This window comes from Camellia sinensis, chromosome 13 (genome assembly GCF_055761805.1).
Source record: "Camellia sinensis isolate YWXY chromosome 13, ASM5576180v1, whole genome shotgun sequence".
Classification (NCBI taxonomy): Eukaryota; Viridiplantae; Streptophyta; class Magnoliopsida; order Ericales; family Theaceae; genus Camellia; species Camellia sinensis.
This window is the reverse complement of record NC_138973.1, coordinates 65,152,922-65,210,581: the sequence shown is the minus strand read 5'-3', so window position 1 is coordinate 65,210,581 and position 57,660 is coordinate 65,152,922. Positions and strand designations below refer to the sequence as shown.

Sequence of the window (57,660 nt, the reverse complement as noted above, 5' to 3'; positions counted from 1 at the left end):
ATAATGGATATGATTTTAATACAATACAAATCTACCACATATCTATCTATAGATGGGGTATTGAAAAGGAACAAGAAAATCCCTACCTCAAGATTTGAAGCAAAAGATGAAGGCCCACCTTGAAACTCCAATGAAATCACAAAACAATCGGTAAAAGTCTTGATCTATGCTTGCTCTTCAACCATCTTGAAGGATTTGGGGTGAATCTTGGGTAAATAGAAGAGAAGTCAAGAGTTTGGAAGGTTAGGTTTTCGGGTTTGGAAAATGGGAGGAGAAGAGAGGGAGAAAAATACAATTTTTGGGCCAAAAAGTCACTTCATAATGTCTGTTAGCGACCTGGTCACTCGAGCGAAGGAAGCTTGGCTCGAGCGTACAAAAGAAGCTCTCAGATTCTCTGAAAAACGCACTATTTACTCGAGCGAAGAAAATCTCGCTCGAGCGAGCATGCTTCCAGCACGAAAATTCAAAATTCAAAATTGAAACAGGTGTAACTCTCTCATTCGGACTCCGTTTTAGGTCGTTATTGTGTCCAAATTGAAGCCCCGAAAGTAAGCTTTCCAATGATTCTAGCCTCACATCAAGATTCAAAGTATGGAGAGAGAAAATGATGAAAGAGTGAAAACTACTCAATGATAATTATTCAATTTGGAGTTTCTGACTCAATCTCACCCAACCACTATGGCAACACCTTAATCAAGGCTCAGATAACAACTAAGAAGGTTCTCAATCAAGGTAATCAAAGGGTCAAATATAGTTCCATTATAATAGAAAGCACAGAGTGCTACAATATATAAAGGTCTTCTATTGTATAGGACAATTCATTCAATACAATACATATTATTTCCTCTCTCTCTCTCTCTCTCTCTCTCTCTCTCTCTCTCTCTCTCTACTATTCTAACATGGTATCAGAGCTATAGGTTAAGCTCTTGGTGTTCTTCGCCTCATCGGCGAACAACAATCTTGCCTTGGCCGCCCGCCGGATTTCAACCTATTCCGCTATCATGTTTTCCTTTCAATATCGCTTCGTGGTGATCTCTTCCTCTATTCACTGGTTTATTCCTACCCCAAACATCTCTATCACATTTTTTTTTGTTTTTTGTTTTTTACTCGCAATATATATTTTTTTCTCTACTCTGTCTTTCCCTCTGCTTCAATCTCAAACCGGTTTCTATCTTCAAACCTATTTGAGTTCGGGGGGTATTATACCTATATCATGGTGAACATGGTTATACACCATGCAAGCCACCTAAGTCGTCTCCTTTGGCGCACAACCCAAGACACCCCTCTCTGGCGGACAATCCAAGCCGCTTCCTTTGGCGCACCACCAAACTCACCCCCTGGCACACCATCCAAGCCGTCTTCTAGAGCACTCAGTCATCTGTTGTCATCATCGTTCAGCACCACGTCATAAGTTATGTGTGTGTCACGCTTGTTGATTCAACATCCAGTCTCTGCAACGGTCCGGCATGACCCCGTAAACTGTCTTGTTTTGATTTTGCAATCTATTTGTCTTTTATTTTATTTTATTTAATTTTATTTCTTGTTTTAGTTTCTCTCTCCAAACTCAATATGTTTATCCTTCTTGAGTTTGAGGGAGATGTTAATGTATATATGGTATATATTGCTACATATATTAAGTATTGATTTCCTATATATATTAGGTATTGTCATAGTTACGTCTCTTATTGGATACTATTTCTCATAGTTAGATTTTTAATATGATACTCTTTTTCAACCTATATATATAGGTCTTCTATTGTACAGGACAATTCATTCAATACAATACATATTATTTCTTCTCTCTATACTAGTCTAACACTCACACTACAAGAATTAACACTTTTGGCAACAAAAAAATTGGTCGCTAAAAGTCGATTTTTGGTCGGCAAAAGTTATCCTCGACCAATTTTTTTTGTCGCTAGTTTGGTCGCCAATTGAGGGTCGGCAAAAGTAATTCGCAATCAAAATTTTCGTTGGTCGGGAAAAGTTAGATTTGCCGACTAAATTTTTGGTCACTAAATATATCATTACTGCGACTAATCTATTTTGTCGCAAAAACATTTTGGTCGCAAAAAGTCGCCTTTTGCTGACCAAATTTCTTAGTCGCCAATTGTCACATTCCACGACCAATAATTTTGGTCGCCAATTAGCACATTCAACGACCAAATTTTTTTGTCGCCAATTGTGACAATTGACGACAAAAAATTTTGGTCGCCAATTGTGACATTTCGCGACCAAAAATTTTGGTCGCCAATAGTCTCATTCTGCGACCAAAATTTGTTTGGTCGCCAATTGTCACATTTCGCGACCAAAAAACTTTGTCGCCAATTGTGACATTTTGCGACCAAAATTTGTTTGGTCGCCAATTGTCACATTTCGCGACTAATCACTTGGTCGCCAATTGTGACATTCTGTGACCAAAATTTGTTTGGTCGCCAATTGTGACATTTCGCGACTAATCAATTGGTCGCCAAAACTATAAAACAAAACCAAATTTTGGTCGCCAACATCCAACAAAATAAACCTGTAATTTATAATAATCCATCCAATTTATTCAATATAATCTGTAAAAAGAAGAAATCATTCAAACCAACAAATAAGTTGAATCATCAACATTCAACAAAATACATATATCAACCATTTCTGAACCTGTTTAATTAAAGTCAGCAACTATTATAAGTTTACATCCACAAATAATTCGAAACTACATATTTCATCTAGCATAAAATTTAAAACATAACAAGTACTTGTTATTATGTTTGAAATTTTTATCCATGTACATCAACCCAAAAAAATAACTACTAGTCTACCAAATATTTTCTATACACACCCATCCAAAAATATAACTAGTAGTGTATCCAAAAATATAACTACTAGTCTACCCTAATATTTTCCATATACATCTATACAAAAATATATAATCCTTCCAAAAATGCAAAAAGTGCCAATTTGCCCTGTACAATTTAGCTTTGTGCACGAGTTCATCCATCTGTACCAAAGAAAAAGATAAATAATGTCAGTTAAAATTGGACAAATAATGAAAAATGTCCATGAAAAGCAAAGGTCACATTAGCAAATTAAATGACTACCATTATCAAATTGTAAATAAAACAATAGCATTCTTATGTCTATAGAATAAATTGGATCAGCCACCATTCCAGATCCAATATAGTGCCACACAGCAAAAACCAAACACGGCAACTAAAATTGATCCATATTGTCAATAACTCCTATCTTCCTCAATGAACCTTTCATGTGAATTAAATTAAACTCCTATTTTGGCAACCTATATATCTAGATTGATAAATAATGAATGAATGGATGATGAACATGTTTCATTACATGGCAATATCGGAACTGATGCAAAGGGAGATGCCAATGCCGAAAGATCGGATAATGGGTGTGGCACTTGACTACCCAGAGGCTGTTCGATTGATTAACCAAACCAATTCACTCCTCAAAGGGGAGGTAGGCAGTCTACTTGTAAAACAGAACTTTTTATACCTGCAAAAAAGTTAAGTTTGTGACTATTGGGTAGTTTTATTTCTAATCGTTTTTATTTAGAGATAAGTATTAGAAAAAGCAAATACTAATATATTACTTTATATTTATCATGCATGTATTGATCAGTGATATAAAAAAATGTTTAAAACAAGCAAATAATAAATAACAGCTCTCTAATAAATTTGATACATCGATCATTAATACTTTGTATTGATAGTTGACTGTCACCTATAAATACAAACTATGAATTGGTGTTGATAGTCACCACCACATATAGTTGACTATTAATTGGTATTCTTTCTTCTGTAACGATGTCATTTGACATCACCACCTGAAGATCATATTCCATCAAAATAAATACAAACACTAACATTTTCATACAACAAAATGTATGGTGTTCTCAGTACTATATTATCTTGAATAAGGCCCACAATCCATGATGATGATTTGTGCACTTTTTTCTGGGAGAGTTTCTAATGTGTAGCATTTGAAATTTAGAAATTTCACAATATTTAAAAATCAAGAAGTTTCTCAATTTCTATACAGAAAGTGTGCACTTTTGCAGTTTCTTAAGCATTGTAATTTTTTTAGTTTCTCAATTTGAGAAATTGTGAAATTCGACATTTTCACTTACAAAAATTGTGAAAATTTCTAATTTCACAATATAGACCACCAGTTTACTCCAAAAACAAGCATCCAGACTGATCAGGATGACCATCCAGACAGATGAGGATGATTGACAGATGAGGAAAAAGCAAGACAGATCTGGAGCAGACCACCAGATTTGATCTGCTGCAGACCACCACAAGCATCACAGATCTGGAGCAGACCACCACAGATCTGGAGCACACCACCAGAATTGATCTGGAGCACACCACCACAAGCATCCAGACAGATCTGATGCAGACCAGCAGAATTGCCCTAGATCAGTCCACCTTCATGACTGATGCAATACTTCACCATGCAGACCACCAAAGGAAGAGAAAAGAAGGAAAAAAAAGAAATAGAGAGGAGCTAATTCAGAGCAGTTTTGGACCCCAAACGCCCCGGTTTTGCCTACTTTGTCACACTTTTATGTCCTACATAACTAATAATGCGTCCTATCGAAGCGTTGCTTGCTTTCAGAAGTTTGTTTGATCTAGGCCGAGGTGACCACTACGATCTCGGGTTGTTTCCAGGCTGTTTCCAACTATTTGCCCCAACCGGCTCATTTTTTGCCTTCTCTATCACATTTTGGTTTCCATAGAACAGTAAAAAATTCTTGTTTAACTATTCATCCTTGGATCAGTGGAACATTACAATGTTTGAAGTTTCTATACTAGTCAACATAAACTAAACTGTAAATTCCATCTTTTAAATATTGAACTAAATTAGTTTAAAGACAATCATTTCTCTATGATATTCTCATCAAACGTTTATTTTGAACATAAATATAATCAAATATGGTTTAACATACTTACCAATTACCATGGCTATCTATTGTCGAGAATTTGGTGGATTGTGATTTTCCAAAACTTGCGCCAACATGCTCTGAAGTCCAAAAAGCTGCCGCTGCATCTCCTCACGTTGTCTTGTATTCTCTGCCTCTTTCATTTGTAAAAAAGCTATAAAAAAAATTAAATTAAATTTTTTTAAAAAAAAGATACTAAATATCACTACTGAATGAATAGCAGAGAGAGAGTGGTTGAGAGATGACTATCAGTTTCACTTACTTGCCTACAAAATTAACATACTAAATATGCACTAGTTCATTTTGATGACAAGAAAAGATTATAAAAAATAAATAAATAAAAAAAAAGAAAAAGAAGAAGAAGAGGAAGAAAGAAGAAAATGCATTAGTTAAGTAGCTTTGCATACACTATGCATTTAATCATAGATGTATATATGCACATAGGTACACATAATATATGCTCGGTATATTGTTTTCTCTTGATCTGTTGTTCATGTTATAACAGGCTGGAAGACATTCTTGATCATAATTTTCTCAAACATGAATGTCTAATTTTCTTCCCTTTGGGTTTTTTTTTAAGAAACCCTAACAATCATGTCTCTTCCAAGCCACAGGATCAATACTAAAATCTAGTTTTCTTTTCACTATATATTAATCATTTACTTTTGTATTGATTTTGTATTTTTATGTTCATTGAAATGGACATGTTCATTGAAATTGACATGTTTACCTCCTATATATTAATCATTTATTTTTATGTTCATTGAAATTGACAGGTCAGCAAGCCAAATAGACTACAAGATAGTTCAAACAAGACTAACCAGCCACAGAACAGCAGATCATAATTCCTAAACACCAAAAAACTGAGAATACTTTAGAGAGCAATTTACCCAAAAAAAATGTGCCCACCTGAACATAATAACCCACTCGCGAATAGGTTAGTCAAAAAGTCAACCTGGTTTACTCCTTCCAATAGCCTCAACTCCATCTCATTATGTACAGGAAACAGAACTACTCACTTATGTCCCAAACTATCTTGGCAAAAACGTTTTAGTAACATAACTTAAAACTAAAATTAGGAGTAACAAATTGATAGGAGATTAAGGTTGATCTTGTCATAACAAAATATACTTGAGAGAATTATATTTCTCATCCGGCGCTCGAAAATCAAAATTGATTCTTGCACTTCTCATCAGAAGGCAAAGCTTGACAATTAAATGTCTCACAGGATCAAACTTGCTTGATCCCCCATGCAAAGATGTAATCTCTCTCGCTGGACGAATTTCATTTTTTTTTGAGCTGGTTTTCCCTTGACAGAGATACAAGCAACTTTCATTACCAAATGCATTATTGTCCTAGAAGCAACTCAATCAATAACTAATCCTGTGGCAAGGAAGGATTTTCAACCATACAGAACAATAGCCCACACTTATTCAGGTTTGATGCTTGAGTGACAATAATTGCCAAGCATGTTGAAGTATTTCTTCTCTATTTCTATGTTACAACCATATCAATGAACTACTGTGTTAGACTTCCTGCTTATGTAGAAACTTTGTTCTACCTTAGAATATAAATAAGAGAAAATATGAATGTCTTTACCAAACATTGCCTCAAATTATGGGACATCTTGATTCAAATCCATACCTGAAATGCATGCCAAAGTCCAAATATAAAATTGGTGGTCAACCTCAAACAACCCAGTCTGCTGCACTATTTTAGAGTATTTAATCCACATAAGCTTAGTTTGAGAGCCCAAGACGAAGTGCACGATAAGCCCTAAAGAATGAGGAGAGGGGGTATTTCTATAGAAGGTAGGTGAGTAAACACCTGTCTTGCACTCATTGCAAAACAGTTCCAAGGCCCAATGTCAAGAACACTAAATGTTTATCTTCACATGCTACTAATGATATTCCACATCAACCAAGCACATACCTTTATATCTATATAATACTTCAGCTATTGTTAAATCATCAGAAATTCAATCAATAGAGACAACATTTTCACTTAGGGAGAGCCGGTCAATTCTTGGCTTGGTTGGGGCAAGGGCTGTAGATCAAGCTTTGTTGCATGTGCAAAAATTCATATAAGCCCATTAGGAGCCCTTTTGAGCTTGATTCTTGTGTATAAATTGGTCGAACTTGATTTCAAGATTGAGTAGATAGAGCTCAACTCGTAAAAGTTGAATGCCATTTTGTTACCAGCTTAAAGGGCTGCTTCCTTAGCTTTTTAGGCTATAAAGGCCAGGTTTTGGGGTTTTTTTAGCCTAAAATACCAAAAACAAAACGTATGGCTTTTAAATAGGTGACTGCTAGGGATGAAGGAAATCCTAATTTTTTGTAATTCAAACTTGAATATTTTTACCTCACACTAGGCAACATATTTTTTTAAGCTTAAAAGTAGCATTTAAAAACACAGCTTCATAAAAGTTAAGTTTAGCTTTTCAGCCTATTTTGAAGGTGAAAAAACAAACAAGCTAAAAACCTAAAAATTTTTACTTTTACCAAACAACAATCCTTCCCAAAGTACAATAACTTAAGCATGTGAATTTTAAATTTAAAAAAAAAAAACTCAGTAATTTTTAACATATGGGACCATATCATCATCGAAGTAAGATAATAACTTGCCATGGCCAACCATTACCTTTAGCCATCATGACAATTTTGAAAGTATTGCATGAAGTATCAAGTAGGGCAAGTCTACTGAGAAGCTTGATTAGGTCATTGCAAAATTAATTCAAGCTTGAACTAATCTTATAGTAGCCATCTTCATGTGAGTTAAGTTTTAATTATTATGATCAAAATTAATTCCCACATAAAAGCATATATACATGAAGGATTTGTTATGCATTTGTAGATGAAGGATTTGTTAGATGAAATTATTTGTTATGTAATTATAGATGAAACTTTATTTTTTGATGATGCACCCAGTATGATGCCATATGCAGAAAGACAGGCCATCTATTTTATAGTCAATAAGTGGACCTCACAAGCCAGCACTTCACTACTTATACTCAAATATGCAAAAAATATAGAAAAACACAAAACAAAAACCAATGGGTGAAATTTAAAAATATCATATTGTACGTACCAGAAGTGCCTTGAAATTTAAACAAGCATGCTACCAATCTCTTTTTACACAAGTGTTTGTGCTTTATTTGCTTTCACAACCTCTTCTTTTCCTGGTGTGCCCAAATGGACCATTGAGAATAATCAACTAAAAGACCGACACTAAGGGATATGAATGCACCAAGTTTGGTTACTGTTCACATTTATGTCCATTTAAAAATTGGACGACGATGGTGACTACTGACTAAGTGACTGGACATTTTATAGGTGAGCAATAACCGATATAATCAGGTAACGGTAATTTGTGGGGGTAAATTCCAAATATGAAAGACAAAGTGACAAAAAGATACGTTGATTGGGATCATACTGTCCCTTGGGATTTGTTGCACCAAAGACAATTGTCCAAGTACTGAGAGTTGTCACAAGACCAGCCTGAAAAAAGCAAATGATATCCAGGAGTCATGTTTCCACGAGTAAAAAAAGCTCAATTCAAAAATCAAAACTTTAAAGATAACTAACAGTGTTCTAACTCCACAACTTGTCCTATAATCACATGCATATTGATGTTAGATGTGATTGAAACTTAATTCACACAATCAAGTGGATTTTCAAAACAACCAATATGGATCAACCATAAGGAAAATCCTACAAGTACATGCCACATTCCGTTCTAGTGCAATTTTGGTCAATATTGTACCCAGTGTGAATTTGAATTGGCATACACGTGAAATTTGGTATTTCCTTGGGACACTGTTCTTTAATGTGAAGGGCAATAGAAATTTTTAGCTTATATACAGAAAGAAACAAGTACTTGTGTTTAAGAGTATTTACAAATTTAATAGAATTTTTCCAATTAATTAAAATGTAATAAAATGACCTACCTTGGCAATGCTTATAGTCTGCTGCTCCATTGCTTCATGTATCGTTGCCCTGTCATGTTCCCTCATGCTGTCAAGCAAGGAGTTATTTGAGTTCAGTACTAGATAACATAACATGTCCTTTTTTTATTAATAAGGATGCCATAATAGGTATCCAATATCTGACTAATTGAATGCTTAAACAAATGAATGTTTCTTGAGACAGTTTTTGCTTAACCAAGCATGTCTGCATGTGGAAGACTACCTTTTATGTCTCATACCTTGCATTAGCATTTCTTGTTAAACAGAATGACAGATACTGCCTCATTTAGCAATTAATCTCAACTTCCCCAAGCAAAAGGTACACTACAATTTAGTTCAAAAGAAATATAAAAATCTAGGCCTGCTTTAAGCAAAAATAAAAATAAACGATGCTTTGTTGAGCCAAGGACAATTGATATTGCTGAGGTTTCTCATGAGTTAATGGTATTATTAAGTTTCCTATTTTAAATGGGAAGCATGATATAGTATCTACTTTTGTCCAACTATGTATTCAGATATGATTTTAAGCCTATGATGGGGAATTGAAATTTGGGGGCTATAACTGAACAAATCAAGTCATGAATATATTTATTCGTATTTGAAACATCACAGAATTTTCACAATGAAACCATGTTAGTTCCTCTCAAAATTATTAGATACTATGGGGTCATTAATTTATAGTACAAGTGGTCTTATCGTCTCTCAGTTTGTATAAAATAGGGATGTCAAAACATTCTTAGGTGGAGTACATCCTATCAATGGATGAAATCACAAAAAATAAGTTGGTTTTTTATTTTTGCTAGAGCACCATGAGTCCCAAAAGCTTAAGATGTCAGGAAAAGAGCCCAACAATGCATATCAAGCTTTCCAACACCAAACATCCAAACAAGTAAAAAAATATGATGCAAACGGAAAAACAAATGCAAATGGAGAGACTTGAATCCAAGACCTCTCTTAACCTAAGCTCTGTTACCATGTTATCACTAGTCCCAAAAGCCTAGGAAAGGGGGCCAACAATGCATATCAATCTTTCCAACACCTATGAATGTTGATTACAGCAAAGAAAATTTTAATGCAGCCATTCAAAGGTAGTAGTCACACCTGTCAAATTCATCTATGCAACAAAGACCACCATCTGCTAATACAAGGGCCCCAGCTTCCAACATCCATTCCCCTGAAAGTTCAATCAATGCGTTTAGTATTTTCTTTTTCTTGTTCTATAAGTAAATACATTCAGTATTTTGTTGAACTGAAGTTTCCATATATGTTATCTTTTAGTGAAAGGCAGGTCCAAGGAAAAACTTTCCAGGGATTTCAAAAAGAAAATTCTCTGCCAAATTGACTTTCTCATGTGATGCTAAAAAGATCTATAGTACAACAAGAGAATTGTAGTTTAGTGGAATATCCTATGTAGTTTGATACGGGGGAGATATGTTCTCACTTTCCAAAGTCATCCAACCACAGCAACAGGTTTCACCAAACACACACGCAGAGGAGGGAGGGAGATGGATGATAGTTATGACAATTTTACACCCCACCAGTAGTCATTCCTGGCTTATTCCCACAATAATGCAAGTTGCAAACCATTTGCCATAGCTCAGTCAAGAAAAAGAATGTATTCCAGCACCAAACAAGTGACTAAATCTTACACTGACCACTGAGAATCTTAATGAAAACTCCTTTCATGTCAAGCTCCCTTCATGGGATCAATCAAAGGGAGAAACACATTCTGAATTAGGGAAGTATAAATTTTTCAGTTGCCTCACTAAACAGCTACATAACTTCTGCTGAAATAAAACTACAAAGCACATTATCTGATGAAAGAAACAAAGAAAGCAAATAAAGAGACACCTAAAACAACAAATATGTTGCAAACTTGACCCAAGTTCAAACATAACTATTAAGCCAGAAGGTCAACAAAGGTTACCTCCATCCTTGACTGCAGTAACTGTCAATCCAGCACTAGTGCTTCCCAAACCAGTAGTAATAACTGATCTATTGCTCAATTTAGCAGCAAACTTCAAGAATTGAGACTTTCCAGTACCTGGTAGAGTTATAGAATTACAGAGAAGCTTTAATGCATCAGTTTTTGTACCATTTTAGCAGTTGAAACAAATTATGAAATAAAAATTTTAGATTGGTATTTATTCAAGACCAACACTAAAAAAACAACGCCCAATTAGTATGTTTAGGAGGGGAAAGATTGGGTACACACCTAACCTTTGGTATAGTGCACAAAGATTAGGTTACTTGTTTTCATCTAGATGTCTGTGAACAGAAAATAGCCTTTGCTCAAGTTAGTCATCCGATTTAAATATATATATACTGTAGCCCAAAAGCAGACATAATTTTACAGTACTTTGCACAAAATAACTTAGCAGTATTACTCCCTCTAGCATATTGTACTTCTAATAAGTAATCATAATACCAAAACCAGGAGGTATTAAGAAAGTATTTCAGGTTCAATGTTCTAACTACAGGAATGCATATTAAAATTACAGGCTACAATTTTCAATCTAGCTCATGAAGCAAAAATGACATATATTTGTGATATGAGACTAGTGTAAATGTATGGTAGTGTAAGATTAGTATTTAGAATCGTAACAGCATCCTCAGTGCCATGCCAGGTCTAGTCAATCATGAATGGACTAGATCAACAAAATGTCATGATTGATTATAGGGTGGAGTGAGGATTTAATTTTTTAGTCCAGTTTTAATTATAGTAACGCCAAAAGTAGAATAATTTCCAAAGGTTTAAGAGAGTTTATCAAGTGAAAACTTAATACTGAATTAAAATTTACAAAATCAAAGAAAAACTCTAGTTAGTCTAGAAGTGTAAACAAGTTTAAGGAAGCAATGACCATGGGTGGGGCAGTGTAGTTAATAATGATCGACTATATTCACGATTTCTTTGCTTTTGAATTGTTCAAATTTATGCCACAGGAAGCACGCAAGAATTTACTTATAAAATATCAAGTATATTATATATGAAAAGAAAAAGGTCACCTGGATCACCAACCAGAAGCAAATGAGACTCTCCTCGAACTTTCGTCCCAGAAGCATCAGCATGTTGCACACCTCCAATAAGTGTTAATGCAACTGGATTGATGGAAAATCATCACTAAATATAGTTATTTTTATGTCCAAAACTGAAGCACACAATGCAATGGCAACCTTAGAAGTTAAGTGAAAAGGGACAAATTAAAATGGGATGATAAAACACCTGCAAGCTTTACAGTGAAGAGTCCAAAAATCTGTGGGCATATACCTCGCAAAATGGCATTCCTCCCTGTGGTGACGTTGATGTGTTAGGCAAAACTAGAAAAGTAGAACAGCAACCTAAACAACTTGGTGCAGAAGCAAATAGAATCTAAACATAGATATATGTATGTGTATAAATATATATAACAAGAACTTCTTGAATTTTATAAGATGTTTTTACCTTTTAAAGGTGTATCTTTGAAATTCAACCAGAAGTTCTTGAATTGATTAATAACGTCATCAGGAACATCAATGTCTGTCTTCAACTCATTAATTCTCCTAAAAATGAAATAATTCATTTAAAAGAAAATATTGGGGAAAGGACAAATCACTTATTTCAAGTATTCAACCTGATTAGAATTATGAACCTATGACTGCAATTCACAAAGTAAGCTTGCGATAGGGTGAAGGCACCGAAGTACGCTTCAAGCTTTTAAAGCAAAGTATTAAGAAATAAAATGCAATCGAGTTACTTCTGGCCAGAACCAAGAACACATATCATTATGAAACATGAATAAAGGGATTAAATTATCAATAATAAAATAGCAAATATTCATCATTATCAAGATAATTGAGAGGCTCAGACTCCAGTAGTTAATTATGGGTGCCATATACCTGCCTTAGTTCTGGAATAAAAATGTAAAAGCAGGTTTAAGTTATTGCTGCCCACATAATCCTGTGCCATGCCAATGATGGTACTGGCAAGACTCTGCTCACCATGATGGTAAGCTGAATGCTCAGATACATAACCAGAGAATTGAGCAACTTTTGCTTCCTTCACAAAGTTGCGCTTGAAAGAACAGAAAAGGATCTTCCTTTGACCTGGTTTCAGGCCATCAACCATTGAAGGAATTGACCAAGAAGATAGAACACTAATTGGCAGTATGATCTCTATCAATAACATGAATGAAGTACATTAACAAACAGACAATCCATAAAATCCAAGTAAATTGCTTTCAAACCTTTATCAACAATTGTTGATCTGACAAGCAAATCACTAGTAGCAAATAAAAAAACAAGAGCTGAGCCTATAAATTCACCATGAAAATAGATATAAGCCCACAACTGAAGGTACACAACGTAATCAAAATTTACCGATCAAATTAGTTTCAAACAATTTTTAAATACAAAAATCAGAACACACAGACATCAAAGTATAAATTAAATATCTGAAATACAGATTTTTCAATTATACAAGAAAAAAGACTGAAAGATGAAACCAATATTCACAAAATATTCTGAACTTGAACTTACATTTGTAACATCCCAAAGTAATAAAAGATAAATGACAGATATTATTATTTTATTTTTTTTGGATAAGTATAAATGCCAGGCATTTTAAAAAGATTTAGCAACAAAAGTTTTAAAAAAATTACCAAAACACAAACCAGATTTTCACAACAATCACACATCACAAGATTCAGAACCAATTGTCATTATTGTCAGATCATATTCACCTATGGGCTTGTTTGATTGGGTGGATTATAACATAAGACTCTAATTATTAATCCATGGGATTCACATTCCATTGTAAGGTTGCAAATGTTATTATTCAGATTAGATTCCAATGACCTATCAAACAAAGACAAATTTTTTAATCCTACAACTAGTCACGCAAAACACACATAATTGGGATTATACATTTTCATATCTATTGCAAAACAAACATTGACGAGAAAATTATCACTAATCGCACTATATAACTAATCATACACTAATCTCATGATTGTTAATCCACTTACTATTAATCCTCTTAATCAAACAGGCCCTATATGTATTCATCAACTATCTACAACACAAACACATCAAAAAAAACATTTAAATGGCAAGAAATATCAAGAAACACAAAAGCAATAAAAACCCAAAATCCATATATACTAAATTAACAATACTAAACCTTGTTTTTAACACCAGACGACATGGCAGCTCCACCTTCGTTCATTTCAGCCTCCTGCTTGGCATCAACCTTGAGATCCACAACAATGGTCTTGCTCTCCAAATCCCAAATCTTAATGCGCCTCAGTAGCAGCACAGAGCCAGTACCTATTAGGGCTAAAACATAGAGCATTAATAATCGAGCCCGAATCGAGCGAGTAAAGCTTCTTTCCCTCAGCCAGATTCCACAACAAAATAACCCCATCTTTCCCACCACTCGCACACAGCGACCCATTGGGCGACACGGCCACCGTATTCACATACCCAGAATGCCCAGCAAGCAAAGCCCTAATCTTACAATTCTAAAAATTCCAAATCTTCACAGTCCGATCCCAAGACGAAGACACAATCGTAGGCTGAAGATTATTAGGGCTAAATCGAACACAACTGACCCAATCAGAATGAGCATCACCATCCTGAATCGTGTACTTACATTCACCCAAAGTGCTCCACAGCTTGATCGAGCAGTCTCGGGAAGCAGAGACGATTTGGCGATTATCGAAGGAGAAAGCGACGGAGAGGACATCTTTGGAGTGGCCGACGAAGTGGCGAGCAGTGATGCCAGTGGAGAGGTCCCAGAGGCGGAGAGTGGGCACCGATTGAGAGGAAGAACACAGAGAGGGAGAGGGCGGACCGAGAAACAAAGAGAGAGGGCACCGATTTGATTTGATTTATTTTTTTTTTTTCTGATTTCAATGTACAAAACGACGTAGTTTTAAAATTAGCGACCAAATTTATTTGTCGCCAAAAATTTTCAATTCCCGCCCCCACTAAAAATCAAATTTCCCTCCCAAACTTTTGGCGACCAAAAGACCATATTAGTCGCAGAAAAAGTACCTCCGCCGACAAACTTTTTTAGTCGCCAAATTTCAATCAACGGCGACTAAAATATTAGTCGTTAAAAGTACTAATTTGGCGACAAATTTTTTTTGGTTGCTGAAAATAAGTTTTTGGCGACCAAATTTTTGGTCGCCAAAAAATATGTGACCTTCCGCGACCAAATTTGTAGTTGGTCGGCAAAAGTATACCACTTTCTGCGACCAACTCATTTTTTGGTCGCCAAAATATAACCTTCTGTGACCAATAATATTTGGTCGCCAAAAATAATGATAATTCGCGACCAATTAATATTTGGTCACCAAATGTCATTTTTTAGCGACCAAAATTTTTTTGGTCGGCAAAAGTGGTCGGCAAATGTGTAAATTCTTGTAGTGGTTCAAGCCCTAATATCACTTGCAAAACCAAGCAAAAACAGTCCCAACAAGCTTCCGCCGAGACCGACACCTCTGCCACTCATCGGAAACTTTCTCAAACTAGGTGACAAGCCTCACAAGTCCTTAGCCGAGCTTGCCAAAATCTATGGTCCTATCATGACCATAAAACTAGGCCAAGTAAACACAGTTGTCATTTCTTCACCAACCATGGCTAAACAAATCCTCCAAAAGCAAGACCTCTCTTTCTCCAACCGATCTATCCCGGACAACCTCCGAGCCCAAAACCATGACCAGTTCTCCATCAGTTTGATGCCTATTTCAACTCAATGGCGAAAACTCCGCAAAATCTACAAATCCCACGTTTTCACCACTCAAAAACTCGTCGCAAACCAACACCTACGGCATCAAGTGGTGCAAGGACTGATCGCCGAGGATCGCGAAAGCTGCGACCCAGGTGTGGCAGTGGATATTTGCAAAGCAGCATTTAGAAAAACGTTTAATTTGCTGTCGAATACAATTTTTTCCATGGAATTGTTGGATGATCGGAACAAGGACATTTTAAGGGAGCTGAATGAGGCAGTGTGGAGTTCCATGGAGCACATTGGCACGCCCAACTTGTCAGATTACTTCCCTGTGTTGAAGAAGATTGATCCACAAGGTATTAGGCGCCAAACCACTTCTGACTTTGGAAGGCTTATTGTAGTCTTTGATAGTTTGATTGATCAACGATTGGAGTTGAAAAAAACACAGGGTTGTCTCTCAAGCAATGATGTGTTGGATGCTCTTCTCAATATCAGCGGAGATGATCAGAGTGACTCTATCGATCGAACTCATATCCAGCATTTGTTGCTGGTTAGTACTCTTTCCAAATGCTGTCCCTTTGGCCAGGATTTATTGGGTGAATTATAGGATTAAGGAACTCATGTAATTTTAGTATTTGGTTATAATTTTTGTTATCTCCATTAGATTTTAATGGATATTTAATCTAACAAAATTAGCAAATTTTTTAATGATACAACTAATAATACAAAATAAACATATAATTGAAATTATATATTTTTATATTTATTACAAAATAAATGTTAAAAATAGGAAATTATTTATTCCACTAATCAAGTTGGATAATCAAGGGAAATTTTTTTTAAGATCTCTGATATTAAGATTCTATAAGATAAAGAACATACAATATTTTCATGGTAATTAAGGTCTCTCAACATTTATACAGACAAAATTCGACTAAGGAAAATTTCGCCCCGACTCAGAGAAATTTCGAAATTTCACTGTAAGTCGGTATCGAAATTTCTCTAAGTTAGGTGAAATTTTTCTAAGTTAAATTTTCTTTGTAAAAATGTTGAGAGACCTTAACTAATAAAAAAAAAAAAAAAATTGGACCTCTCCCACTACATAAAATTAGAGAGGGATAATTCACTAATTTTCCCGATAATCAATTATACACTAATTACATGAATTCTTAATCTCCTCACTATTAACTTTGTTAATTAAACAAGTCATTTAACTACTGTGCTTCCCGTCCGATTTTATATTTGTTAGGTTTGGTTTTGTAATTTGTTTATATAAAATATTATGTATTTATATTTATTTTTGGTAAAAATAAAAATAAAAACATGTTCAACACACATGTTTTTAAATTTTGTTTTGAAAACGAATAAAAGACATTGGCTAGTCAAAAGAGATTGTCGACGATTAGAGATGATGACTAGAGGTGCTAATTACCATGTGGTGGGAGGTAGTTGGTTGTAGCCGAAGTTGATTGTTGATCGTGGGTGGTGGTGACTTATGGTTGGAGAGGTTGGTCGAAGGTGGTTGCAAGCACTAGAGGTGGTGATAGAAGTTGGTGGTCAAAGGTTATTTCCGACCAAAAGATGGTGGTTGGAGGTAGGTTATCGCACATGAGAGTAGATTGTTGGCAACCAAAGGTGGTTGTTAATCTTTAGAGATGGTGGTCAGTAGCCAAAAGAGATTGTTAATCGTGAGCGATGGTGGCTGAAAGAGGCCATCGGCAATATTGGCTAGAAACAGTAGTCAATAGTGTTGAAGATTGGTGGGCGGTGGGTAAAGGAGAGAACAATGAAAACTTTGTTTTTAAACAAACAAAACTAACTTTTTCATAGTTATAAGAATTTATTAAATTTTGTAAATTATTTACAAGTTTTTAAAATAAAAATAGACAGCAAAAGAGTTTTTATTTATAGATTTTAAATATTTTATAGATATAAATAGAAAAATTATATACATAATGTTTCCAAACATGCCTATTTTTTATTTTTATTTTTATTTTTATTTTCTAAAAAAACTAGAAATGAAAATTTGTCTAGTATACTATTTTTGTTTTAAAAAAAGTGAAATTAATTCAATTTTTTTGAAAACAAAAATGTTTTTACTCGTTTTCAAAAATAATTTTTCACTCTCTCCTCTCCATCTACCACCACCCATCGCCAATCATTTGCCAATCAGCCAACCAACCAACCAACTGTCAGTGAATTCTGACCAGTCATAGGCAACCATCAATGAGCTTCAATAACCAACTTAGTCACCACGCAAGCTATATGAGATTCAATTCGTTTCATTCTGTTGGAGGATTGGTTTGGTCCTATTTCAAAATTTTGGAATTGATCATGATTGGTTAATTTCTAAATTTAATGTTAATCGAAACTTTGTGTTATTTTGAATTTTGGATAAATTTTACTTAGTTTATTATTTTATTTTTATGCTCAATAAAATTTTAGGTTGTTGTATTTGTATAACATTACTCTATTAGTTTGTTTAGGACATATTTATTGCGGGGGTGGAGACAACTTCAAGCACAATGGAATGGGCAATGGCCGAGATACTACACAACCCAAAGACATTATTCGAAGCAGGAGTGGAGCTTGAGAAGACAATTGGCAAAGGCAAACAAGTCAAAGAATCAGACATCCCTCAGCTACCATATTTGCGAGCGATTGTCAAAGAAACCTTTAGGAGACACCCAATAGTTCCATTGTTACTTCCTCGCAAAGTTGAAGTAGATGCTGAAGTTTGTGGATTCACTGTTCCAAAGGGTACACAAGTGCTTGTGAATGCATGGGGTATTGGCCACGATCCAAGTACATGGGAAAGTCCAAACTTGTTTATGCCTGAGAGGTTTTTGGGTTCACAAGTTGATGTTCGGGGACAAGATTTTGAGCTCATTCCATTTGGTGCAGGAAGAAGAATATGTCCTGGATTGCCATTAGCAATGAGGATGCTTCACTTGATGTTAGGTTCTCTTATAAACTCATTTGATTGGAAGCTCGTAGATGGGATTTCTCCGGAGGACATGAACATGGAGGAGAAGTTTGGCCTTACTTTGAAAAAGGCTCAGCCTCTTTGTGTTGTCCCTATTTACTTGTAGGCTTTTAGTGAGCCTAGTTCAGGGGTAGCTCAACAATAATGCCAAGCGTCAAGAAAGAAATATCATGAAAAGCCTTCATAAAGATTCTCTATCCTTAAATTAGTTTGTAGTGTTTTATTGTACAGCAATGGTAGGTGTCATGAAAAATCTTTCATGAAAATAATCATGAAAGCTTTGTGACCCTTAGATTACACTTAGAATAAAGCACCACACACTAATCAAGGTAATCCAAAGATGATAAATTTTTCATGATCATTTTTATGAAAAAATTTTCATGATCCCTATAACTTTTCATGATATTTATTTTATGATGCGTAACATTACTCATAACTCAAACTACCAATTCAATAATTCCAATTGTCAATCTTTATGATCCTTGTAAGGGTGCTGGTGCTTTAAATTTTGTGTATATTTCTTTGCTTTCATGCTTCTTTTGCTTTGCTGATATGTGCATTCTAAAGGGATGCATTTTGGGATCTGGGTGATGGAGTTTTGTGGCAGATTGTTACTGCGGTGTTGATATTGTAGTTGTCACTCTTGTTTTTGCGATTGAAATTGTAAATGAATATTTGAACTATAAGGTAATAAAGTGTTTTGATGCAAAAGTACTGGAGAGTAAAGTAAATTTTCTCTTATTATTTTTTAAATGAAAAGTTCAAAGCCACTCATTTACTATAACCATATTCATGCGTAACAACTTTTATATAAGTGAACAAATATGAACAAATAATACATAAACAAGAAAATATCCTCAATTATATAAGAATACATATATGAATGTATGCATGTATGTATATTAAAGATGACAAGGAGCATGTCTATCTGCTACTGATTTTCTGTTTGTCTATCTATTGCTGTTGTTGCCTATCTGTCATTTAGGTGTTGCTTATGCATTGTTTTGTGTTGTTGGTTTCTCACCAACTTGGAGGTTTGAGCTTTTTCTAGCTCCAAGCTCCTCTTTATTGATGTTTTGCCGTTCATATGTAACTTATATGTGGTTCATCAATAAAGATTTCTTTTGCCGATCAAAAAAAAGATGACAAGGAGCTAGGAAGTCTCCGGACTAGGGTTTGTTCACAAAAGAAGATATTATTTCAAGCATTTCTTGAGCATATTTTGATTCTGGAAAGTTCAATTGAAAGACATGAGTCCCTGGAGTCTCCATAATTTCCGTATTTCATTTCCAACCATTTGTACGCTATGCCTTATAGTAATAGAAACCCCTATCTCTGTATATATCTTTCTCAACAATTAAAACTAGAACCTTGATACATCCAAGGGTGGACATGTCGACAATTAAAACTAGAAACCTTGATAACTTTGGATCCACAAGTGGGTTAAGTCTTGGATCATCCAATCCAAACACATTTCGTGAATTAATCAATCAAATGTCGAAGTAGCATCCCTGGATTCATGAGTTCCAATTGGTTTGCTTCCCAAAAAATATGAGTGGATTAGAGCAATTCCATTAACATTAAGACCATCTAATTTCTGTGAACCTGCTCTCATGACCATATTGTATGCAATGTTAGCACTTGTACTATCTCCAGAGTAGAAAATTTGTTTAAAATCAACATAGTTATTTAGCCATTCCTCATGACCATGCCCGGCAGAGTGAGAAGCAACCCACTTGAATAGAAAATTCGTTTAAAAGCGTCATAAGGAATGGGGAAAGGATTATTCTGGCCTTGTCTATAGTCAACAGACAATGCAACAACATTAGCTTTCTTAACAAGAGAAAAAACGTAAGTTTCGTGGAGATGAAAAAAGGCGCTGTACGTGCCAAAGCCTTCGCCATGAAAGTAAACTACGAGAGGAAGTTTTTGATTAGGATTGGCAGACTTGGGGATGTAAAGTTTAGCACATACACCATTCACGTTTTCTACATCTTTGTAATTGGCCTCAGGCTTGGGAAATGTGGCGTGATTTTCAAAGTTTCACATTCGCTCTGAAACTACTGCAAAGAAAGGGTACAAAAAAAGACATACTAGGATTTGTAAGTCATTTTTCTTTGGCGGTTGATATGAGAGAAAGAGAGAAAGATGGACATCTACAGAGAGATAGAGGGTGAAGTTGGATATGTTTGGTGATGGCATTTAGGTTATTTATATATGGTGGGACTAGTATTTAGTTTCCCATTGTTGATTGACTTCTTTGCAATATCCAACATCGTGAGGATCCTCTAGAGTAAAAGCTTGAAGTGATCTCCTAGAGTGATCCAATCCAACGGCTGAAACGTTTTGGTTAGTAAGTTGAAAAAAAAAAAAACCAAAAATCAGCTTTATTTCAAAATGAAAAATACGTTCTTGTAAATACGAAGCATTAGAGAGAGAGAGAGAGAGAGAGAGAGAGAGAGAGAATGGCTGAGAGGAGGAGCAAGACATTGCCACTGCCACCGCCCCGCCCCGCCCCACCCCTTCCCAATCCTAACGCGCCACCGTCGCCGCCTCTGCCACGCCACTGCCCCGCCATACTCCAACAAATTGAAGGAAAAAAAACCACAGGAATATAGAACGAAGTGCTAAGCAGCAATAAAAGGGTTTTTTTTTTCTTTGCTTGCCCTCTTTCTCTTTTTTTCTCTCAGAAAATCACATCAAAAAGGAAGTTTGAGACATTTGGGTTTGCCTTTGTGTCTTCTCTACCTCTCTTCTCCCCAATTTTCTTTCTTTTTTTTCCCTGAAATTAATCTTTTGTTTTTCTGTGTATAGTACAACAAACACTGTATTTTAGATTGTTGTTTCTCTCCAAATTTTTGAATTGGGTAAAAAAAAATGATGCTAATCTATGAATGCAATTGTCTATACACTCGTTCAACAAGTATTTGTAGATTTATCTAGGAAAGAGTGAAGAAATCTAGAGAGAGAAACAAGGTGACAAAAATGGTGGGTGACTGAGTGAGTTGCCTTATTTACAGATCAAAAGAAGGGCCTATTTCATGCGTTTTGGGGGTTTTCTTGACAATCACAGTGGCGGTGGTGGTGCTAGAATCGTTACTGACATAACTTACAGTAACAACCATAATATGCCCACTAGTCCATGTTCAACTCTTCTGGACTCTCTCTAGCTCTCGTAAACACTCACTCTCTCTCCCTTTCTCCCCCCTCTCTCTCTCTCTATATATATATGTATCTAATCTATATATATACTCTACTAGATTGATCTTTGCTTGCGCTTTTGTTTACACTGATTTGGGTTTTTTGGGTATGATTGTTTCTAATTTATTTTTTTTTTCTTTTTGGAAGCAAACGAGTATGGAGAGCCAAGGAGAAGCTATGAGGATTCAAGAGAATTACGAGACTAATGTTGGAAGAAAAAGCAAATGATTTTTATTTTTTTTTTCAACTTACTAACCAAAACGACGTCGTTTTGGTCAGCTTTAATTTCAACCGTCGGATTGGATCACTCTAGGAGATCACTTCAGGCTTTCACTCTAGAGGATCCTCACGACAACCTATCCAACCTGGAGTCAGGATCCTCTGTCGTGTTTTCCTGCAACGTTCCTTGCCATGATCCAAAGCGACATCATTTTGAGTTTTTTTTTTTCATTTCGTTGAGACCTGAGCTGAGAACCTAACCCATACACCACAACAATGGAGATGAGGCCACAGAGAATAAAAAAAAAATCCTTTGAAAGTAAGAAAAAGACCATTGAAACTGTTGAGTAATGATTTACTTGTTGGGTTTCCCCTGTTTTCTTCTCTCTAAGCTCTCAAACGTCTCTAATTTCTAGTTTGTTTGTGTGAATTTTGAAGCTTCGTTCTTCCCTTTTCAAAACATTGCTTCAATCATCAATTGCTCCAGTTCCAGCGAAGCTTGATCTCCACTGCGAGACACAATGACAAACCGATCTATAAATTTTAGATTTGTGAGACAACAAATTGATCTGAGAGACAACGTCAATGCAAGAGGAGATCAGATATCGGAGATTTGATACGGTGGAGATCTGAAGCGACTGTGAATCAGACGGCCCTCATTTACGCCATTGTTTTATTATCTTCTTCTTCTCAAGATCCTATATATGTGGACTCTGTTGAATCTTCTAGCTCCATTTGGGATAACAGAGCTCTTCATTGAATCTATGATCCTATATATGTATATATATAGATGACTGGGTTTGAAGTGTTTGTTTATTTTGTTCTGGGAGAAAATTAAAGGGAAAATGAGTTCTGTTCAGGCTTTTACACTTAGTCAAAATCATAACAGCCTTTTCAAATGAGAGAAGAAAATAAGGGGGAAAAAAAAATCCACTGAAACGACGTCGTTTTGCACCATGGTAGGGAACGCCACAGGATAACACGACAGAGGATCCAGACTCATCGAACCTATAGTTACTAAGAAAAAAAAAAATGCCATCGTTTTCTTTGGTCTATATAAGAATGAGACTTTTTCAAATATCCAACCTATAGTTACTAAATGTAACATTAATAATTTTTGAGTAAATTATAAATATGTTTTCTTAGATTTGCTTAAAGTACAAATTGTCTCATGTAATTTAGAAAACTACAAATACCCCTGTATTACAATTTTTTATTTAACAACATTAACTAAAAAAATGAAATTCATAATTGCTCTCTTATACAATAATAAAATCATATAAATTATTAATTAAAATATGTTTCTAACATCATTAAAAAATCTTAATTAACTTAATGATTTATTAATAAAATGAGTGATTTGTATGAAATTGGAAACTTCGGGAAGTAGAATATAATTTTCAGAATTATAGGGGATGATTTGTATTTTAATCAAATTTCAATATGTATTTGTAATTTATCCTTAATTTTTTTACTCAATAAAAAAAATAATTTTATAACAACTTCTCAAAGGTATCAAGTCAAAAAATTACTTAAAAATTTTAAAAAATAAAAATAAAAATTGAAAGTCACAAAAAAGCAAATTGCAAATGCCTACTCACTTTTCAAATCAAAATGAATTGCGACCTTGACTTTTTTACTAGTTCGGATTTTGGACTACCAAGATAAGTGAGATGTAGTATGGTTTGTTCAATTGGTTCTTTTGGATATACAAAGTAATGGACTCCAGGGAAAGAAAAGATTTTCTTTTAAAGAAAAAAAAAAAGTGTTCTCTCAATATAAAATGAATAAAAATAAGATAAATTAACAGCAAGTCTTAATAATTAGATTTAATTTTCATTAAATCTTATTAATTCATCACCGAAAGTTGGTCACATCATAATCGTTGCTAAAAAAACACTTTCGTGATGGTTTTTTGAATCTATTATTAAAAATTAATAATTAATAACTTTTTTGTGACAAAATTTTTAAATTGTTGCTAAAAACCAAGTGCATCTATTGAACAATAAATACATCAATTGCGTTTCCATAAAAAATAGGTATAATATTCACTCAATATAAAGTGAATGAACAAAATAATTTGCATGAGAGACCTAGCAAGTTAATGTAAAACTACCTTACATTTGTCTAATGAACTCTTTTATCCCTCTTTCTAACTGTTGTCTAATTAAATGAATTAATGGTTAATAATTTATTGTACCTAACTTTAGACAAATCAAAATTTTCACCCTTTGAAATTATGGGGACATATTTTTTGGATAGCAACATGTAGCCAAGGTGGCACCGAAGTGCCAGCCGAGATGCCACGTGTCCTTAACTTGACGCCGAGGTAATCTCGGCTAGGCCGAGGTTACCTGAGGAGATACCGGAATTCGAGATGAGCGCATATGTTATAAGAGTCCTAGAATGAGAAAAGACTTCATCCTGGATAATAATAAAGCTCTTAGGGAGTTTATCTTTATCTATTTGAGAGTCCTAGATAGACATTAAGCCAGAGTCCATTGAAGCTAGGCTTCTGCAGGGATCAGGTCAGTATTGGTTATAAAAGTAAGGCATCCTCATGGGTCTAAGGAACACTTTTTGTATTCTGAATAGTGAGTTAAGCACTTTTGCTATCTTTGAGAGATAACTAACTTGATTGTCAGAGTGCCCCCGGGTGAACGAACCACCGCTGGAATCTCATCTTTTTGTGACAGGTCATTCGGGTGCAATCTATTCTGCTGGTGTTCTCCAGCTAAGTACCAGATTGGCAGTGTGGTCAGAAAACAGCACACACAATTTGGCACCGTCTGTGGGAAAGAAAGGAGAATAGATGGCCAACGACGGACAGAAAGAGAAGATTGGGGACGACATCCCTACTAAAAGCGGTAAATACTTTGATCCCAACATAGAGGAGGATAACTGTAACGAAGAAACTCAGGATCAAAATCCTGGAGAGAAAGACGTCGGCCAAGAGGGGGATGTACCAAAGAAGGCAGACCGAGGCGGGTATTATAACGAGAACGACCTCCAGGTATGGAAAGATAAATGCCTGTGGAGGGACGGAGAGATAAAGGAGATGGCAAATAAATTGGCAAACTTGTAATCGATCGTCAATTTCAAGATGCAGAACAACGTCATGTAACCACCATTTCCGTTACAAGATACGTCGATTCCAGCGACCAAAAAAGATGCCCAGACAGGGGAGGCAGAGGACAATTCCTACAGTACCTCAGCACGATAGGACCAAGGAACGTTCTCACTGGCCTTCAAGGGAGGTCCAGCGAGGAGAGTTAATAAAGGGAGATTCTCAGAAGACGCATCGTACTAAAGAGGCCCATAAAAAAGAACATTGGCATGTTCAAGGGAAGGACCTTTGTTTCGACGCAACCAATGGAGAGAGGTCCAGGAGGACTAATAATGATACCGGGAGTAGCGCACCAAAAAGGCTAAAATCCGTTGATAGCCAAGCTCCTGGACCGACCAAGGAGGGTCTGAGGGGCTACCTCCAGAGGAAGTGAAAAGACGCCGAAGTAACCTCTCAGGTCAAGCTGAGAACATCGTTTTCGGTAGAATTGGAAAAATTTGAGGCCCCGAAGAGGTTCCACATTCCGAGATTGTAGATATACAACGGTAAGTCTGACCTCAACTTTCACGTCGGCTTGTACATGAACTCAATGGAACTATACACCGGGAACAAGTCGTTGCTCTGCAAAGTGTTCCCCTCATCCTTGGGGAAATCGCATCAAACTATTTTCACAAGTTGCCGAAAGGAACTGTGAAAATCTGGGAAGGTCTAGCCGAGATGTTCATGGCTAGATTTGTGATAAACAAACTACAGCTATTGAGGGTGGACACCCTGATGGCTCTAAGAATTGGTGAGGACGAAAGCCTTAGGGCCTATACCAAAAGGTATTATGAGGTATTCATCCGAATACCAGGATGTAACCAAGAGGTAGCGGTCGTGTCTTTTAAGAACAGCCTGAAAGATGATTGCCTACTTTGAAAATCACTGGCAAAGACATTGCCAAAAAGTATGGAGGAATTAATGGCCAGAATAGAGAAGTATGCGAGGGCCGAAGAGGACACACCGAGAACAAAGGCGTCCAAACAAGAGAAGAGTGGCTTGCCGAAATGAGGCCGAGGAAATAATGGATACAATAAGCAAGAGACAGGACTGAGGGCTACATAGGAAGTCACTACCGTATTCTAGATTTCGATCTACAAAGTGCTGGAAAGGATAAGAAACCAGCCATACTATAGAGCACCAAAAAGGGCTCCTGGCGAATTTATGGGAAGAAGTCTGGGGAAGCACTGTGCCTACCACAATGAGAATGGGCATCTGACTTAGGGGTGTAGAGCCCTAAAGACATATCTAGAAGTCCTGGTAAGACAAGGTCATCTAAGGGACCTGGTAGATAAAACCAGAACAAGGGAAGAGCAAGCAAGACTACCTCAGACACCGGCAGCGACGCCTCCTCTAGTACCACAACCGCAACCACAGGCAGGCGGACCTCGAGTGATCAATGTGATTCACTCGAAAGTTAATGAAAACGAGATACATGGGGAAACCCAGAAGGTAAAACACTTACAACATGTGTACCAGGTCCGGTAGAAGAGACCTGGGGCAAATGGGTGCCAAGGTCCAGTGGTGTCCTTTACTGAAGATGACCTAGAGATGGTGCAGCATCCACACAACGATGCCTTGGTAATATCCCTCCAAATTGGAGAGTGCCAGGTAAAACAAATTCTGATCGACTAGGGCAGCTCTTGTGACATCATGTATGTCAGATGTTACAAGGAGCTTGGCCTTCACCAAGATGACTTGGAACAATCCAATGGCTCAATGGTTGGGTTCAATGGAATGCTGACATGGCCCTTGGGCGTAGTAAGTTTGGAGGTGAAAGTTGGCACCAAGAAGGTAAAAACTGAGTTCACAATAATTGACACTCCCTCCCCTTACAATGCTATCTTGGAAAGGCCATGGCTGCATGCAATAGAGGATGTTCCCTCAACATTGCATCAGCTGTTGCGATTCCCAACAGAACATGGAATTGAGGAGGTCAGAGGGAATCAAGTGCAGGCAAAGAATTGCTCCATGGCAGCAATGAAATCCACCTGCAACATACAAGAAGTAGAACCGGCAGAGATTGAAGACGAGGACATTGAGGTCCTAGAGGACGTCGGCAAAGAGCCAGCCGAGAAAAGTAAGGAAGCCTTGAAGAAAATATTTGTCCAGCAGGGGGATGAAGAGCGCTTCTTCCTTCTCGGCCCGGGCTTGACCGAGGAAAAGGAAAAAGAGCTAGAGACATTCTTAAGAGCAAACATTGAGGTGTATTCCTGGACACCGTAGGAGATGCCTGGCATTGACCCCGAGGTCACATGCCATAGACTGAATGTGGATAGGTCGGCCAAACCTGTCATCCAGCGAGCAAGAAGGCCAACATTAGCGCATGTTGAGGCAGTAGAAGAGGAAGTGGATAGACTTCTAGAGGCCAGAGCCATTCGAGAGGTAAACTAACCAACATCGTTATCAAACACAGTTGTTGTGAAGAAGAAGAATAGGAAGTGGAGGGTGTGCGTGGACTTCACCAGCCTGAACAAGGCTTGTCCCAAAGACAATTTTTCAGTCCCCAAAATCAATCAATTGGTGGATGCCACTTCAGGGCATGGAAGGATGAGCTTCCTGGACGCCTACAGAGGTACCACTAGATAGCCATGTACTCCCCAGATGAGGAGAAGACTGCATTTATCACCCCAAAAAGGTTGCACTGCTATAGAGTGATGCCTTTTGGGTTGAAAAATGTAGGAGCAACTTACCAAAGATTGGTAACCAAGATGTTCAGACATCTATTTGGAAAAACAGTAAAGGTATACATAGATGACATGGTCGTGAAGACCAAGGAACCTGAGGATCATCTGGAAGACTTAAAGGCAGTTTTTGACATCCTTAGAACATATCGACTCTGACTCAATGCATCGAAGTGTGCATTTGGAGTTGGGTATGGTAAGTTCTTAGGATATTTGGTTGCCAGAAAAGGCATTGAGGCGAGCCCGAATCAAATCAAGGCCATCCTAGAATTAAAAAGCCTAACATCAGCAAAGCAAGTGCAGATGTTGACTGGAAAGGCTGCAGCCCTGAATAGATTCATAAGCAGAAGCTCTGACAAGTGCAAGCCTTTTTTCAGTTTAGTAAAGAGAGCCATAGATTTCTTATGGACAGAGGAATGCGAAGTCGCCTTGGCCGACTTGAAAAAATACTTGACCACAACTCCAATTCTCTCAAACCCGTACCTGGAGAGGAACTGTTCTTATACTTGGCAGTATTAGAACATGTAGTGAGTGCAGTAGTAATTAGAGAAGAAAAAGAAGAGCAAAGGACAGTTTACTACGTGAGTAAAACTCTAGCAGATGCAGAGACCAGATACCTACCCTTGGAGAAGTTAGCACTGGCTTTAGTAATGGCTTCCAAGAAGCTGAATCATTATTTTCAAGCCCACAAAATTGTGGTGTTAACTGAGCATCCTTTGAAGTCCCTATTGCAGCAAGGAGATCTAACAGGCAGAATAGCCAAATAGGCAGTGGTGTTGGGCCAATATGACCTGGAATTCAGACCCAAAACAGTAATCATAGGCCAAGTTTTGGCCGACTTCGTGGCCGAGTTCACACCAGGCGCCATCATACATCGAGCTCCGTTAAGCCAAGGTATACGATGTCCAGGTGAACAAGGAGGAACCCAGCTGGGGATAGCAAAACAGAGGAAAGAAGAGAAACTCAGGCCCTGCAGTATTTATGTCGGCGACTCCTTCCGCCTGTTTGTTGATGGAAGTTCAAACCGACAAGGAGCGGGGGCAGGAGTAGTGCTAGTATCACTAGATGGGTAGATGCTGGAATAGTCCATTCATTTGGGGTTTAAGGCCTCAAACAACGAAGCAGAGTATGAAGCACTGATAGTAGGATTAAATTTGGCAGCAGTAATAGAAGCCGACGAGGTGATAGTCTTCTATGACTCCCAGCTTATCATCAACCAGGCAACAAGCGAATACGCAGAACGAGATGAAAGGATGATGGCCTATGCAAAGGAGGTAGGCAGACTGGTAGCCTTATTCCAGAATTGCCGACTACAACAAGTTAGCCGAGATGACAACGGCCATGCTGATGCCTTGGCCAACCTGGCTAGTGCAATGAAACCAGGAGAGGCAAGGACAATAATAGTTGACTACTTGTCAGGACCAAGTGTAGAACCACTGAACACAGAGCATGAAGCAATGTGTGTGGAGATGGGACCAAGCTGGATGGATATAATAATAGTATTCCTTAAAGAAGGAAAACTGCTAGATGATCATAAAGAAGCACATAAGATCAAACTGAAGTCGACAAGATTCAGTTTGACAGCAGAGGAGTATCTTTACAGAAGATCTTTTTCCGGTCCCCTTTTGAGATGTGTGCACCCTTCACAAGTTGAAGACTTCTTGTATGAGATACATGAAGAAGTATGTGGCACACTGGAGGCAAGTCACTTGCTCATAGGGCTATTACTCAGGGGTACTGGTGGCCTTATATGCAGAAAGATGCTGAAGCCTATGTCAGAAAGTGCGAGAAGTATCAGAAGTTTGCACCTTTGATACACCACAATCGGCAGCAAATTTGAACCCAGTGTCCATCCCTTGGCCATTTGCCCAATGGGGCATGGATCTTGTTGGACAACTGCCTCAAGCAACTGGACAAAGGAAGTTCCTGCTAGTGGCAATAGATTACTTCACCAAGTGGGTGGAAACTGAACCCCTTGCAAAGATTTGAGACATTGATGTAAAGAACTTCATATGGAAGAATATCATCACCAGGTTTGGGATCCCAAGAGCAATAATAGCAGACAATGGCACACAATTTGACAGCAAGCTAATCAAGAGCTTCTGTGCAAAGTACAAAATCAAGAATTACTATTTCCCTTCAAGTTTTCCCTAAAGTAATGAACAAGCAGAAGCATCCAACAAAGTTATCTTGGATGAGATCAAGAAGAGGCTGGAAGCAGCAAAGGGAAAATGGGTGGATGAGTTGCCTAGTGTACTATGGGCATATCGGACTATGCCGAGAAGACCAACTGGAGAATCCCCATTTGCCATGACTTTTGGCACAGAGGCAGTAATCCCACTGGAGATCGGCATCCCAGGGATCAAAACCGAGGGAGTAGAAAATAGGACTAATGATGCATTTTTAGCCCAAGATCTGGACTTGTTGGAAAAAAGAAAGGAAAAGGCAGCCAATCAGTTGGGGGTATACCAGCAGTAGCTTGCTAGGGCTTACAACAAAAAGGTCAACCCACGAGAGTTTCAAGTTGGGGACCTCGTCCTGAGAAAGGTCATCGGCAACAAGAAGGACCCCCAAGAGGGCAAGCTTGGCCCTAACTGGGAGGGACCTTATAGAATCACCTCGGTCCTGGGCAATGGGGCATATCGGCTTGAAAACAGTGAAGGCAAAGAATTGCCAAGACTCTAGAATACTTGCAACCTGAAGTTCTTCTATCACTAAGATTTCATTGGTTTTTTCTTTCTTTAAAATCTTTTGTTATTAGCCGAAGTAATTAATAAAATCTTAGCTCGATTTTTGATCTCAAACTTGTGTAAAACTACTGACCAGTCACTCAGCGATTGTAGACACCCCATTTTTGACCGACCTTAAGACTCAGACATCATTGATTGAGCGCTCAGTGATTGCACATGTTGTGCTCGTTTCGAGTTTCCAGAGTTTTCAGCTGAGTGCCTTACCTCCGGGCCTCTGAACTCTTTGTATTTCAGCTTGGTTTGCAGACCGAACCTTGTTTCTTTTCCCTGGATGGAGGAAGGAGGTCTGTGGACCACCTTTTGTGGTCGTAGACCACTTTTCTCATTTGGGGAATAGTTTTCGATTTTTGGAGCCTTCGGCCGCGCGCCTTTACTCGGGACCGCTTAACGTTCTCCGTTTGGCGTGGTTGTTGAACCACACCTTGTTGCCTCTACCTAGAGGGACATTGTGGTCTGGGAGACCACTTTTGTGGCCGTAGACCACTTTTGGTGCTCATAGACTAGTTTTCGAGGCTCCCGGCTGCGCGCCTTGCCTCCGGACTCTTGTCTTGCATCCTTTTTGGTTTGTTCTTGGTGTAAACCTTGTTTTCTTTCTTTGGAAGGTGGTACAAGGGTGGGAGACCAGTTCTTCCCCTTGGAGACCACTTTCCTTGCTGCCAGCCAGTTTTCTGGTCGGGAAACTAGTTTTCTTGGTCTCTAGGCCACCTTTTCTGGTCGGCCACCACACCACCACCTTGGCTTCATGTTGCAGACCACCTCTCCCCTATCGCCGACAACTTTTTTCCCTGGCCGACCACTTTCACTGGTCGGCCGACCAGTAGAAGTAGCTGGCCGACCACTTCAAAGTGGTCGGCAGCTTTCCAGCTCATTCCTGGAGATATTTTCCATCCAACTGTCACAGCTGGAAGGCACTAAAACCATGGAGGGTTGGCCTTAGACCCTAAGCTTGTCCAACAAGCTTACACTTTTGTTCTCTGTAAGAGAGAACCTCTCCCCTCCTCCTCCAGGTTCAGATTTTTATGCTTGAGCTATAGATACACATATATCTCTATATCTCTCTCTTGGTCTTATTTTTGTGCCTTAAAGTGCTTATTCTTCATACTATTGCACACAAACACACGCTTAAACACCATCCTTTTGTTGCTGAGGCTCTTAGAAGCTGGTTTTGTTGTTTTTGGTTTGGTTTGAGCTCAAAAAAGTCACTGGAGTTGTAGCTTCAAGGTGGTTCTACAAGGGTGAGCCTTTAACCCTTTAAACCTTGGTTTTTGCTTAAGCTTTTGAACCTATTTGCATGCTTATTTAAGCTTGACTTCCTACTACAAAAAGTTCTGATTTTGCATGCTTGTGATGTTTGTTTAAGGTCACTTTTGTGTTGGGGGTAGTCTACCCCCTCGTAGGCCTTGTTCTTGTGCCACCTTTTTAAGCTATTGAGATCACCTTGTTTTGGCCTTCTCACCACTGAAGCTCAGAGGAATTTCAGTGGTGAAAATGGTGTTTTAAGGTCCCAAATAGAAGAGGGTCATCCCCTCTCCTTATGTCTTGCATGCTTGCTTTGAATGCCTCATGTGTGAGCATGTTTGTTAATCTTATGTTGGCTATATCTTAGCATGTATTTGGGGTTATTTTAGTATGGCATACCTCTATTTTGACTTGGTTTTGTCACCTCATGCATGCTTTATGCACTTGTAGTGTAAATCTTGCAAACTAGCTTTATGTGCTTCATGAAGTAGCATGTCTTTCTAGCTTGTTTTGAGTCCATCTCAGCATGTTCCTGGTGTTTTTTTGCCATGATATACCTCTATTAAGGTTTGGTTTGATAGCCCCATGCATACTCCATGCACGCTCTATGCACTTGTAGTGCAATTCCATGAACTAGCCTAATGTGTATCATGCTTTAGACCATCATTCTAACATGCACTTGTAGTGCAATTCCATGAACTAGCCTAATGTGTATCATGCTTTAGACCATCATTCTAACATGATTTTGGCTTAACTCTAAGAAGCTTTTATCCATGTTCTACCATGATCTAGCTCTAATTTGTGTTTTTTTGGTCATGCATGCCATGCTTTGTATAGCTAGAGTGCATTCTAGCTTGTTAGTTTTGTGTATCAAGTCCACTAACATGCATTACTTGGCCTATTTAAATGATTTGGCATCATTTGTTATGAGATTTCAGTGCATGTTTCATGGTCATACACTTGCATTTGTTACTTTTTCAATGCGTTGGAGGGTTTGCCCTTTATGCCTTAAACATGAATCATTGCGTATGCCTTCATGCCTAAGCTTGCAAGCTATCATTTCAATGTGTTTTTAGGGTTATTTTTCCATGATATAACTTTGATTTTTGTTGGCGAAGCCATCTCATGCTTGGTCTTGATAGGTGTAGTGCAATCCACCTTATTTGCCTTGCATACATCATGCCTTATTCCCTTCATGCTAGCTTGTTTTGGCTTCCTTCCATGCATGTTTTAGACTAATTTTGACATGTTTTAGGACTATTTTGGGTTGCCTCGACCATATGCTTCATGTTTTGTATAGCTATAGTGCATGTGCCTATGCTAGTTTTGAGCTTTGAGAACCATAACATGCTTCATTTGTATCATATACATGATTTGGTATCATTTCATATGTTATTTCAGAGCACGTAGCATTGCCATGTTCCCACTTCTTTCACCCTTTGAGTGCCTCTAAGGGTTGTGCATTGTTGCCTTGCTTATGGCCTAGTTTGTATGCTTGCATGCCTAGATCTTTGTGCCCCCATCTTAGCATATTTTGGTCATTGTCTTGACCTATTTGAGCTTTGCCCATGGTTGGTTCATGCACTTGTGCCATGTATTGCATGCCCCCCTTTGTAGTCCTCTTTACTAGCTTCATGCTTTAAGGACCTTTGCATGCTACACTTGTGTTGATTGAATGATTTGGCATCATTTCATACCTTATTTCAGAGCTTATAGTGTTGTTACACTCCTATGTTTATCGCTTCTTGAGCACTCTTGAGGGTTGTGCTCTTAGGCCTAGTTCATTGGCCAATGCATGTGCATGCTTGTATATGCTTTTGTGCTTCCTTTTCTTGGCATTATGGCCATTGATTTGGGCATGACTGAGGTCTGTCCATTTTGGTTTAAGTCCATCGAGCATGTCATGTGAATATTGTTACATTGCATCATGTTGTTGCATGCTTATGTTGCCTTGCATTGTGTATGCATGCATTAGCATTGTTTTCATGTCATTAGCTTTGTTAAGTTGATCATGTTACATTGCATTGCGTATGCCATGTTATCTTTTGCATTGTGTATGCCATGTAGTTGCATTGTGTTTTGCATGCCTTGCATTACATGTCTGCATGCTTAAGTTACATTGTATGTTTGCATGCTTGGGTCGCATTGTATTTGTTTGGATTAGGTTTTAGTCCAAACACGAGGAACAAGGGACATTTCATACTTGAAGTGATGAAACATGTCTCAATTCTCGGTTGCCGACGCTCTTAATCATGCATGATAGAGTTTTAGGCTTTATGTGTTTATGTGTGCATTCATTTTACATTGAATTGTGCAATTTGGCTTCTCAGCCATCATGCATCGAGATGCGTGATTGGTGGCCTGAGGGTCGAAAACCACACTCCCTTGCGCTTATGAAATGATAGGGAGGGTGGTTATGCACACATATCTTGCAAATACATTGCCATGCCCTTTCTTGCTCTCTGTTGCAGCAAATTGGAGAGGTGCAACAAAAACTAGTCGGCCAACCAGAAAAACTAGCTGGCCGACCACTTTTTCTGGTCTGCAGTAATAGAAAGTGGTCGGCCAGTGGCTGGAAACACCCCTAGGTGGTCGGCAGTCCTCCCACAGGTCCCCAAGGTGAGTTGGAAGCTTTCTGGAGCTTGGTGCAAGGTTCTAAGAACAATTGCAAATAGAGGCAAGTTGGGGCATCACGACGGATTTCCAAACGAGGCGACCGAGCATGCATGCACTCCTTATCCTAAGGACCTCTCTTTAATGCTTTCCTTAGGTAGTTTATGCTTTGGTTCTGTTTTTAAGTAATTAATGCGTTTAATTGCTTATCTGTGTTGTAATAACTAGTTAGTTAACTTGTTAGTTTATTAGTTTTGTTTTGTACTTAATTAATTAGCTTGTTAGTTAATTAGTTTTGTGTTGTAATAATTAGCTTAATTAGCTTAGATTAGCTAGTTAGCTTTTTATTTGGACCGTCCGTCGAGAGGGCCAACTGTTGTAATAAGCGTGCGTGTGTGTGATGCATGTCTTCCAACCTCCATTTCTTTCTCCCTTTTATTTAACCGCTTATGATGGTTAGTTTTAGGGCATATTTTGATTAGCATCCTTATGTTTGCATGCGTACATCATTCATCTGTTTTGCATGCACCGGGCTCGGCGCATCATACTAACTGCATTGTATTTCAATTCTAATTTGAATACATGTATCAAGTTGCATTCATATGCCATTCTAGATAGCCGAGCCTATCTTAGTTGCATTTTTGCATGTGTTGCATTAGCCATCTTAACATGAACTAGGACCATGCATGATTTCTAACTAGTTCTTTGTTTTGGCTTGGAGTACACTGTGAGTATTTACGCTTTAGCATCCTTGCATGTGTGTAAGTGTTTCCATGAAAGCATGCTTGCCATGTGGCTAATTGCTTATTTGATACAACTGCCTGAATGCCTATGGGTGAAGGTTGGATTACTTGAATTGGAACAATTCATTGAAATCTACAACTTAGCCTACTTGCGAGTAGCAAACTTCAAATCATTTTCACAAACGAACATGTAATGTTTTGTTCCAACTTAGGCGATCTAGTCTATACTTGTATGCTGTGCGCATCACATAGTAATTCTAGGTTAATAACCGGAATAAGAACACATGTGTTTTCAAAAACAAAATATCATACTTAGTACAAGCCGATCTTTGATCGGGCGAGCGGGAGTGCTCATTGCATGGCCTTCCCCTCTCGTACCCAAGTTCTCGAGCCGAGGCAACTTTGGTGATGACAGACACGTGACCTTAGGCATGAGTCAGGGTTTCGTAAATTTTTTCAAAATAAAATATTTAGGTGGCGACTCTGTATCTGGAAAAGCAGTCCATGTTTGGCATTTCTTTATAAAATCAATTTTCCAAAACGATTTGCCAGATTTTGGACTCTTTGGTGATTTATCGGTTTCACATTGCACTTTGTGAGATTAGATTCAGAACCGTGACATTGAGTCTGAACTGTAGTAGCTCAGAACAAAACGAATTCGCGCCCTCGCAGCGCGGAGAGCGGGAGTTCTTGGGGGCGGTCTACAGTTTCTGGTGACTCTGCTGGGGACTTAGAGAACTTGACTCGAACTCATGATATCTTATTTTGTTTACACTTATGTGTCTCTTTGCATTGCATTTGCATTGGTGCGCCTAAGACACCGTGTTTGCCGTCTGCTATTCCTGAGCGGTTTGCCGGAGGCTGCTTGCCATAAGGTAGACCGGTTACGGGCTCTGCCACGACGGGAACATAAACCTCGATTTTTTACTGGGGCACCCTTTTTGACCATTCGACCTAGTGCATATCGGAATCCGTAGTGATCATTCCAAACTATGACAAGTTGCTTATTCGGTTGTAGGTTGTTTCAAACCACTGCGTGCATAGCGAAACCCTAGCTCCTGACAAAATAGGATAGGGAAACCCTACCCCAACATAGGGGTGTTTTGGCTCTCATTTGCTTGTTATGTGCTTTTAGAGTGTGCCTCTACAGGAATGCATGTATCAGTTTGCAAGTCTGGGTATCAAGCCTGAGGGCATCAATATTCGGGAATCAGTTTTACCTGAGGATATCAGATCTGGGGCAGCGATTTGAGCACAGTAAACAGTGTTTGAGAACAGTATATTCAGCTTACAAGTGCCAACTGTGTGTTGTCTTTATTTAAGCCGTTATACTGCCCGTTTTTCTGATTGTATGTTTACTTATTATGTTTTATTTATCTTTTTGCAAGGTAGTTTAGCAAAATTGCATCCGACCAGGCAGATATTCCCCGAGCACTCTAGGTTAGAGGTCGAAGACTTAATCGATCCGAGGATCTAATAGACGGACAAGCAGTGTTCCTTTCTTTACCCCCGGTTACTAGACGGAGGTCAGTAAGGCACAGTGTATCAGTACAACGGTTGCCAGATCAGTGGTCCTTTAGTAGTCAGGCTGAGGTCTCAGTTTCTATTGCAGAGACAGATATACCGGTTGTTCAGTTAGATCAGGACAATATCGCAGGTATGGAAGAGATGATGCGTCAGCTCCAGGGGACTATGCAAGCCATGCAGCGGGATGCTGCCTGCCAGGCAGAAGTGGTTGCACGTCAAGCAGAAGTAGTGGCCCAACAGGCAGAGTTAATTGCCAAGCTACAGCAGCAAACCGGAGCATCTGCTTCACACCCACCTCCTTCTCCACCTAGAGTTCCAACACTAGGGGAGACAACAAATGTCCAGGAAAATACGAACGTTCCAACGGGGCCAGCTCCGCCCCCAATCTTACCCCAACTGTCTAAAGCGCTCACCAATCTAGTAGATTCACCGTTTGAATTTGAGGTGGATCCAACGGCGCTAAAAGTGAGCAAGCTAGAAAAGCTATTCAAGAAGTCCCAAGGCGTGAAATCCATTCCGGACATAGAGGATGGATACACCGATTCGGCCGTGACTCTACCGAACCAGTTTAAGATGCCGCACATCGACCGTTTTGACGGGTCTGGAGATCCTATGGTGCACCTACGGCTGTTTTCAGATATCTTAAGGCCGATGGGCCTTTCCAGATTACAGAAGCTTTCCCTATTTGGCTGGACCCTGTCGGGTATAGCAGCTATTTGGTATGCAAAGCTAGAAAACTCTGTTAAGAGAAATCAGAAAGAGATGGCTGAGGCCTTCATAGCTCAATACTCCTACAACACACAAATCGAGGTCACAACTCATGATCTCGAGACAACTAGGCAAGAACCAAAGGAGAGCTTCTCCAATTTTGTAACCCGCTGGAAGGCCAAAGCCTCGATGATGACTATCAGGCCCGTTGATAAGGATCAAATTCGGATGGTTGTGTGCAATCTTCAACCCAACCTCATGCAAAAGATAATCGTCCTCTCCTTACCCACCTTTGCAGACTTACATGAATAGGGGTGCAGATCGAGGACGCCATGAAACAAGGTCTGATTGACCATGAAAGAGAACAGCCCAAGAGGGCATTCAACTGCAGTACGAATGTAGGCACAAGCAGTGCTGCAGCTGCTAGAACTTCATATGTGGGAATGGTCACCACCACCCCTCTTAAAACCCTTGCAACTACACCCTTTACCGATGCATCCGGAAGTAGCTCGCAAACAGCCAGGTATGCACCCAGAGGCTAAAGAACCTTCACCCCACTATACATGTCTTTGTCCAAGGCTTTGGGGGTTTTGATCAAGAAAGGGCACTTGAAGCGCCCGGAGCTGTGGCCCTTACCAGAAAAGCTTCCTCCTTCCCATAACCCGGCGAAGTACTGGGCCTATCACCAACAGCATGGTCATGAAACTAACCAATGTTTTCGATTGTGTCATGAGATTCAGGATCTCATTGACAACAAGGTGATTGTGCCTTCGGAGAAGCCGAATGTCACAACCAACCCTCTCCCAACACATAACCAAGCTCCACCTCCCAAACGCATCAACTTGATCCAAACTAGGGTTATGTCATACGACCCTAGCATATATATCACCCCTTCTTACCTACCCAAGTCGGAGGTGTTCATTTCTGACAGCACTAACTTGTGCATGTTGGACATCTCCTAAACCCAACCTGAACCGGTGGTGGTGACTATCGAAGATAGAATTAGGACGACTGCTGAGGCAGATGGTAATGAGGATTCAGGGCCTGACGGGTCTACAAGCTTTGTGTACAACCCGAGTGGTTACATTACTTTAACAAGCCAGGATAGGCCGAGAGTAGAGCTGTCGGTTGGAGTAGAGATTTATGTAGTTCGAGAGGATGGACCTAATTAGGGGCTAGATAACCTAGCGGAGCTGGAAGAGGACATCACCAACCTTTAGTTCTTCAACGAACAGGATCCAGGGGACGTGACTGTCAACTGGTTTGATCTGGAAGGGTCAACAAAAGCTACTAGGTAGCTCAGTGACGAGCCAGATGTTGAACGACCTCAGCCAGAACAGGGTCCGTCAGAGACGGGGATACCAACAGTGGTCGGAATGGCCGAGAATTAGAATGGACCACCGGAGAGCACCGGTGTTAAGAATTTTGCTCGAGATTAGAGCATTTTGAGTATAGAAGATACTGAGCGGCAGGCTGCACTGAAGCAATTTGAGCAGGAAAAGATCGAAGATCTAGAGAGGGCTAGAAAGGCCAAAGCCCCTGTGGGGACGGAATCTGCTGTGAGCACAAGAACGAGAGGTGCTGAGCACACAGAAGCGGTTATAACAGAATCGGATAACTGCTTGTCGATGGCTGACGGTATGTGGTGGGCAGACAACGACCTATGTCTTGCCCACACAGACGAATATTGGGGACAAAACCAACCGGATGATACCTGGTATGTGGGAGAGGTGGACCACATGACCAGGAGTGGGCGGTACTTCAAGCCCCCACACCTAGACCAACTAGAGGCGTCCGGGAAAGACAAGGAGGCAGAGAGGCAAAAAGAAAAATTACTTGAAGAGGAGGCTGTACTGAAACAGCTCAAGAAAATCCAAGCAGACATCTCCATCTGGGGACTACTTATGGCTTCAAGAGTTCATAGACAGGCTGTCCTTTCTGCAATGGACAGGGCTAAACTTTCAATAGATACCACGCTTGAACAGCTGGTAGGATTGGTTTTTCCAGGAGCAGCTTCCCCGACGTTGACCTTCACTGACAAGGGGTTACCGCCTGAGGGCTCAAACCATAACAAACCACTCTATATCTCTGTGGAGTGTAGAGAAAAATGGATACCAGTGGTTTTTGTCAACACAGGATCCGCTATCAATGTGTGCCCGTCGAGGACGACATATGCTATCAAGTTGAAGCCCGCGGACTTTGTGCCAACTGCCCAAGTGATAAGGGTGTATGATAATACCAGCAGAGAAGTGATGGGGACTGTGAAGATTCAGACTCAGGTTTGTCCAGGACAACAGGATATTGACTTTCATGTCTTGGACGTTCCCGCAACCTTCAATCTACTCTTGGGGCGGCTGTGGCTACACCAGGTTAAGGCAGTCTCTTCCACCCTGTACCAAATACTGAAATACCCCCACAAGAAGGGAGTGGCTATAGTTTTTGGGAATTCTTCAATCCACCCGCCGCCAGAGGTGTCTACACCGGTTCTGGAAATCGGGCATGGCGCGGAGGATGTGTTCCTGTCAGGATTTACCCTAGCTGAGGCCTGGGTTGTACAGAACATACTGGTTGTTGATGAGGGGTTGTATGTTAGTGCACAGTCTGTGTACCTCATGAACAAGCTCCAGCACATCCCCGGGATGGGATTAAGGAGAAGTGGCCGGAAAGGCATTGCAGCATCAGCCGAAGTGCCGCACAACCCACATACCTTTGGCTTAGGTTATCTGCCTACCAAAGAGGATTGGGTGAGAAAAGGAAAAAAGATGGCCGAAAGAGCCAGAGCAAAGCAAGCCGAGAAGCATTATGAGTTGATGCATCGGCCTATCCAGAGTACCCTAAACGGACGCTTTGTCTGGGAGGGGGAAGACTTCCCGTTCTGCGGCTTCCCAGAGCCATGGCTAAATACAGAGAGGCGGCGGTTGCCGGGATTCAAGATATTCTTTGAATTGTCTAGGGGTGATGTTGCTGAGGAGCAAACAGACCCACCAGCTGAGGTTGAACAGTGCAGAGATGAGGATTCCGAGAGCGCAAAGTTTGAAATGGGAGTAGCACTGGCTTGTCTACTTTCAGATCCTCCGATCGTACATTAGTGCTTGGGGGATAACTTCCAGTTTCTATGATTGGGAATAAAGCGGTTGTGAGCCCACCTTCAAACATTCTGGATGCATCCATTGCACCCTCCCTCGTCTGGAAATATGAGGAGGGCTTTTTATTGAGCAGCATCGGGTCAGGTAGTGAGCCAAAATCTGATTCCACTGAGTCTGTGGAGTTAGAATCAGGTTCCAGCTCGTCTGAGTGTGAGTCCGATATTCTTGGGGGTGACAACCCGGATGCCACAGTCCTGTCTAGGTCATCTTTTTCTTTTTCCTTTGAATCTATTGTAACAGAGGACTCAGGCAATTTGGAAGTGATTAATGAGAATTGTGCGGCTATGGCCTTTGAGTATTTTTCTGTGCCCTTAATTTATTGCATTAATCAGGACTTTAAAAATTTTGATCAAAACGATGAGGAAGAAATTCCTCCGATTTTGAAATATTTGCTTGATCAGGAGCAGGAGAGGTTTGTAAAACCCTTGGTTGATGAAATCACCACAATTAGTGTGGGTACTGAGAATGACCCGTGGCTGGTCCAGATCGGGTCTACGTTGTCTTCGGAGGAGCGCGAGCGCTTAGTCGCTTTATTAAAAGATTTCAAAGATGTTTTCGCGTGGTCCTACGAAGACATGACTAGAATCGATCCTGAGATTGTATAGCACCGGATCCCTCTTGACCCAGAGGCCCGACCTGTTAAGCAGAAGCTCAGAAGGATCCGCCCGGACTAGGCTCTCAAGATCAAAGAAGAGGTCACTAAGCAAATTGACGCAGGGTTCCTGCTGGTATCAGAATACCCAACTTGGTTTGCCCATATAGTTTCGATATCGAAGAAGGATGACAGAATTTGGGTATGTGTGGACTTCAGGGATTTGAACAAAGCCAGTTCGAATGACGACTTTCCTCTGCCGCATATCGATAAATTAATGGACTTTACTGCTGGGCATGCATTGCTCTCTTTCATGGATGGGTTTTCTGGCTACAATTAGATTCTGATGGCACTCGAAGACCGGGAGAAGACTGCTTTCACCACCCCGTGGGAAACCTATTGTTATAGGGTGATGCCATTTGGGCTGAAGAACGCCGGAGCTACGTATCAACAGGCGGCGACCACAATTTTGCATGATATGATCCATAAAGAGGTTGAGGTGTACCTGGACGACATGATTGTCAAATCCAAGGAAAGAGAGGGCCACTACACCGCCTTGTAGAAATTTTTTCAACGGATTAGAGAGTATCAGTTGTGGCTGAATCCTCAAAAATATACGTTTGGTGTTACAGTAGGAAAAATGCTGGGGTTCTTGATCACATAGAGAGGTATCGAGGTCGATCCTTCCAAAATCAAGGCCATCTTAGAAATGCCACCACCATGGACTAAAAAAGAAGTGCGTGGCTTTCTGGGTAAAGTGTAATTCATACGATGGTTTATTGCAAAATTAACCTTGACTTGTGAACCACTCTTTGGTCTCCTGAAGAAAGGAACGAAGTTCCAATGGGACGGCCAATGCCAAGCTACTTTCGAACAGATTAAGTAATATTTACAGAACCCACCTGTGTTGTCACCGCCTGAGCCGGGGAAACCGTTGATTCTGTATCTTTTAGTGACTAAAACTACAATAAGTTGCATGCTCACACAGAAGTCTGAGGACAAAGTGGAGAGGGCTATCTACTACCTGAGCAAGAAAATACTGGATTACGAGATCCGCTACACTCCACTGGAGAAAGCTTGTCTGGCCTTGGTATGGGCTACCAGGAAGCTGAGGCACTACCTGTTAGCTCACTCCGTAATACTGGTTTCGAGATTAGATCCCATCAAATATCTTTTCGAGAAACCAGCACTTACGGGTAGGCTAGCCCATTGGTTGCTTCTGCTTTCTGAATTTGATCTGAAGTACGTAACGCGCAAGTCAGTGAAAGGGAGAGCGGTAGGGGAGTTCCTAGCTGATCACCCAGTTGAAGGGGATGAAGCAATCGAGTATCTATTCCCAAACGAGGTCATTCTGCATGTCGAAGAAGAGACATGGATGATGTACTTTGACGAAACGTCAAACCAATACAGGTATGGGATAGGGTTGTTGCTGATAGCACCCGACAATTCTTGCATACCTCTAGCATTCAAACTCTGGTTTAGAGTATCGAACAATGAGGCAGAATATGAGGCATGTCTTGCCGGTTTAGAAGCCGCCCTAGAACTAGGGGCAAAACGATTAGATGTCATCGGGGACTCGAACCTTGTTGTATCTCAAGCTAAAGGAGATTGGAAAATTAAAGAAGAAAAGATGAGAATCTACCACCAGACCTTGGACGTGCTAATTCCTCGGTTTGAGAAACTAAATTTCATTCATCTGTTAAGAGAGAACAGCTGGTTCGCAGATTCATTAGCAACTCTATCTTCTATGAGAGACATCCCTTTCGGAGTCCAGATGCGTTCGATCATCATTGAACAGAAATTTGTGCCGGCCTATGAGCTGATTGCTGCCATAGATGAGGTACAAGATGAGAATCCCTGGTATTACGATGTCTAGAACTTCTTGGAAAAAGAGTCGTATCCACCAGGGGCAAATGCCAAAGATAAGAGGGCAATTCAAAGAATGGCTGCTCAGTTCATCGTCTGCAGGGGTAAACTGTACAAGAGAGGTCATCTTGGGATGCATAAACTGTGTGTTGATGCTGAAGAATCCAAGCGCCTAATGGAGGCCATCCATGGAGGAGAGTGCGGAGCACACATGAATGGGGTGATGCTAGCCCAGAAGATCCTTAGACAGGGTTATTACTGGTCCACCATAGAGAAGGATTGTATTGGTTTTGTCCGGCGCTGCCACAAATGTCAGATCCATGCAAATCGCATGAACATTCCGCCGTCGAAGCTGTACAACATGACTTCGCCATGGCCGTTTTCAGTTTTGGGGATTGATGTAATTGGGGCTATCACTCCGAAGGGGTCTAATGGGCATGAGTACATTCTTGTAGCAATAGACTACTTCACAAAGTGGGTTGAGGCCCAATCTTACGCAGTGTTGAAGGCATCTCACGTTGCTAAGTTCATCAGGAACAACATCATCTGTCGTTACGGGGCCCCAAACGAGATTATTTCGGATAATGGTTCCCACTTCAAAAAGGAGGTGATCGACTTGTTGGAGAAGTACAACGTGACTTTTCATAAGTTATCTACATATCGGCCGCAGACCAACAGAGCAGTTGAGGCCGCCAACAAGAACATCAAGCACATTCTGCAAAAGATGGTGGAAACCTATCGGGACTAGCCAGATAAGCTGTCATTCGCTCTGTAGGGCTACCAGATTTCAATTCGAACTTCTATTAGAGCAACTCCGTATTCCTTGGTTTATGGGATGGAGGCTGTTCTACATATCGAAGTTGAGGTTCCGTCATTACGGGTATTGACTGAGTGTTATATAGCTGAGGTAGATTGGCAGCAGAGCAGGTTCGAAGAACTCATGCTTTTTTATGAAAGAAGGCTGAAAGCACTGTATCACGTTCAGGGTTATCAATGAAGAATTGCCAGGGCTTTCAACAAGAAGGTTAAGTCTAGGAATTTGAAAGAAGGGGATCTTGTGCTCAAAGACAACCGAGCTCCCATCCATGACCCTAGGGGCAAGTTCAGACCCAATTAGACTGGTCCTTACATCATCAAGTCTATCTGGTTAGGTGGAGCTGTCGTTCTGATGGACCTTGATGGCCTAGAGTTCTCCCAGCCGATCAACATAGACAAGTTGAAGAAATACTATCCCTAAGTGGCTCGCTAGGCCGAAAACCCGAAAGGGCGACCTAGGCAAAAGTTAGAGCACATAAAATTTGAAATAATAAAAACTGAGCTCGCAAGGTTGAAAATCCAGAAAATGCGGCCTTGGCAAAAGTTAGAGCGCAAAAGGAGAGTGTTAATACACGAGTGAACCTAAGCTGAACTACGTAAGGCTTGATTCCCATCTTTGGGATACGTAGGCAACTTCATTTTGAAGTCCAGCCATAAACACTTCCCCAAATCAACTTTGTCTGTGTGATCTTGTTGGTCATCTTTCTTTATTCTACATTCAAGAGCTCAATTGTGATCTCCAGTGCAGTGCTATTCAGACTAGGGGCAACTTTCCAGTTGCTGGGATCCGGGGTTGTACATCTCAGTGATAGATCACGGCCGTGTCCAGTTGTGATCCATATCGAAAATGGTTTTGAAAAGTTTTAATAAAAGTTGATTTTGCTCAAATTAATCTTTTTACGACTTAGACCATTTTTGGACCAAACGAAAAATTTTCAATACCAACAACTTCAATTACATTGATTTCAGTACAGAGTTCTCCTACTCTTGAATACAAATTGAAGTTGCTTTTTATTACATTCATAAAGAAAACTTGAAAGTACTGATTAAAGAAAATAAATTCGGGGCATAGTCAGGTGTTCCTGCATCCCCTCCCAGAGCTGGTCGAAGCCTCTGATGTCAAAGTAGGCCCAACTTGCGCCTCTATATCAAGCCAAGCTATGCATTCATCAAAAAGGGTGCAACTGAAAGTGGGAGCGGGGCCCAGAAGCTCTCTAGTCCTCCATGCTGTGGCATACCGAGCTAGCTGTGCACCTCGGACCAAAAATGCAGCAGGGTACTCTATTCTCCCTTTCGGACAAATCTGATCATGGCCGAACTGGCGCCAGAATCGAAATGGGAAGTAAAAGACACAGTGTGTCAGGCCGATCAACTGAATCCCGGGCTGACATGACATGCCGTAACTCATCGCCAGCAGATTAAGCCAAGGACAGCGCCAAGCAATACTGGTAGCGGATAGATTGCACATCCATTTGCACCACCATCCCTCATCAAGGGCATCGACTAGACGTCGTCGGAAGAAATAGCCACGAGTTGAATATGCTGGGCATCAGTCCACAACCTTCAATTTATCCATCAACCATATCTGGGGAGGGATGAAAAATGAGAGATTAAAGAATAGAGAGGTGTACGTGGAGAGAAAAGTGAGAAAAGGGTTTTGAGAGAAAAATCGAGCCTGTGGGCCGAGTGATGTGAGAAATATATGTGAGATGGGTGGGAAACATTACCTGCAATAGTAGTGGACTCCCTGCGAATCTCATCGTCTCTCGGCGATGAAAAGCATCCAAACCCATCAATGTCTCAGCCAGTGTCATGGCAATGCAGCTCTTGTCCTCTTTTAAGCCTTGGGCAACCTCAATCAACTGGACACTAGACCCTTCGGAGCCTAAGGCAAGCAAGAAATGAGACAGCATGTACAAGCAAAGCGCATGTCACCGAAAACCTTGCTAGTGATGATCGCCACGGTCACCGGTATTAGAAAACCGGTGAACCAAGCTGGGGATGCCTAACTCTCTATCGCGGATCAAAGACTGAGCGTCATGCATAGTGAGCCCGCACATCCGTCCTAAGGCTTGGATGTGGCCAAAGCGGAATTGTTGCAAAATCTCTTCCTCGCGTTCGAACTCCATCAAAGCTTGGAAGTCTTCGAAAATGGGACATATCTCTTGCCCACCAAAGCTAAAGACGTGTGTAATCGGATTCCAAAACCTTGCCGCAGCATGAAGGAATGGAAAACATAGCGGGGTGCGGCCCAACATAAATAGTGCATTTATGCTAAAGCCCAGGAAGTTCAACTTTTCCGAGCCATCCAAGGTAGCAATCCAATTTGTGAGATTTTTGACAAGAAACGCCTCCATTTTGGTGCAAAACTGAGTTAGAATGAGAGAACCACGAAGCTGGAATCTTTATGAAGGATAAGGCACTGTTTGTAGGACAAGTGTCAAGAATCTGGAGGTCCCCAGAAAAACTGGTCGGCCTGCCACTTTTTTTGGTCGGCCAACCACTTTTTCTGGTTAGCCAGCTACTTTTTTGGTCTGCAGGACAGAAAATTGGTCGGCAAGCTCTAAAAGTGGTCGGCCATGTGCAAGAATGTGGTCTCCAGCTCTTTCTTGTCTCCAGAAGAGAGTCTCTAGCTTTTCTATGTGCTGAGAGTACTGAAGGTCTGAGTTTACCTCTATTTCGGATGTGTTCTGTCGCTTTGTTTCTCCAAAATGCATTTGCTTATCGAGTTGTTAAGTTTTTGCTTATCGAGTCGTTACTTTTTGGTTATCGAGTTGTTGCTCTTTGATTATTGAGTTGTTACTATTTGTTTATCGAGTTGTTGCTCTTTTCTTATCGAGTTGTAAACTTGCTAAGGTTTTGTTGTTTCTTAGCGAGTTAAGTTGTTTAGTTTGTTGTGTTGGTTCACTACCTGACTTGGCAATACACGATGTTCAAATTCCATTCAATCTCATTTTTGTGCAAAATGGTGCGATGCGATGCTTAGAATACAAATACAACACTTTTTGAACAAAAAATCATTTTCATTCCATTATAGCTTCTTTTTTTACAACATTTTACAACAAGGTACAAGTTTTAAGGAAAATAAAAACTGTCTAATGCTATACAATGTGCTATAACTACATGTAAAAAGGAAAATAAAGCAAGAACGTTTGCATTGGTGCTATCAAGCTTAAGATCGAGAGGCCCTCTTCGCCCTCTTCGGCTGAGCAGCCTCTGCACCACCGTCGCCGGCACCACCATCTGAATCAGAGTCGCCATTCTCGGAATCCTCCTCGGCGTCACCTCCGCCCTCAGAACCAGAACCAGAGTCATCATCTCTACCTGCAGATGTCTCTGACTGAGGATGCGCAGACTCATCCTCCTCGCTGGACTCGTTATCTTGTCTGGCAGGTGCTCTGCGTCCTCCTCGGCTGCGAGTCGAGGACCCTCTCCTAGCTGCTCGAGAAGGCCTGGATGGCCCGGGCCCTGGCAGTGGAATCTAAAAAGGGCAGTTTGAATACATCAGCCAGAGTATGTATATCAGATACAGATACAAATATAATGCACAAAGTGTGTGCATGCAGATATAGTATTTGAATGTGATGTGTCAGATGTGCTCTACACATGCAGTGAATCAATGCAGTGAAATATTCAGTTTCAGTATGTCATCAGAAGTATGATAAATACAGGGAAATTGAAAAGTACCGGAATGCCGGAGGTGTACAGCAGCGTCTCCCTCCGCAAGACCATGCTCTCGAGTGAGGCCACCACTCCGAGCAACCCCTCTGTGTACTCTCTGGGAGGCTGCAGATACAAGTTTAAGTCATCAGTGAATGAATGAATGTCTAAATATCTGAGTGATAAATGAAAGTTGTAGAGCATACCGGTGGTGAGTCAGGGTCGCTGACGTATCGATGATCAGGCATTGGAGGCTCCAATGGAATCTGGTAAGAAGTCCTATACTGCCAGCCCGTCAGCTCGGTCGAAAGATCTGGCCACCCAGCATACTGGCAAGTCGAGGGCATCCCTTTAGCCCTACCCCTCGAAGTGTTGGCCCGACTAGTCGAAGGGACGTCTGCAGCTCGGGCACGACTTGATGATGACATATCAGCAACTCTCCTCGTAAGAGTGCGAACACCTGTCAGTGGGGGCATCAGGAATGTGTGGACGTATGTCGCGTACTCCCCCTGCTCCAAGAAAAGGACTACGTCGGCACCCAACATGAGGTTGTCAGTCTCCCGAGGGGTGAGACTCTCTGTGGACCGCATGTCCAATGGAGGCACTGAAGGTATCTCTTGGACCGAATTGCCCATCGTCTGGCGCATGAAGCGTTTCCCGAGGAACTAGGCTCTGCCGACTGGTCCCTTATACAAAATCCTGTACCGGGAGGCGCCCCATGCCCCAGCGAACCAGAACCGGGAATACCCTGGCATGGCTATCCATGGCTGCCAAGTAACCTGAGGATATCAAATGCATGAATTGATCAGTTGTCATAAATATGCAAGGAGAATCAAAGCTGAAAGCATGAAGAATTGAGAGTTCTGGTTTACCTCTGTCGCCCGTATTGTGTCAAAGTACTATCAGAGATATAGTAATGTCTCCCGGGGCCTGGACTGGCACCGACCATCAAATCTGTGTGAGTACGGTATCTCGAGCGGGGCCTCAACCTCCGGCTTGGGAGCGAGTGCCGGGAAGTAGGCGTAAACCCACAACTAAGAAAGGCAAGACAGTGGCTGTTAGAATACAGAATGTATAGAAAATGCAGAATGCCGAGTGCAGAATGCGAATACAGAATGTATAGAAAATGCAGCATGCTGAGTGCAGAATGCGAATACAGAATATATAGAAAGTGCAAAATGCTGAGTGCAGAATGCAGAGTACAGAATGTAATTTGTGTAATGTGTGTCGTGTGCTATGCACAGGTAATGAAAGGTAGAAATGTAAATCAAGAGGGCAGAATGTACCTTCCAAGCTCTCCAGTAGCCACCTACTATGGTCCTACGCCCGCGGGAGGTCGCGCTCATATAGCAGTAAAAGGTGGCAAGGCCAGCGCCTCCCCAATCATACCGACTAACCTGTGATAGGTCTACTAGAGCACTCAGCAGATATAGCACAACTGTGTTCCCCCTGTCGGAGAACAGTGTCGTCCTGAGTAGGAACATCAGAAATCCCAGGGTATACTGCTCTATCTCCTCCACAGTCTCAGGCATAGTCCTCCTGTACTGCTCAGCAAACCAGGTGTACCTGACCCTACCTGATGATCTGTTAATCGGCGGACGAGCTCCGAGCAGATAAATCCAAGCGGCCTCCCACTCGCCCATATCCGCATCGTATGGGATCGGCCGACCTCCCACGTCGAGGCCTGTCAACATGAAAAAGTCATACGGGGTCATCGTCATATCCTCGGTGGCTGAGAAATGAAAAGAGTTGGTGGTGTCCCACAATCTCTCTACTAGTGCGCCCAGAAGGGTCCTGCACGCTGGAAGTCGCGACACCCCCATACAAAACGGGCCAAACCCGGCCTCATGTAAAATGTGCCAAATAACATATGGGAGCTCCATGTACCACTCCCTAGCAAGGATCGACCCGTAACCCTGTGTGAAATGGGAAGATACCTGCATGTAGAATGAATAGATGTAATCAGCTTCAAATAAACAGAATGCTGTGTTATGGACTGTGTGTTCAGATTGAGCAGTTTTATGAGCCGTGTGCAAATAAACAGAATGTTGTGTTATGGACTGTGTGTTCAGATTGAGCAGTGTTATGAGCCGTGTGCAAATAAACAGAATTTTGTGTTATGGACTGTGTGTTCAGATTGAGCAGTGTTATGAGCCATGTGCAAATAAACAGAATGCTGTGTTATGAACTGTGTGTTCAGATTAAGCAGTGTTATGAGTCGTGTGCAAAGAAAACAAAATACTGTGTTATGAACTGTGTGTTCAGATTAAGCAGTGTTATGAGTCGTGTGCAAAGAAAACAGAATACTGTGTTATGAACTGTGTGTTCAAATTGAGCAGTGTTATGAGCTGTGTGCAAAGAAAACAAAATGATTTGTTATGAACTGCATGTTCAGATTGAACAGTGTGTTATGAGCTGCGTGCCAAGAAAACCGAATAATGTGTTATGAACTGTGTGTTCAGATTGAACAGTGTGCTATGTTATGAGCTGCGTGGCAAATAAATTGAAAACTGCGTTATGAACTGTGTGTTCAGATTGAGTAAAACTGCGTTATGAACTATGTGTTCAGATTGAGCAAAAACTGCGTTATGAACTGTGTGTTCAGATTGAGCAAAAACTGCATTATGAACAGTGTGTTCAGATTGAGCAAAAACTGTGTTATGAACTGGGTGTTCAGATTGAGCAAAATACTGCGTTATGAACTATGTGTTCAGATTGAGCAAAAACTGTGTTATGAACTGCGTGTTCAGATTGAGCAGTGTAATGTGCTGTGTGCCCGAACGAGCTGTGTGCCCGAAAGCTGTGTGCCCAAAATGAGCTGTGTGCCCAAATGTGCTGTGTGCCAGAATATGATGTGTGCCGAAAATGAGCCATGTGCCAAAGTGAGCTGTGTGCCCAAATGAGCCGTGTGCCAAATTAGCAGAGTATTGTGTTGTGAGCTGTGTGCCAAGTTAGCATTGTGTTATGAATAAGCTGTGTGCCAAGTTAGTATTGTGTTATGTGTGAGCTGCATGCAGAATGAGCAAAAATACTGTGTATAAGAATGTGTTCAGAATGAGCAGATAGCATACATAGTGAAAGCATGAAGTGTGCAAGGAATGCAAAATACATTGCAGAGAATGTAAAAATAAAGTACACACCTCTCGAGCATGATGAGATAGGTGAGACTCAGGCTCCCGTAGCAGCAAGTCTACGGGTGCTCGCCGCACAGAGTCGGTGAAATGATGGAAGGTGCTAGGAGGAAGGATGTGCTCCTGCGGGTGGTACCTTTCCGGGTTGAACAGTCGTATCCTAGGCAGCAACAGCATAATGTCTGGCTTGTCCTCTACCCGTGGAGAGCCCCTGTCATGCAGAATATGGCCGGCCATCTAAAGAAACCTGTAAAAGATACAAAAATGAGCAGAATAAGCCAAAATTGCAAAAAGTCAACAAAAGTCAACTCTCGGGAAAAGAAAAAGTCAACGCCTAAGAAAATGTGCTAAACTTCGAGACAAACATACCTTAAGTGGTGAAAATGGAGAAAGAAGCTCCGAAAACAAATTCTAATCGGTTCAAAATGAAGAGAACCGAAAGTTTTCGCGAAACAACTTCTCGTGGGACGTTGGAAAACGCGTATAAAGTGCAAATCTGAGAGAGAAAATGGTCTAGGGAGGAAGAGAAGTTGATTTCGGCCTTGTGTTTGTGAGAAAAAGTGATTTGGATAAGTATACTTAAAGGTTCAGCCATCAAAAGACCAATCTGTCCCTATTTTAGTAAATTGGTCGGCCAACTAGTTTTTCTGGTCGGCCGACCACTTAAGTGGTCAACAACTGGTCGGCCATTGATGTGGGTGGTTGGTCAGCCTCCTAGATGGTCTCCAAGGTCCCTTTGTTCTCCCAGTGTATTTTGGTGATGATTGAAGTCCTCGGCTCTCAAGAAAGTACAAGAAAAGTACACATTTCGACTCAAAATGTCCCCGCGGGAACTTTAATTCAAGTCTTCGATGCTCGAATCATCATCACTCATCAAGAGCAAGGTGTATCCTTTTTGAATACGTTGTGATCCCTCCGAGAGGTAAATCGGAGGTTCCGATTAAATTAGTCTCGTTAAGGCTCATGTTTCCTTATTTGGCATTTTGTTTCAAACATGCTTTTGAAGTTGCACTTCTCTCGCATTGTCATGCACACTTTCCTCTCTTGCATTTGTTATGCACACTTTAAGCGCATTGTTATGCACACCACTCGTCGCATGTGTTATGCACGTCTCGTTGCAGTGTTATGCACGTCTCGTTGTAGTGTTATGCACGTCTCGCATTGTTATGCACACCACTTACTAGTATTGTTATGCACGTTTCTCGTTGCATTGTCATACACTCTCCACCTGCGTTGTCGCGCACACTTTAAATGCATTGTCATGTACACTACTTGTTGCATTGTTATGCACACTACTCGTTGCATTGTTATGCACTCTATTTGCGTTGTCGCGCATGTTTTACTCGCATTGTTATGCGCACTTCACTTGCATTGTTATGCACTTTTCACTTGCATTGTTACGCACTTTTCACTTGCATTGCTATGCATGTTTCTATTGGCATCATATGTGCACGCGTTTATTTCGTGTTAAAATTATACCATGATGTAACGTTGAACATATGCTTCTACTATATTGTACATGTTAAGTTTCTTTCTTTTGCAGGTACGATATTGTATGTACGGTTCATTTGAGGTTGGTGCGACTAGACGGTATTGTATATATGGTTCATTTGAACTTCTCTTCCTTCTCCGTATGAGACGCAATGAGAACTGCATAATTTTCTTACATCCTTTCTGTTAGAATGTGTAAGACTGTGGTTTCTTATTCGCTTGCTTAAACTGTTGCATTTATTTTGTGTACTTCCTTCATTACAGCTTTCTTTGCATGATTATAAGTTATGTTCGACATTGTGCATGTCATTTTCATTTTGCCCCTGCCCCGCAGGCACATCTCTTTGTTATCTTGCCTGTTTGTCTAAGTCTTCAGCCTTGTCAAAAATGGGTCGTCTCTGGGTTTTGACATTCACTCCCGTCATTTCTTGACTTCTGAGTTCTGTCAAAGAGGGGCAACTGTAGACACCCCATTTTTGACCGACCTTAAGACTCAGACATCATTGATTGAGCGCTCGGTGATTGCGCATGTTGTGCTCGTTTCGAGTTTCCAGAGTTTTCGGCTAAGTGCCTTGCCTCCGGGCCTCTGAACTCTTTGTGTTTTGGCCCGGTTTGCAGACCGAACCTTGTTTCTCTTCCCTGGAGGGAGGAAGGAGGTCTATGGACCACCTTTTGTGGTCGTAGACCACTTTTTTCTTTTGGAGACCAGTTTCCGATTTTTGGAGCCTTCGACCGCGCGCCTTGACTCGGGACCGCTTAACGTTCTCCGTTTGGCGTGGTTTTTGAACCACACCTTGTTGCCTCTTCCTAGAGGGACACTGTGGTCTTGGAGACCACTTTTGGTTCTCGTAGACTAGTTTTCGAGGTTCCCGGCTGCGCACCTTGCCTCCCGGACTCTTGTCTTGCATCCTTTTTGGTTTGTTCTTGATGCAAACCTTGTTTTCCTTGTTTGGAAGGTGGTACAAGGATGGGAGACCAGTTCTTCCCCTTGGAGACCACTTTCCTTCTTGCCAGCCAATTTTCTGGTTGGGAAACTAGTTTTCTTGGTCTCTGGGCCACCTTTTCTGGTCGGCCACCACACCACCACCTTAGCTTCATATTGGACCACCTCCCCCTGTGGCCGACCACTTTTTGCCCTGGCCAACCACTTCCACTAGTCGGCCGACCAGTAAAAGTAGTTGGCTGACCACTTCAAGTGGTTGGCAGCTTTCCAGCTCATTCCTGGAGATATTTTTTATCCAGCTATCACAGCTGGAAGGCACTAAAACCATCCTCTATACACGTGTATGGAGGGATGGCCTTAAACCCTAAGCTTGCCCAACAAGCTTACACTTTTGTTCTCTATAAGAGAGAACCTCCCCTCTCCTCCTTCAGGTTCAGATTTTTGTGCTAGAGGTATAGATGCACATATATCTCTATATCTCCCTCTTGGTCTGATTTTTGTGCCTTAAAGTGCTTATTCTTCATACTATTGCACACAAACACACACACTTAAACACCATCCTTTTGTTGCTGAGGCTCTTAGAAGTTGGTTTTGGTGTTTTTGGTTTGGTTTGGTTTGAGCTCAAAAAAGTTGCTAGAGTTGTAACTTCAAGGTGGTTCTACAAGGGTGAGCCTTTAACCCTTTAAACCTTGGTTTTTTCTTAAGCTTTTGAACCTATTTGCATGCTTATTTAGGTTTGACTTCCTACTGCAAAAAGTTCTGATTTTGCATGCTTGTGATGTTTGTTTAAGGTCACTGCCTTGTTTGGCCTTGTTCTTGTGCCACCTTTTTAAGCTATTGGGATCACCTTGTTTTGGCCTTCTCACCACTGAAACTCAGAGGAATTTTAGTGGTGGAAATGGTGTTTTAAGGTCCTAAATAGGAGAGGGTCATTCCCTCTTCTTATGTCTTACATGCTTGCTTTGAATGCCTCATGTGTGAGCATGTTTGTTAAGCTTATGTTGGCTATATCTTAGCATGTATTTGGGGTTATTTCAGTATGGAATACCTCTGTTTTGACTTGGTTTTGTCACCTCATGCATGCTTTATGCACTTGTAGTGTAAATCTTGCAAACTAGCTTTGTGTGCTTCATGAAATAGCATGTCTTTCTAGCTTGTTTTGAGTCCATCTCAGCATGTTCTTGGTGTTGTTTTGCCATGATATACCTCTATTAAGGTTTGGTTTGATAGCCCCATGCATGCTCCATGCACTTGTAGTGCAATTCCATGAACTAGCATAATGTGTATCATGCTTTAGACCATCATTCTAACATGATTTTGGCTTAACTCTAAGAAGCTTTTGTCCATGTTCTACCATGATCTAGCTTTGATTTGTGTTTTTTTGGTCATGCATGCCATGCTTTGTATAGCTATAGTGCATTCTAGCTTGTTAGTTTTGTGTATCAAGTCCACTAACATGCATTACTTGGCCTATTTGAATGATTTGGCATCATTTGTTATGAGATTTCAGTGCATGTTTCATGGTCATACACTTGCATTTGTCACTCTTTCAATGCGTTGGAGGGTTTGCCCTTTATACCTTAAACATGAATCATTGCGTATGCCGTCATGCCTAAGCTTGCGAGCTATCATTTCAATGTGTTTTTGGGGTTATTTTGCTATGATATAACTTTGATTTTTGTTGGCGAAGCCATCTCATGCTTGGTCTTGATAGGTGTAGTGCAATCCATCTTAGCATATTTTGGTCATTGTCTTGATTTGGTTCATGCACTTGTGCCATGTATTGCATGCCCCCCTTTGTAGTCCTCTTTACTAGCTTCATGCTTTAAGGACCTTTGCATGCTACACTTGTGTTGATCGAATGATTTGGCATCATTTTAGAGCTTATAGTGTTGTTACACTCCTATGTTTATCGCTCCTTGAGCACTCTTGAGGGTTGTGCTCTTAGGCCTAGTTGATAGGCCAATGCATGTGCATGCTTGTATATGCTTTTGTGCTTCCTTCTCTTGGCATTATGGCCACTGATTTGGGCATGACTGAGGCTATCCATTTTGGTTTAAGTCCATCGAACATGTCATGTGAATGTTGTTACATTGCATCATGTTGTTGCATGCTTATGTTGTCTTGCATTGTGTATGCATGCATTAGCATTGTTTACATGTCATTAGCTTTGTTAAGTTGATCGTGTTACATTGCATTGCGTATGCCATGTTATCTTTTGCATTGTGTATGCCATGTAGTTACATTGTATTTTGCATGCCTTGCATTACATGTCTGCATGCTTAAGTTGCATTGCATGTTTGCATGCTTGAGTCGCATTGCATTTGTTTTGGATTGGGTTTTAGTCCAAACACGAGGAACGAGGGACGTTTCATACTTGAAGTGATGAAATGTGTCTCAATTCTCGGTCGCCGACGCTCTTGATCATGCATGATAGAGTTCTAGGCTTTATGTGTTTATGTGTGCATTCATTTTACATTGAATTGTGCATTTTGGCTTCTCGGCCATCATGCATCGAGATGTGTGATTGGTGGCCGGAGGGTTGAGAACCACACTCCCTTGCGCTTATGAAATGATAGGGAGGGTGGTTATGCACGCATATCTTGCAAATACATTTCCATGCACTTTCTTGCTCTCTGTTACAGCAAAATTGGAGAAGTGCAGCAAAAACTGGTCGGCCAACCAGAAAAACTAGCTAGCCGACCACTTTTTCTAGTCTGCAGCAATAGAAAGTGGTCGGCCAGTGGCTAGAAACACCCCTAGGTGGTTGGAAACCCTCCCACAAGTCCCCAATATGAGTTGGAAGCTTTCTGGAGCTTGGTGCAAGGTCCTGAGAACAATTGCAAACTGTAGACACCCCATTTTTGACCGACCTTTAGACTCAGACGTCACCAGTTGAGCGCTCGGTGATGTTGCATATTGTGCTCACTCTGAGGTTTCAGAGTCTCGGCTGCGAGCCTTGCCTCCAGACTTCGGAGCTCTTTTGTGTTTTGCCTCAGTTTGCGAACCAGGTCCTGCTTTCTATATTTTCTCCTCTCGAAGGGAGGGAGAGGTCTCGTAGACCATCTCTCAGTGGCCGTAGGTTACATTTCGTGGTCGTAGGCCATTTTTCCCATTTGGAGCCCGGTTTTCGATTTTCGGAGCTGTCGGCCGTGTGTCTCGGTTCAGGACCACTTAACTACCTCCATTTGCTCCGATTTTTGGCACGTACACCTTATTTCCTCCCTTTATGGGGACACTGTGGCCCGGGAGACCACCTTCGTGGTCATACGCCACTTCCGGTGCCTAGCAGCCTGCTTTCGGGGCCCCGAACCGCGCGTTTTGGCCCCCGAACCTTCGTTTTGCATCCGTTTTGGTCCTTTTTTGGTAGAGACCCTATTTTCATTGTTAGGAAGGTGGTAGGATGGTGGCCGGCCACCTATTCCCCTGAAAATCCAGTTTTCTCATTTTCTATTTTCTCTCTCCAAAAGCCGACTTTTCTAACAGAAAGCTGGTTTTTCTCACTTTTGAGCCACATTTTCTGGCTTTTCATACCACCATTGTGATCTACTCATTTGGGAGGCCACCAATATGGTAGGCCGACCAGTTTTCTCTTCTTGACCCTTTTGAACCTTGCTTAAAAGCTAGCTTTTCTCTCTCCTGGGTCACTTTTTCTGGTTTTTCTCTACACAGCTGTATTCTGCTCATCTGGGAGGCCACCTTTCCGGGGTGGCCGGCTAGAAATTGTTGTTGACCCTTTTGACCCCTGGTCGGCCAACCAGGGGGGGTGGCCGACCAGCCACTTGAACTGGCCGGCCTGCTTCTTGCTTTTTGCTTTTTCTGAGTATAGTCCAGCTGTGCCAGCTGGAGGCCATTTGGTGTATCCTCCATACACGTGTATGGAGGATACTTGGGGACCTTTTTGGATATTTTGAAGCTTCTCCTCTATAAAGGAGAGGCTTGGCTTCTTGTTGAAGGGTTGAACAAAATTTTTTAAGGCACATAACCCCCCTCCTCCATTGTTACTATTCCAAGCTCCAAAACCCTAATTTTCTTGGCCCATTTGCACTACAACCCTTAGCACCACACCTCCATCATCCATTCCAGCACCTTGGAAGTCATTTGCAGAGGTTGAAAGCTCACCAACTTGGTCCAAAAGCTGCTGGAGGTCGGCTCTTCAAGGGTAAGTGTCTATTTCCCTTAAACTTGCATTTTTTTTTCTTCATTACTTAGCTTCACTTGCAAGTATTTCTGGGCTTTGTTATAAACTAGAAAGTGTCATATTTTGAGCTCCTCTTCAACTTTTTTTAAGGGAACTTTGCTGTTTGAGGTCATCTACTTCCCCTTACTCTCTATCTCTCTTTTAGGGCTATTTTTGCATCATACTTTAACCTTACTTGTAAACTTTTTCGAGATTTGTTATAAACTAGAAAAAGCCTTGTTTTGACCTCCTCTTTAAGTTTTCTTGAGGTCACTTTTCTTTTTGGAGTCATCTCCTTCCTTGCATGCTTCATTCCTTCATATTTAGGGCTTTGCATTAGAGCATTTGCATTGGACTTGTTTTGGCCTCTTAGCCACTGAAATCCAGGGGATTTTCAGTGGCTTTGATGAGGTTTTGAGCTTTGAAATC

The 57,660-nt window shown here is 40.7% G+C and overlaps 2 protein-coding genes across 2 annotated transcripts; one reads left to right on the top strand and one right to left on the bottom strand.

The window, feature by feature from the left end:
- Window positions 1-2,629: 2,629 nt before the first annotated feature.
- On the bottom strand, window positions 2,630-14,640 carry LOC114288963 (putative DNA helicase MCM9). Its single transcript, XM_082900584.1, has 11 exons — window positions 14,548-14,640; window positions 14,077-14,111; window positions 12,361-12,458; window positions 12,142-12,207; window positions 11,925-12,017; window positions 10,846-10,962; window positions 10,020-10,092; window positions 8,901-8,967; window positions 8,042-8,451; window positions 4,965-5,108; window positions 2,630-2,989 (listed from the first exon to the last, which is right to left on the bottom strand). Exons 1-9 carry the CDS (start codon window positions 14,638-14,640, stop codon window positions 8,281-8,283), a joined length of 813 nt encoding a protein of 270 aa, XP_082756710.1. The 3' UTR covers window positions 2,630-2,989; window positions 4,965-5,108; window positions 8,042-8,280.
- Window positions 14,641-15,363: 723 nt separating this feature from the next.
- Window positions 15,364-18,811, top strand: LOC114267203 (geraniol 8-hydroxylase-like). Its single transcript, XM_082901057.1, has 2 exons — window positions 15,364-16,180; window positions 18,117-18,811. Exons 1-2 carry the CDS (start codon window positions 15,485-15,487, stop codon window positions 18,720-18,722), a joined length of 1,302 nt encoding a protein of 433 aa, XP_082757183.1. The 5' UTR covers window positions 15,364-15,484; the 3' UTR covers window positions 18,723-18,811.
- The last annotated feature ends 38,849 nt before the right edge of the window (window positions 18,812-57,660 follow it).

Coding starts and splice junctions, on each gene's coding strand:
- LOC114267203 (XM_082901057.1), top strand. CDS start 15,485: ATGACCATAAAACTAGGCCAAGTAAACACAGTTGTCATTTCTTCACCA. Junction 16,181..18,116: donor ATATCCAGCATTTGTTGCTG/GTTAGTACTCTT, acceptor TAGTTTGTTTAG/GACATATTTATTGCGGGGGT.
- LOC114288963 (XM_082900584.1), bottom strand. CDS start 14,640: ATGTCCTCTCCGTCGCTTTCTCCTTCGATAATCGCCAAATCGTCTCTG. Junction 10,963..11,924: donor GCTTCTGGTTGGTGATCCAG/GTGACCTTTTTC, acceptor TAACTCTACCAG/GTACTGGAAAGTCTCAATTC. Junction 8,452..8,900: donor AGACTATAAGCATTGCCAAG/GTAGGTCATTTT, acceptor TGCTTTTTTCAG/GCTGGTCTTGTGACAACTCT.